Here is a 65498-nt window from a genome sequence, read left to right as displayed (position 1 = left end):
TCTTCTGCTTTTTAATCAGCAGTGTGCAGGTGTGAAGAGCTTGCCTCTCTTTCCATAGCAGTTTAGTGTTTAAATAACTTTGGATGAGGGACCAAATTTACAAATATTTAGGAAATACCAGATCACCCTGTTTTTCCTTGACTAGGTTCTTGTTCTTTTTTTAAAAAAGATCTCCCAATAGATTTCTGAAGGTTACCTCACAACAATCTTCCTTTTCCTGCAAGATGCCATATTTATCATGTAGTATTTATTCACCTACCCACAGATTCTGTTCTTGAGAACAGAAATGATAGAGATACAAGCCAGATACTGGCTACCACTTAGTTCTGTTGTAGTGAGGAGCTTTTGAGAGATCTCTGTAGAGTTCAGTCATGTTCCTCTGTGCATGAACACAGTCAGTTCCTGGTCATTCACTTCTATCAATTTTATCTATAGGTTCCATAATTTCATCTGCTGACACTTCCTTTCATCGAGGCCCTTGAGCCACTTTCCATGCCAGCTCTATTTTAGGATGAATGCAGCCTGATCACCCTGCTAAGGTATGTCCTGATTTTGGTGTATTCTGAGAAAACTGAAATGTATATGCCAGGGAAGAGAAAGGAAGAATGCAAATTGCTGCAAAATCTGTATGGATGATGAATTTTCAACACATTTTTTATTAACCATAATCCTTTATTAGACCTCACAGAGGTGTAAACTATACATACAAATACATTAGAAAGATACCCTCTTAACAGTAATGCTTCACATTTTGGACCTGATACCAAGAGGGTTGCAAACATTTCAGTACATTCTACAAACCAAAGGGTGCATTAGCCTTTATGTATACAGAGTGACAAAGCCCTTTACTGAAATCAAAGTAGATAAAAGTGAAAATCAGTCAACTACCCCTTCCAACCTTTACCTACCATAAATGCATATAAAAGCCTTTAAAAGCATGAATACACTATTATTTATGGAGTAAAGTTTACTGTTCTAGACAGCTCATAGAGAGAGGGGAAGAGAATGGTCAAGATGGCGTTACATGAACTGCAAACTAGCAAAACTTCTTGAATTTTTTATATTTGTACATATCAAGCTCCATTTTTTTTTTTTTTATTTATTGGTTGTTACTAAAAAAGCTTATAAGTGCTAGACGGGGAGAATAGCGCAACAAAGACATTGTTGAGGTATTTGGGGGATTCTGCAACACAATGATGTTACATACACAGTATGAAATATTATTTGTCATCAAGTAGTGACATTGTATTATGAGTAAGCACAAGAAAATAAAAAAGAAAGAATAAATCCAGTTAGAACTTTAATAGATATTTAAATGGTTTCTAGTAAATGAACACTTAACACTTGTCACTGTTTGGTTATAATGACTTGAAATGTTAATAGCAGGATTATTCAGTAGTGAAATCAGAAACTCATGTATCCACATTCATGCTTTGCATCATGGAAACCCCAGTTTTAGTCAGGATACCAACTGAGGTCCAACACTGAAGGAAGAGAGGACAGTTACTCCTTATGGAAAGGCTGTCTGAAAAACAAGTGCTACTAATCTCTTTGTTTAGCATTTCTGGGTGTCTTTGCAGTAATTTGGGAGAAATGAAAGCCTATACACAATTTGATTATCAGCAGCAGGTGGTGCTGCTTCTTCTACTTTCATTTTGTTTCCTGACATCCTTGGTCTTGATAAACATGTTTAATATTCAACCTTAAGACTCCAAGGATTAAGAAACTGTGAAACAGAACCATCACATTCTGACAAAAGCAATGAGAGGTGTCAGACTACAGGTGAAGCTGTTCAGAATATAATGAAGTACCAATCTGCTTTCAGTTGAGCCTTTTATGACTCATGTCTGATGAGACTTAGTTTAATCAGGCAACTATTATCTTTATACACTTCTGAGAATTATTTTTTTCAACTTGCTCAGGATTTCTATAGAATTCTGTTGGACTAATTCCTTAGAAATGATAATAAATGAAAAGATATGAGTGTATCACATTGTATAATGTGCTCTCACTTTCATGTGCTGTATTATATTCAAACTTGTCTCTAAGTGGAAATAATGGAGAGAACCATAATTCTTATGCAGTATTTATATCAATTGCATTTGAAATTCTAGTGTAAAAAAAAAAGGATAGAGTTCATTGCTGTGCACAAAATAAGGACATTTTCCCTCTTAATTGATAAACACTTTAGTCCGTTTCTTTTGGATCCTTTGTCTTTGATCATTGTTAAAGTGAGGATTTTTTTTCACACCATAAATCATGTTAATGCCAGTAAACCAGGAAGAGTGGAACATTTATTTGATTTTTAAATTTATGAAGTTAAATATTTCACTACAAAATATGAGTTTCATTTAATCAGTTTTTTATATGGTTATCTGAATAAACTTTTTTCTTTAACATGAGTACATGAAGCATGATCCAATTTATCAGGATAGAGTCCTCTTAGTTCTGCAGGCATTTTGTTGCTGCATTAGAGGAATGAAATTATACTAATGAATGGAAGATAAAATAAAATGCAATGCCTTTCATTTAGTTAAAAAATGGTGTGAAAAATTATCTCTCAATTATATTTGTTTTGTTTCTTAAGAGCTTCAATAAAGTGTGAATATATAGATATTTTAGGTGGGTGTATGTTTAATACTTGTAGGAAAGGATGTTTAGCAGCAGAAGTATCACATTGGTGCTTTTTATGACTTTTTTGAGCTAAGCTGGCAAAATAAAAAGCTACTGAAGAACAAAGAGACATCAAGAATTATTATAAATAATTTTGGGAATAAGAATTTGCTAAGCCTTTTCCACTTCTGATATAGTTAAGAGTGCTGTAGAGGGGGATGAATTATTCTTACAAAAAACATATAAATGACAAAAATAATTGTTGAGGTGATGGCAGAAATTATTATTCTGCTCTGTTTATATTACCTATTATTCTTACTTTGAAGAGATGCTTACACTTAAAAAAATCACACTTAATAGAAATTTTATGGAGAAAAATGAAATAGAAGATAAAATTTTAATACAGGTTTTTATAATATGGCCCTCAGAGTTAGTATTTTATATCTGTATCTAAACAAAAAATATATTTGCCTGATGACAATGAAGAGGTGTCTTATGGTTTAAATATCTGGTCATTTCTTTAGGTATGAAAAACAAAGACAGGACCTAAACTGTGACATCCATATTACACAATGCTCTTCTAAAATTAGATTCCAGTTGGATTACTGAATATAATCCATAAAATCTGAAGAGAAAAAAGCAAGCGTTTCAAATTTTACTTGACAGGAAAAAGAAAAGCATAATATACACATGCACACACACATGCACATAGACATGCACACACTGTAGCATTGTCTATATACACCCATATATATGTACATGTGTCTGTATATGTGTATATATACACAACTGCAGCCTTTATGCAGCTACTGTAAGATTTTAATGTAACCATCAGGGAGGTCCTTCCTATTTTGGCCTCTGCCAGAATGAAATCTCTATACTGCATGACGTGTAATCAAATTTCTGGCATTCCCATTACACCCTTTGTGTAAAAAAAAAAAAGTCAAAGAAGATTTCTATATATCAGATACTGTGTGTTTGGGCATTTATAGTGCAGTAAAATATTCCAATGCTGTCACAAGCAACATGTTTAGTGTAGGAGTAGAATGGGTAACAACTTTGTGTTGAAATCTTTCTTTCCTTCTTTCAAGACAAATTTAATCTAGTTGCTTTACTGAATGCCACTTCCACACATGAATTGGATAATTAGTAATCTCATTAAGAAAAATTCTTTATTTTATGCGGATTGTACCCAAGAGACAAAAATATCACTCATCTCCTCCTCCTTATCCCTTGCCCCCAGAATCAAAACAAAGTGAATCAAAGCAAAACAACCCTCCCAAACAAACAGACAAACAATAAAATTATGTTGCAATAGTCTTTTAACTAAGTTTGCTGGGTGGAGCAGGAGGAAGGAAAAACATTGGTTTTGATTAGAAGCTGGGTGTTTGGAAGACTAATTTCCACTGACCAGTAACCTAAAAAGAGGGACCAGTATAAGTAGACCCTCCCAAATAAATTATTACTATTCCTTTTCAGACTAAAAATAAAATATTTTAAATATATTGATTATACCTTCATCAGAACAACATAAGTATTCTATTTGGCCTATAGGTTCCAAGAATCTCTTTTTGGGCTTAACTTAGGATAATTTGAAAACAGAAAAATGAAATGTGACATTTTGCACATAAGGTTGTTCATAGTGACCACATAAAGTAACAAAAGAAAAATAATTCACAGACTGTTAGCCATATATTTCAACTTTTTCTCACAATTTGGAACTGGTGAGAATTAAACAACAATTTCCTGTTAGGAATAATTTTTTTCATTTCTTGTTAAATTCAGATGTGCTTGCATCTTTTGTGGGTTTTAAGAACATTAAGTTTTTGATTATGTGCCATGAGTAAGAAAGTAATCAGGTAAAACTGAAGATGTGTGCACAGTGAAAATCTCAATCATATCATGCCACTGACCAAGCCAAATTCTACACTGATTTCAGACTAGAGTGTGGCTTAAAAATCTCTGGTATGATATAGGACTTGCACAATCTGAAAAGCTTTGAGTCACATCAAGGCTTTCAGTTCCCTGACTTCTAACAATTTTCTTCATCTGAATTTCTGACTTGGAATAAGGATTCAGAATTTCATTTAAAGCCTATGAATTTTTGTGGCATTTTGACTCTTATTCCTGGCCCACCTGCATTGATATAAGATTACTTTGCTGGTTTTCGAGTGACAAAAAGTTGAAAAGTTATGGCTAGTTTTATTTCTATTTCAATAACCATACTTATGTAATTTTCATACATTAAAAAAATATTTATGCTTTCTTTTATATTTTAGTCAAGTACTTTCTTAAACAAAACAATAGCACCACTTTGGCATTGTTGGCCAAATCAGTAACAGGTAAAGCAAATACGCAAACACACTTTTCTGATCTTGTCATATCATGCACTTGCTTGTTGAATGGAGAGCCAAGAAGACGCAGCGCTTGGCCTGAAGTCTTCATTAATCAACTTTAACCATTGGTACTGAGAGAATAAGGAGCTCAGGGGCAACTGAGCATGGCTCCTAGTTTTGTGTGGAATTCTCTTCTGTAAAGAAAGCTTACCACTAATTCACCCTTCAGTCTTACCAAAGGATCAGCAGGGTAAGCTGCCTTGGGAAAAAAAGGGGGCTTTTTTCATGTATCTACCAGGACTGGATGCAATATCCCAGGCTTTGATTTTCTTATGTCTCTTGGCTGAATGGTGCAAATAAGCTCATACAAGTTCTTCATGGAAGTGTGGGTTTATAACTACATTTTGAGCAGAATAAAGTATTTATTGATTCTCCATTTAGACTCTTAATGACTAATTATGTTTACTATGGAGATGAGACCTAAATTTTGATACCTTGATGAAAGAGAAATACTAACTGAAGTGGGTGAGATCTGCAGTGCTTTTTGGACTGATTGAAAATAATGAGGCTTAATTCACTTTTTAAATTATGCATTTCAGTGATATTCTGTGTAATAGTTGGAATTTTAGGTCTATTCTAGAAAGCAGAGATCTGTGATCTCTGTCATGTGACTTACACAATGGGGAAGGATGAGAAATGGGCTTTTGTTTAGCATTTCAGTGATTTATGAGAATCAATAGCATCTGGTGGGAGCCCTGTTCCTAAATATCTGGAGTGCTTTTAAAAGTGCAGCTGAACCTTTCAATTTCTCTAATTAGAAATTTTTCAAGACAGACTGCTTTGTACTTTTGGGAGGGAGATGCTTTAGCTCATGCTTCAACTTCTTTAAGTAGTGGATTTATTGTGATTATTAAGCAAATGCAGCCCTTTATCTTTCACACTAACTGGTTTACCATGTGCTCCCTGCCATATGATTGGAGATTTCTTATACAAAGTGCATTCCCCACCCATGCATTTCTCACCTCTGTGGGGCTGGACCTACTTCCCGTTTTGCGATATCATTTATTCTCTAGTAAAGCAAAGTGTTGCCTTTGAAGTTTGCAGCTATTCAGTATTTATTTTAGCTGCTTTCAAGAATTGTTCCAATTTGTTTAGACAGTTGTCAAATTGTGAAAAATATTGCTGTCTCCTAGTGACATTTTCTAATTATGGTTTTTCAGCAGGAGAAATATGGTGGTGTGAATGTGTGTGTGAATCCCAAGATAAGACCAAAAATTTGAATTAATTTGCAGGAATGAATGCAAAATGATGTATAGTTATTCAGTTAAAAGCACATCAGTAAAAAAGTTATCTACAAAGAAACTTGCTGCCACAGATATCTCAAATTGCTTTTTCCCCTCACACCTTTCTTCCCTCTTCCCCTCAGAACTTCAGAAGAGACAGGGGACAGAAAGGGTCATGGCACTTGAAATGGAAATATGTATTCTGTCTGTGACATCAAAATAATGGCTTGTTCTTAGATTGCGTTGCAGAATTCTTACAGCCACTAAAGTAAAAGTCCTTCCCTCTCCATCCCCCCTGCCAAAAAAAGGCCTGTAGGAGCTGTGACGGGTATCAGAATTGCTAGCTCAGTTTATTGAATTGGTGGTAAATAGATTAGTTTCCCCATCTGTTTCTCTTTACTTTCTTCCTTTTTCAACATAACTATCTCAGTCAGTGAGAGCTGTGACATATTCTTTTTATTCATTTACTGTTCTACTTTTACATTGCTATGGCAGCTTATTGTGCATATAGACATCCATCTCACAGAAAGCAGAGGGTTTAAAGAGTTGTATAGGAATACATTGCACTTGTTAAAAATACAAACCACAAATTTTCTATGGGAATAGAAAAGGAACTACAATAATTTGTTAGACTTTTATGACCTTTCCTGCTTGTTTCACAAGGGACTATTGAGCAGCTGTGCATATGCAGTCTGGAGAGAACTTTCTCTTGTGTTTAAGTCAATAGTTATCCACTCCCTCTTTTGCTTTTAGAACCCTTCCTTCTCCAGAAGGATACTGCAGTAGAAAGTAGGGCAGTTTTGAGCAGCCTTCAAAAGGAGATACTTCCTTTATAGATCTAATCTGCCACCTCCCTAACTGCTCCCTTCATACTCTGTTTTCCAGGCCCCCTTTGGAGCTGACCAAGAAATGCTTCATCCCTTGCCTGAGCCTACCACATGCAGCACCGTGAGGGGAAAAATTTGAATGGGCTCACATTGGGGTTCTTGGACAGGGTGGAACAGTGCCTTCCTCTTTCCTTCCTCTCCCTCTGCCTTCCCTTCTCTCAGAGACAAGGTTTGATGCTCACCTTGGGACGCTGTTGGCTGCTTATCCCCCTTCACTGCTTCTCCAATCTACACTGGGCTGATTTACAAAAATGCAGCAGAGGTGTTATTCAAGGAAGAACCTCTGCACGGCCTGTCAGAGTTACATGGCAGAGATTATCTGGGCATCTCTGACTCCCACAAGAGCACATGAATGGCACTTTTAAGTGAGGGTGTAAGGATGTTATGGTTAATCTCTCCTCAAGGACCCATTCTACACCAGTAAATTGGTGATTAGACTAGCTTTTCTGATTTACAGAGAGTTGCAGCCCAACTCAGTCAGGTAAGCCACATCTGATTGTGGGAAGAATTAAAATGGAGGGGGGCTTGAGTACCCCTTTATGATTGAACAGAATGCTGATATTTTAGAAACATTTAGGCCCTGGTGGACTACTCTTTGAAGTCACTTGTTTTGCAAATTGTTTTTCAAATCGTCTTCTCTGCGCCTACATATGAGTTTGTGTTCCACATAATCAGATGTCAAAACACCACCCTTCAAGTATCTAAGAGGAAATAAGTATTTTCTTTTAAAGATGGTAAAGTTATTTTCATGTTGAAATCTGAAGCCATTTTAGTTGATTTAAGCTGAATATTTTTGAAAGTAATTTGTTATTTAATCTTTGGCTTGGTCTTTTTTGCTTTTTACCATATTTGCTTTTACCTATTACCGTTTTGGCCAGACCCTTTCATGTAACAAACTATAAAATAGCACCGTTGTACTACAAAACAGAGATTTTTTTACATACTGTTTGATATATGTGTATTCTTGATATGCTAAATTTTACATACTGCATTATATGGAGGAAGAAAGAAGTTACCTATACTGTTACAAAATAATTATCTGGAAGAATCATTACTGGTTCGAGAGCCTATGTATGCTTTAACTGCTTTTAAAAATCTTTTGTCTCACAAATTGCAAAAAATATTGCATGTTTGCAAGAGAAGGAAGAATAAAACTGTCTTAAAACAAATGCATCTATAACCCATTATTTTGTTGAAATGCCAGAGATGGAATTAATGGATGTTTAAAATTGTATATGTTACCTTACTGCTGCTGTTACTGGGAATGTCAAACTGTGCAAATATGAAGGGGTAGACAAACAATGTTTTCAGACACTGTAAAACAAACAGCCTGTTGCTTGTTAAGAAGTGCAAATAAAAAAAACCACCACTTAGACAAGGCTGATGAATGACTCCAGCAGCCAGTGTTCATAGGTTAATTTAGTGCAATTGAATCCATCAAAAGCCCAAAAATTTGTAGGCTTTTGAGGGGCACAGGACTTTAAGAGTTTTCGTGCAGGACATTTAAAACAGGTTAACAAACAGCAATATATCAACCACAGAATTTTTTTAGCTCTGGTCTGGTTAAAATGTTCTGTTCTCTAAAGACTTAATATTGGAATGTTTAGTTGCATTGTTCACTGGGAGAATGCCCATTGGTTGAAATTGCATCAAGCTTTTTAAAACAAAGGTTTTTTTTAAGTCTTCCAATGTTTAACAAATAATTTATTTACAGCAAAGTATCCTGCAGATGGCACATTCATTCTTCATTCTTGTGGATGGCATGTTCTTACATTCTGTAGTTTCTGTTTCCTGTGTTCCCTCTACTTGTGTTCTTCAAATGCACTTCCTGAAAGTTTAGAAAGAAAAGTTTATTACCGGTAGGTTTAAATACATTGTATGATCACCAAACTTATAATAGTGAAAAAACAGTTGTCCAGAGTGCTGGAACTGCTAGATAATTGTGTTTTAATCAGTAATTCAGTTATCTATAGAGAACTTAACTATGCAGAACTTCTGTACCTGAAATTCCCTGTTCTCCTAGACATAAACACTTTGACTGTTGTCATTCTTTATCTTGGCAGAGGAGACATCTGCTGCTGGAACCTGGATGGGCTTAGGGATAGAGCAGGTACCAAAGATTTCCTTTCTTTCCCAAAGATATTTGCAAAAGGAATGATATAGGCCAGGGAACTTTTGAGTTGTAACTGCAGGATTTATGGATTCTCTTGGGCTTTTGTACCAGGTATTTTCAAAATTGCTGTGCTAACTACATATTGCACAGATGGCATAATAGATTTGTTGGATAAGACCTTGAGGAGGAAAAAAATTTGTGGGTTTGCTGTAGGATCTGCAGCCATATAATTTGTATTTTCAAAACAGACAAGGTAATTTGCCAGGCAAATCAAGAGAGCTTTGGAGTGAATAACGCTCTCAGTTCCCTGTCATTCCACACACTGGCCAGCATCAGCAGCAGTGATGGGGTGGTATATACATTTCAATTTGATTTCCTTGTTTGCCGCTCTAGTAAATATTAACCAGGCCCAAGACTGCATATTCTGTATCAGACCAAAGCCAGAATTTTTAAGTGACTCTCCATATTTATGATACTCATCAGAAGTCAAATCCTTAGTTCGGTAAAATTATGGGGGTTTTTTTCCTAAGAAAAGCAAAAAAATAAAATCTCTGTAAAAGGTGAAGCCATGTGTATGCAGCTCTACCCCTGCATTAGCAATTATTTAAGCCCTAAAAATAAGGAACCTCTAAAATTTAAAGTAATAACATTTTCTTTTCTAATGGACAGAAATAAAATGAAAGCTAATTTGGTGCATTGGTTTTGTGGGGGTTTTTAGTAATTTCCCATAAAAAATCCTATTCTACTTATAACCTTTCCATTTCCCTTCAGTATCTATTAAAAATAAAATCAGAAATTAAATTAAAAATAAAACAAATCAGAAATTTTCAAAGGATTACAAAACTTGAACTCATAGAGAGTTTATAATTTTCACTGGATTTGTATTGGCATCTGATGGATATGAGAGGAATTATTTTTAGTATGCAAAACAAAAAATTAGGCAGTACTAGTAATTGTTAACTTGATTATACAACCACCAAGTATAAAACATTGAGCCAAACTAGGATTTATCAACTCTGACAAGCCAAAGTTGTTAACAGCAAAATAGTCATAATGAAGAAATGTTTTTGTTAGGAATATGCCATTATAGACTAGATTAATCATCTAGTCACTATTTCTGTGAACAGTTCAGAAGGATACTGGCTTGTCTTCATCCAGTTTTGCTAATATTGCTGTAGAATAGCATCAATCAAATACAGAATCAGAAATGTCAACAGATTTCTGCTTATCCTTAAATTAGAATATATATTTCTTTTCATTGCCTGTTTCTCTTCCAGCTTTTCCAAAATGACCTTTGTTGCTTTCACTTTTTCCTAAGTTATACATTAGTTCTCATCCTGAAAACTCATTCTGGGTCAACCCTTAAATTTTCACTGATTAAAATCATCATTGCAGCATTTCACAGGAGTCTGCCAACACTAAGGATCCTGCCTTGTTCTACAAGTACTTATATTGGTTATAATGAGCTAAGAAAACAGGAATTTCTTTACTCATATGCCCAGGTTTTTTTTTTCTACACAGCAACAAAACAAAATATTCTCCTCAGTGCTGACCCTAGGTGCTCCTCCTTGAAGAGAGTTTACCAGCATGTAGGAAAAGACCTATGCTTCATTTTATTTGCCAAAAGTCATATATTCTTAAAGATTACAAACTCTTGATGTATAAAATAGACAGTGAGAGCCTTAAAATGAAACAAGTAACATTTTGCATTGCAGTGACTTTCCAAGTCTATTTAGATTGAAAATTAGCTGTATGTTTCCAAAATGAAAATATAAACTCTCCCTCCTGTGGTCTGACTTTAAAATGGCTTTATCATTCAAATAAAGCAGGTACTAAGGTGCAGGAGTGTTTCACTTACAGAATTTAATAATGACATGTAGGTGGAAAAAGAGTTGTCATGATAGAACTAGCTTTGAAATTGAAGGAAGATGGCAGGTTGCTTTTACTTCCTTCTCCAGAATCAGCATTTTGATACATAACTACCAATAAGTGTACTGGTGGTAGCATGCATGCCAGAAAATGCTTTTACCCACATAACACATTCTTCTCAAGTATGAAATACTGAGACCACTGGGGGAAAAAACCACAGGCCCCAAAACCAGGTGTGAATGCCTGAATTAAGTTCTCAGACCTGCATTTGTACTGGTGTAGAAAAGTCTGGTTTGTTTCTCAAGTCTTTGAGAAGAAGGTCATCGGAAATAAAACTGCTCTGAGCTGATATTCAGACCCACACAAAGACAATCATAACTTTAAGATGAGAGATGCAAAATGTGATCAATTTATAAGTCAGCTAGAGAACAGGGAAGCAGACTTCTAGCCCATCACCTTCAGCATGGATCTTAGGAGATAAGGTACTGTTAACAGTGGGATAACAACTACCTCAGCAATGGTCATTTGACTGAGCTGGAAGGGGACTGGGAAGCAAGCAGCAGCATTCTTATCCCATTAGGGCAGACATTCAAACCTCATATTGGCATTGAAAGTTCTCTTGCTCTATTGGTAATAAATGGAAAGTCTAATGTTTGTAGTAACAGGCATGATACCTTAGCTATGAATTCTCTGGGGTCTCTGAAAGCTTTCTAGTTCTGTGGGCAGTGTGATCACTGATATAAGAACAGGGCTGCAAAGTAAGCAATGGGAGAAAATAATTCTCTGAAAAGGCCAAGTCCTTCTATCTGTTACACCTAAAAATTCAGTCATTGGCTCGGTAATGTGGCGTGGCTTCAACAGAAATTAGGATTGGTGCCGTGGTGCATATTTTGGCCTGTGAATGTATCTGAATTGATACTGAGCCAATTACAAAAGAATTTGCCAGTCTTAGAAAAATTAATGAGAAATATTGCAATACTTTTTCTGTTTTCTTAATGGCATTTTTTTAAACTAAAATACTAGTATCTTTTCCCCTTCTCTCTTAGTCCCAGTCAGTATTTATTTAAATTTTGAAGACTGGATAAAATATGAAAACTATTTTTGGAAAATCCACCTCCTATTCATACTTTGTTGGTATATATATTTATGCGTATTTTTCTCATATGAGGCCTAAAGAAGAAAAAGGACTGCAAATCTGAGAAAGAGCAAAATTATATCTAGATATGCACCACTTTTACCATTTTGCTCAGGTGGCAAGGGGATGACATGGCACTATGTTCATTAACAAGTTCAAGTTGTGCCAGGGCTGGTATAGATGGGACGGCAGAAAAACTTTTTTCACAGAAAACATTGTCAAGCGCTGTAAAAGGCTGCCTAAGGAAGTTGTGGAGTCATTATTCCTGTAGTTATTTAAGATATATGTAGATGTGGTGCTTACAGACAGGATTTACTGGTGGACTTGGCAGTGCTGAGTTAATGGCTGGACTCAAAGTTCTTGGAGTTCTCCTACCTAAATGATTGTATGGTTCTTTTTTACTGATTTTAAAATCAGCCTTACCAGCCTTCACATTCACTAGTAATTTTCAAGGTACCTCGTAATCTTGAACTTAGAAGGACTTTGTGACATTGTTTCTGTGACACTGCTTCATTTGAAAAGGTCATAATCTTCCCTCATATGTACAGTTGTGAAAATTGCTCAGTTGTTTCCTTTGGTAGGGCAGCTGTTTTTCAAAGAGCTACTCAATACTTTTCCAAATTACTGTTAAAATTTAATTCACTTAAGGATAATTGACTAAACTTTAAGCATTTTTCAGAAGAGAAAGAAACAAACAAAAGAAAAGCTAGATGGTATCATGACACTGAAGACAGGACTTAAACTCCCCTTCTTGCTCTTGTTTTGCACTTTAAAACTCTAAATATAGTGTAGAACTAGGACAAGCCATTACTTTGCTTTCCAGCAGAAATACTGAAACTTTAAATAAGAGAAGATCCCTACTCCACTGAACTAAGACCATCTACCAAATTGTGCCTAGCAGGAACCATCTGCACAAGGAACTGGGGAAATAGACCACTTACTTAAGGACTAGAAACACTAAAATAAAACCCTAAATCCTGGATTTGCTATTTAAAAAGATTGAGGAGATGTTAAACAAAGACTATCCAATGTATGAAATGCATAAGAAACTGATTCTCCTTGAAATCTGAGGGGAACTGAACAACTTCTTATATATTGCACCTAGTCCTACCTTACATCTTGCATCTAAATATGAAAGTTTTGGAGAGGTTGTACGTCTATCATCATAGGTGTATATATATTCACTTTCTATGAAGAAGATGTAGATCTCAAATATAGCATATCATATTGAGAGAAACATTGTTTAACAGAAAAATAATTTGACTTAAGCACATCTGTTATTTTAGTTAAAATCAGTGTCATATCAACACTATGAATTAGCTAAATACATTCATCCTGGGAGAGTGTGTCCAAAAAAAGTTTGAGAACAGTTGCCTTACTTAATGGTAGCATGTACAGCTGACTGCAAAAAGAAAAGAGAAGAAAAAATTAAATGAGGATATGTACTGGTTTTTCATACTGAATTCCACTTCTCTTCCCTCCAGTGTACTTTCCTTTTATCTATCAGAAATCTGAATAATAGTTTCTCCTACCTGTTCTGTATTTTCATTTCCTCAAACTAATTTACTTCATCCACAGATAAAAATGAAAATTTGTTTGTACTTCCCATAAGATTTGTTATTTTTATTGCCAAGTTCCTATTGAGAAGCATTTATGACTTCTTTTATTCTGTTCAACATGCTTCTTTTCATGCACAGTTTCCTTAAAGATGTTTTCTTTTATATTAATTTATCTCTAATTTAATTTTCTCTCACATTTTCTAAAAATTCCATCCTTTATTTGGGATGCATGTTGCTTCATTCAGTTTTGCAATATTTTTTGTCTTCTTGCCCTCTTTGATCTAATTCCCTCACCCTTTTTTTTCTCTTGTGCTCCTCATTGTCCTTTTACTGTCCTTTTCACCTCTTGATTTTTTTTCCTTTTTCAATTTCTGGGATGATTTCTTCAGCAGCTATGCTCTCTCAATTACTCAATTACATACTCCCTTTTTTTTTTTCCTTCTTCCAGTACCTCTCCTGAGTGCTACCTCCCCTGATGCTGCAGAAAGATATGAGGTCTTTCCTGTCTGTAAAAGACAGCGCTCTCCTGCCTATGTTTTAAACTGGGAAGAGGACAGCTGCCTAAAGATGACATCATTCCTTAGTCCTCCAAGGAAAGTGGTGTGGAGATTCATCAAAGAGCTGGCAGGTATCTTGTCTCCTTTACTCCAATGTTTTATCCATCTCCTTAGCAACAAGCATGGGAAGGAGCACACTGATTCCTGGCCAAGCCTGTTTTCTTCTCTCCAGCTTTCCTTAAGTTTATGTGTGCCCAGACAGGAATAAACCTAAACCAGGGGTTTCTTCTCTGCAGTTGAGCTCCACCTGAAGAAGTCTTCACTTGTTGCCCTGTGTGCCCTTTGAAGTCTCAAGGTTATACTTCCCAGGAAGGATCACACGTACACTGATTTTTGGAAAACTCTTGAGGAAGGAAGGGAAAAGGATTCCATTCTATGAATTGACTTATGGAAAAGAATGGATGCTGGAATGATTACAATAGTTCTTTTCATAAAGTTGTTATTAAGGATTTTAATATACAGCACTGGTTTCCTGACTTCCTATGAAATCTTAGGTCCCAGGTCCTGTAAGCAAAAATTTTCAGATAACTGCAGGAGTGGTGCCAACATGTGTGTAGGACAGACAGGGTCAACAGTAATAAAATAAATCATGGGGGACTTACAGCAGAAGACAGATAATATCTAAAACAGATGTTCAGACCTCAAACAGGAGAGACAATTGAACATGAGCTTAATTGTAGCCTAGTTTAAGATGGGTTTTCTGAACTATAGGCTCTGCTGATACATACAGTACACATGCATACACTATATGTGGTATCAGAGGAACAAAAATCTGGATACTCAGAACTCCACAACTCTATAAATAACACCAATCAATATTGGAAGTGGCTTGGAGAATATACATATATGTATAGAACTTTAAATAGTTAAAATGAAGTTTACAATGATTGCAGTGACAATCCATTTAATTTAGTTCTGATAAATAAAAAAATGGGCAAAAATAATGAAGAACAAAAATTGTTCATTTAAATGTAAAATGAATAGCAGAATGTCTGATTTCCTTCTTGAGACCTACTCTACCTCTATCTAAAAGGGGAGGATGAGTGAAGAGATTCTGGATAGATGAGTTGTTAAACATTCAGTGTTTAGTTTCTCTTTTGAAAGAAGTCTTAGTAGTATTTATGATTGGATGATGTAGGTACTTGTCACTTGCTACCCTATGGCAGGGTAAGACCTCACAACTACTGGTTTAGCAGTTCTGTGTTTTATTCAGTGTTCTAAGAGATGAGATGGAACACAGCGCTTCCCACTTATTTCCCACCTTGGCAACTATTTTCCAAAGTTCCACCAAATCTAGTAGGCAGAACACACCAATTGTTTTCTGTGTTGCCAGTCTTGATTATTGTATTTGCTGGGAATGTCCTGATGAAGGCAGGAATGATGCATCTGACTCCATGTTCTCAGAAGGCTAATTTATTATTTTATAATACTATATTATATTATAGAATACTATACTAAAGAATACAGAAAGGATACTTAGAGAAGGCTAACAAGATAAAAATGAAAACTTGTGACTCTTTCCAGAGTCCCAACACAGCTTGGCCCCAATTGGCCAAAGAGTCAAAACAACTCACACCAGAATCCAATGAAAAAATCACCTGTGGGTAAGCAATCTCCAAACACATTCCACATGAGCAAAACAGAGGAGAAGTAAATGAGATAAGAATTGTTTTCCTTTTCTCTGAGACTTCTCAGCTTCCCAGGAGAGAAATCCTGGGCGAAGGGATTTTTTCAGGGAATGCGAATGCTACGCTTGATAAAATTTTCCTTCCCTAAAATAGGTAGGGGTTCTTTTGGTTGGTTCTTTTTTGTTGGTCTGGTTTAGTTGCTGGTTGCTTGTTGGGAATATTAGCCAGCCTGACTTACCTTTTGTGCTTTTGGCATGTCGGTGTGGCGCTGGGCGCGTACGGACCGCGCGGATTTGGGCGGTTTTATTGGAGCACAATACATCTCCAGCCTCCTCAGGTCACAGCTCTGGAAGCAGCATTCATCCACTATTCCCTTGTGGTGTAAGCGTCTACTGCTGGATCCATACCCCGTGGGCTTGCCTGTTCAAGACACAAAGGGGAAGTTTTTAGGTTAGAAAGGAAATGCAAAGGTCTCAGGAGCAGTCATATTATTGAGGTGTATTATGTTAACTGAATCACCAGTGGCCATTGTAGAGGCTGCCTTTGAAAATTCCTTTCCAGATATTCCTGGAAATGGACAGTTTTGATCTCTATGTGTGGTTGCTATTTAAGCATTTGAAAAAATCTATGCCTTCTTAGAAAGGTATGATTAAAATATTTTATTGAACTGCATTAGCCTCAAAAATGGAGAGGGAGGAAGCTGAAATCTGGCATTTGGACACCTTACAAAGGAAATTTACCTTTTAGCTTTTGTATGAAAACTGATTGTTGAGCCAGATGTTGTTTTTAGCTAGTGTGTAAAACCATAGATCACAACAGTGTTGTAGGCAAGTATTTCCTAATAAAAAAGTCTACACCGAGGTACTATGTACAGTCAGAGTGTGTTCCAAAGGGAAAATACTGTGGTACCACTCACAGGCTGTAAGGTTAACCAGCTAAAAAGTAGGAAGCAGGAATCAAAGTAACAAAGTAACCGATGAAATAGGAAGGTTGATGGAACAGATAAAAGTGGAAGATTTTTATATTTCATAGATTTGCACAAGCTAAGAAATGGAACTGATATAGCATGGCTTTCCTGTGCTTTGCATTTGCACCAGCTTTCTATGGCAAATACTTAATTGGCAAATATTTTGCATTTTTCACTCAGCTCCAGTAAAGGCCAACATTTTCATTCATACAACTCTTACACTCTTAAATTTTTGGGTTTTTTTCCTCCTGTGGTTTATGATTTCCTTAGTAACTGCTGAATTCTCTGCTGTCCTACACAGAGATTAAAGACCCATTATCTCCTGGGATTGTTTGTACACGACCAAGTCGGATATGCAGTTGCCCTGTTATGACTAACTAGAAATGAAGGAACAATAAATACACAAAAAGTAAGTAGTTGCTTACTTACTACATCTATTTTAAAATTCTGATAGAATTTGATTTTAGACAGTAAAATTCTGAAAAGATTAAGTGTTTTGTTTTGACATTTTCAGCATTAAATATTTCCATTTACAGAATGATCCACTTTGGTTAAGAAATGAAAAATATGGAAAAAAAGACAAGCATGCCAAGAGCCAAAACATGAAGTAACTCAATTCAGTCAGCTCTACCAATTTCTTTTCTTGCCTTTTTTTTTCTCTTCTCCTTCTCAGTTATATCACTGAGACCAAAAATCTGTTATTCACAGAGTTTGGCAGGAGTTTACATTTTAAGAATTACTCAAATTAAGATTTAGGACATCAAAAAAGATGAATATTCAGTTTCTCTTTGGGAACTTATTCTCCCCAATGCTTATACAGCAAAGTCTAGGTTGATATCCCTGTCTTTGTCCTGCAGTTGTCAATTTGAAAAGACAGCACTACATTTTACTGTTCCCTGTGATTTAAACATGTGTCCACTGATGAAGAACCCTTGAGACCTTAGAATATTAGCAAATGCAAAGACCTCTAGTGGTACAGTGTGTCTCACATTTTAGCCAGCAGTTCAGCCAGTTAATAGCTAAGTATCCCTATGAGCTTTGTAAACCCAGGAAACAGGCTTTTAAAATGTCTTTTTTTTTCCCCCAGGGACTATAAATTAAACAAAAAGAAAAACATTCTTACTTAGTATATTGCAATCCACTGTAGGCCTCTATATTGTACATTGCCTGCTAAATTATTTGTTTCATAAGACTAAACAGTACAGCAAGCCAGGAGTAGATTACAGTAATATTTTGGTTTGTGTCTGTGTGTGTTGTTTTATGTGTATCACTGAAAAGTACTACAAATACTAAAGATGTGGAGTTTGGTTTGGTTTTTTTTGTTGATTCCCCCCCCCAGATTATTTTCCCTCACTGAGTTATAATATGAAATACAAGCTTTTCCCTGGAGATTTTTCCTGAAATCTGCCAATCTGATTGTTTTAGCCTAATACTTTTAAAATTGAGCACTCCTGATAAAGAGCGGAGTGTCATGACGTTGCAGTATACCCACAGCTGTGCCACATTTGGTCTTGTTCCCATTTAAAGCATGGAAGGGCAAATTCTGTTTCTGGATATGCAGGTGCCAGATCCAGCTGAACTGTAGGTACAAGAACTGATTCGTCAACCTTCCCTTTCTTTTATCAGTCTGTCAAATTTTCATAAGCAGGTAAACCCTGAAAGCTTCTGCTTAAGTTATTTTACCGTACAATGTCCAAATTTAATAATTTATAAAGTTGATAAACTTGATAGGTTTACTAACCTATTCCTGCTGCCAGCTTTAGTTATTAATCAGTGGCAACATTTTTCCATACCGTTATAAATATGCATAAATAGCTAATACAAATCCTGAATGCTGGAATCTTTCTTGTGAAAATTTCAGAGTACTTCAAAATCATTTTTAGAGTAGCCAGACCAAAGACATCAATATATTTTTCTTACAGAATAATAATTTAATGAAGGATTATATAATGTCTAATAGCTCTTCAAAAAACTTGTATGGGACATGTAACAAGATGGGAATAGAATCTCTATCACACCAGTGATGATTTCAGCTATGAAGCATGACATTCACTTATTTGTAGGCTTAAATATTTGTGTATCATATGGCATAATAAATGCTCCTCCTTTACATAGAGATAACATTAATATTGAGAAGTCAGAATTTTTTATTCCAATAAATGTTTTCCCAAGGCCTTCAAAAGACCAAAGCAATCAAGTATACTTAAAATGTGTGTGATGTAGAAAGATAGAAAGTGTGTAGAAGGTGTGATATTGCCTAATGTGCTGTACAAGAGAGAGCAAATTAACAGAAAAAAATATTCCCTTTCAGTGATCATGATCCACAATCACAACTGAGAAGTATCTGATGACTGAAGTAATTTTTAAGCAATAGATTTTAAATTGCTGCTGACCTTTTAAGTGCTGCAGTATACAAAGATGCTATCACAGAGAAAGATGAGATAAAGAATTACAAGGAGATACCACCACTTCTACAGATGTTATCACTGCTGGGCCCATCTGTTCTGGCAGTACTGCAGGGTCAGATGGTCCCAGTTCATCAAGTTAACAAAGCATGCACTTAGATCTAGGCAAACGTTCAAGCTCCTACGTGGTGTGTTGGATTAAATCACATATTAGACAGTGAGCACATGCCTGACTGCTCTCCTGCATAGGGACTGATATAACTAAACACTTCAGTTGCTTTCTAGACAAGAGTCCATATTGGTAAATAAGTGGCAGGTGGTTCTGCATTTTTAATGTAATTTCTCCTCCTTATTTTTGTTTAAATAATATTGCCTTTAGTATGGACTGCCCCTTCTGTGTCACTATACTGGGAACCCATAGTTCTTTCTCATCTTTCTGACATAATTTGAGTGCAGCCTTCCAGCTGTTATCAAAAGTTCCTTCTATTTACTCAACCTTCAAAGTGCTGCCTGTGGACATACAACAGTCCTGGGCATTCCTTTTTGCTGATGTACACTGATTTCCTTGGAGGTTTCTTTACTTTTTTGTCAGTGACTAGCTCAAAATGATTTCATATTATGTAGGTCAAAGTTTTTTAATAGAATATTTATTTGGCTCTTATTTAATCTGCTTTATCAAATCCGTGGATGTCTCCTTCAGTGCACAACAAGAAGATATAAAGTCCAGTCACAGTGATGTCTCTTGAAAGCAGTCCAAGGTATAGGATTCCAATAGTTAAACAGCTGGCTTCTCCACTAACAGCACTTCCCTTTAAATGATGCAAAGTCACTGGAGTAATTCAGCAAGACTTGTTTACACTTGGTTTTTTTCTGTTCTTCCTCATCCCTCTAAACTATCCTCCTGTTGCTGCCACTGGATCTGCTCTACCACTGGTTTCAATGTGAGAAGAACTGGTGTAGGTGGACCACAGAAGTTTCAAATGTCAGTTTATCTAGGCATTCTGAATAGAACCATAATCTGCTGTTGTAGTATTAAAATCAGAAATTACATGAGAAACAGTCCAGGATAAATGCAAAGCTCATCTAATCTAGGACGCTAGGAAAGAACTGGGGTTATGTCTTCTGGAACTTTTATGTGACTCATTGTATTTGCTGTTGTGTCTTTTTAGCCAAGCAGTAGAACTCGAGTGCCATGTAGACTGTAATTCAGAAATACATAATGAATCTGAAAAACATAAATCCTAATCTAATTTTTAAAAAAACTTAATCCTAATCTAATCTAATCTAGTATTAGAGTCAATCTTTGACTGCAACTGCTGCTTTTAAAGTATGGTGAAAGGCCATTGACCTGGTAGAGTGCTGTGGCCTTGTGGCAAGAAACTCAAAATATTTCCATCAAAACGTTGGGGTCAGGTGCAATTTGGAAGCATAGAGAGCCGTTTACAGCATCAGGATGTATGGGAGCATCCTGTAAGGCAGGCAGCAGGTCGGTCAGACAGGATTTTCCTGTCTGAGAGTTTGTGTTGCTGTGTTACAGCACAGTAATTGAACAAGAACCTCCTGTGTGCTAGATCCAGACTGGGAGCTGGTGGTTGGAGAGGTTTTGGGTTGCATGTGCTGTGTGCCTTATGGTGGCACAGAAGGCTAGGGATGCTGAGCTTGAGATTCACCTTGCTCATCTTTGGTCTCTGAAAATTAGGGATTTAGTTTAAGACAGTGAAATCTACAGGCAGGTCTGTATTGAGAGTGAATTTTTCCTGCATTGAATGCTTTGCTTAAAATTAAATTTATTCTTGTCCTCTGAAGGAAACTGTGTTCTTTCATCAGCTACAGATAAAGCTAATTGATCTAGTCTTAGCATAAATGCACAGCTTCTAGGAAACTGAACTCAAGGAAAATGAATTAAATTAAAAATTATTTGTCCTAAATCACAGAATATGTGCACCTGATGGAGTACAAAGCTCTTCTCTTTAATTTTCAATTTAACAATTAGATATGACAAATTGTTCTAAAGAGCGTGCCAGCCAGTGTGCTGTTTAATTATGTATCTCTGTACCTCTTTGACTAAATTCTGTATGTTAGTCTAGTACTGTCTATTTTTGCATTATAAATGCCTTCATATGCAAAATAAGAGACTGTTGATATCACTTTTCATCTCCTTGTAATCTTGAACAAATGGATTTTTGTTATATTGGTAATACTTCTTGAGGGTGCTCTGGAATTTCTCATCTGTATTTGAAAAATTATGCGTCAATGTTCAATCAGTGGGAAATGCCTGGGTTTTGATACTTCTATGAAATGTTAAAACAAACAAACAAGCAAATAAACAAACAAGCAAATAACAAATCTTGGGGATTGTTGTAAAGTCCCCTACCAGAAATACCTCAAGGTTTAAATGTGCAAAGTATGCAATCTGATTTTCATGTAAATAAGTTGCAAGCATTTTGAAGTGACAATATTTAATATTTAGTTTCCATTTTCCTTCAATGTTTTGTTAATGCAAAAAAATTATTATGCTTAGACTGATTTTTGTTTGTATTCATCAAAATGAGCATATATTAGCATTTATAAATGCTCAATGAATGGATGCCCTAGCTCTGAAATCTAATTTAATATGCATGAGAATAGAGGATAAGCTCTATCAGTATGCACAAGTAAAATCTTTATGAAAGCATCTGCATTTGTGGATATTGAGCTATTGCACTACAGCTACTGCTTTGTGCAATTCTAGATTGTATTGACTACTGAGTCCAATGCAATAAGTTGTTTGTTCTTTGCTCTGAAATCCTAGCAAGTAAGACTGGGAAAACATGGACACTCAGTTAGTATTGATCTGTAAGAGAAATCTATCAGGACTTCACAGAGTGTTTTTCCTGAATAAGTGAGATTTATAAGCTTCACCTTTTGAAGAGAAGACAGCTCTTTGATATTTCAAATACAGAGTAAAATAACTTTCGCTTCTTTAAAGTCAGTGAGACAAGTGTAGCTTTTTTCTAGAAGATCTTAATTTGTAATTTGTATGACTGTGTTTATTTAGTCTGTCCCATAGTTAAATAATATTTTTTCTTATAGAAATATCCTTTCAGAAACATTTTTTCCCCTCATTGGGAATTGGGGAAGGAGTTCTTCTCTTCCCCTAAACTTATTTCCCATGTACAGCACTTGTAACGGTTTTCTTCTTACATACAGGAGTGCTGTACTCTGTTCTTGCTGTGGAATAGCTGTTTTGGAGGCCATCAAGTGTATTAAGCATGTGATAGAGCCACTATGCTTCACACAGTAATTCCCAAGCCATTTCCAATGTGTGAAGAGAAAGCACTACAGTTTTGAGTTTTGTGCAGGGATATGAAGCAGGAATTTCAGTGTTTAGATATTTTTGAGGAAAAACAACAACTGGAAAAAGAATGGGAAGCAATGTGATGTCTTATTTTGCCCCAAAACAGTGCTCTGGAGGGTGAAAACCTTGCAGACCTAGCACAATTCACAAGCCTACATAGATTCCAGGGCTGGAAAGTGTCAGATGCTGCCAAAAAATATATACTTTGGCAAGGGAAATGCTTTGCTGAAGAGAAATTCACTATTGCAAGAATAGCCAGGTTGATCAGGGTCTAGGACAAGATGGGATTAGAAGCCAGTAGGTCATTGCTACATCTGAATATTGTCCCTTAATGTGCATTGAGGAGGGCAATGATAATACAGACATCCATCCATAATGAAAATACATCCTCTCCCCTTCTTACACATACTCTCACAGGAAATAATTGCTGCTTAGCCTTGTATGTGGTGGAAGTAGGGACAGTCATGATAGAACCTTTCAGATCCTTCTTATCCCAAGCCAGTCTAAAACTGCATTTTATTTGGATTACCAAACTAATAACAATAAAACTGGGTGAAATTGTAGCATTGCTGAAGTCACTGCTAAATTAGTGCAGTCAGAATTATGTCTTGATGAATCAGATGCCAGAAGTTGTATATAACCTGATCCAAGGTCTGCTGAAATCAGTGGAAAGATTTCCACTGTCCTTAGTAGGCTTCTCTACATGCTGGTATTGAACACTTGCTTTTTCTTCCAGCTTTAAAGTTCACTAAGTAAATATTGTCTTAGTGGTATCTAAAGAGATTGCAGAGAATGGATGTGCTGAGATTTCTTGAAGGAGGTAAGAAGAAGAGGATACTGATGTACAGTGTGAAGCAGAATGACTGATATGTGGTTAATGCCATTGACCACAAAACATGCAGTACATTGCTTTGCACTTTGTAATCAGAATTTTTAGCTCTATAGTTACTCTTTCTTAGCTGAAGGCTGAGAAATGAAAGCAAATAGCAAAAGCCAGGCAGGGTACTCTAGCTTTTGCATTTTGGCATCATCATCTGATTAGAGGTAGAAGGTGGGAATGGCTGTTCCAAGTCCCATCTAATACGTTTCCCATTGTCCATGAGGGCCCGTATTGGCACACATTACAATTTTAATTTTTATTTCTACAGAATAGTCCTTACAGCAGGAGGAATAAGTAGGTGGGCACAGGCCAATGACACCTACCAGAGAGGTAGACAATTTTCATTTCCTTAATAGAAACAAGTACTGGTTGACAGTAGCTGAGCATGAGCCAGCAGTGGGCCCGGGTGGCCAAGAAGGCCAGTGACATCCTCCTTGTATCAGCAATAGTGTGGCCAGCAGCACCAGGGCAGTGATGGTCCCTCTGTTCCTGGTGAGGTCACACTTGGAGTGCTGTGCTCAGTTTGGGGCTCCTCACTACAAGAAAGGCACTGAGGGGGTGTCCAAAGAAGGTCATGGAGCTGGGGAAGGGTCTGGGACACCAGTCTGATAAGGAGCAGCTGAGGGAGAGAGCTGGGAATGTTTAGCCTGGAGAAAATGAGGCTGAAGGGAGACCTTATGACTCTCTACAACCACCTGTAAGGAGGCTGTAGGGAGATGAGGGTTGGTTGATTTTTACTTCTTCCATGTAAAAAGTGATAGGAAAAGGGGAAATGGCCCCAAGTGGTTCCAAGGGAGGTTCACGTGGATGTCAGGAAAAATTCCTTCTTTAAAAGGATGGTCAAGTATTGGAACAGACTGATCAGGGGAGGGTGGAGTCACCACCCCTGGAAGCGCTCAGGAAACCTGTAGGCACTTTGTGATATGGTTTAGTGAGCAAGGTGGTATGCAGTCAAAGGCTGGACTCGATGATCTTGAAGGTCTTTTCCATCCTTAATGGTTCTGAAGGTGTGGCAATAGAAGAGAAAGAAGGAGGGGAAAAGAAGACAAGGCCAGCAAGGTCCTGGCTCACTCCTCACTGACGCCATTAACTTTAGTGGGTTTGCTGTAACGTGCTCTGAGCCCACATCATTGCCAGGGGCTTTGCCAGGGAAAAATGTCCAGCCTTGCGCAATGATGCAGCAACAGAGCCAAAGGAATGAACAAGATTCAGTTTTGTACCTACGAAGTCCTGAAACTTCTTTAGACTTTCAGTTACTGAACTTTTCTGCACAATGACGTGAATTACTCCAGAAGTTACTTTAAGCATGGTTAGATGACTTAATGCTTTTGGTGAAAGTCCAGCATGTAGTTTTCTCACAGCCAACACTTTAGATGTGAATCATTAAAAAAAAAATATTTTTTTATTGTCTGCTACTTTTGGCCATATTGGGATGCTTTTACCTGTGAAGATTGACTTGAAAGGTTACTGATTAGAAAGGACAAATTAACCACTACATTCAGAAGGAAAATTAAGACAGAAAGATTGAGACAGATTCTTTTATCTTCTGTGATGCTAAACAGTACTGTCCTAAATAACAAGAGCTCTTTGCAGAGAAAGATAAGAAGTTAATTTGAGTAATATTTATGGAATCTAACTATCAATTATTTGCACAGGAGAAGGCTGTGTCACTGCCAGGAACTGAACCTACACCAACATAAGCACCAGGCTTTAACTATATACCTGTCTTTCTTTAACCATATTTTTTGAGTCAGTTGGGCATGTTAAAATATAATCTTGAAATGAAACATTCATTTGAGGTCATGATGCTCCTGTTAAATTTGTCAAAGGAGATAAAAGAAAAGTGAAATTTTCCAGAGGAGTACATAGTCATTAGGGAGTGAGGATGAGGTCATTGGGATGAGAAAGGGACAGTGCATTGTGGCTGGAACTAAAACTAGCTAAAATATGGTTACATTTGACTCATCTTTCACTCACACTACCAGTTGTAGCTCCATCCTTTGGTGATTCAGTTTTGCAAGTAGGAGCTAGGAAAATCAGTTCTAGTGAAAGGAACATAAAGAAAAAGAAGTCAGTGCTGAATCAGAGATGAATCTACTCTTGCTCTCTTTGTCCTTCCAGCTCACCCTGTTACTGCTGAAGACATACAGGGGGATTATAAGGGAACACTGGAATAGTGCAGGGAGAAATTAGTTCCAGTATAACGCCTTAAGTACCAAAACTACAGTTTCTCTAGGATCCTTGAAAATAGCAGTGCTTGTAAGCAGTAAAGGTGTTTTATGATACAAAGAGGATGCAGTCCTTCTTTTAGGGGGCTGACAATGCCCTCTGTGGTCACACTTCCTAAAAGAGAAGGTAGTTTCTAAATAAATTTTTTTTCAGTTCTCACTTGCTAAGTTTCAGTGGTCTTTTCAGGGAATTTAGTTTATTTCCATTGAAAGATAAGTTTTTATAAGTAACTAGAATTATTCCTTTCTTTTATTATTTTCTTTACAACTTAAGTTTGATTAGTGATTGAAAGTTTTGCATCAGTAAAGATGTTTTTGAATGGCTTCTCTTATTTTGCAATCCTGTTGTCCTTTTGCCTCATTAGGCTTCTTCCCTGGGTCATATGGGATACTATAAACTTTAAAAGGGCTGTGGCAATGTTGATCTGGCCTTTAAATTTTAGGTACTCGCTGACTTTTCTTGAGCCAAAACACCCACAATTAATTAAGCAAGTGACTCCAGTTCAGCAGAAAAGCAGTAGGATGAATAAGTATTCTCATAAGTGTGTAGAGTTTTGCATTTCTCTTGCAGGTGCCATAATGTGTAAGCTTAATGGTGACTCTGTAAATCCTGTTAAATGTACTTTTTCTGCAAAATTATTCTTCCCAGTGCTGGGCCAATGTTTTTCACATCATGTCATCCACTTTGTCAGTCTGAGCCTAGCCCTGCTCAGGATCTATGGTGGTTATTTAAAAAAAGTATTGTGGAAAAAATACTTGTCGTAGGCATCATTGGCCAGTGGAGGGCTTATATGGTGTCAGAGCAAGTGAGAAAGTAGAACCAAGTAATTCCTATAAAACGCATTTCTAAAGGATCTCTTATTGGTTATTAAGAATCACAGCCCTTTTTAATTCTCTGATCTTCAATATCTATCACTCATTTTTTATTCCTTTACACGCTAATAGATCTCAAAGCCTGCAGGACTTTGAAGAAATCTTTTGATCATCTGAAAGCAGAGATTCTGTTTTGTCTTGGACATAGACATCAGTATGGATATCTTTGGTGTGTATCTTAAGATATTTAGTTCTGAGGTTACAAGTTACTTAGTTGTATTTGAGATTAAGAACCCAATATTCCAATTAAGAGTTAAGGTGTACAAAGGAAAATCATGTTCAGGCATACCCTATTGGTAGCCAGAATTTGACTTAATACAATCATAAATATTTTCAGATAACTAACCTTAAGTAGTTAATTGTAGTTAATCCTACAATTAAATGTGGTACAAATATACATAAACTGAATCAAATGGCACAAAGATTCCACACAAGAAAGCCACCTAAACACCAACATCCTTGAATTTTTTTCCTCTTTGCTCCTTCTATCTGATTGGGTACAACTGAAAGAGCTGGAGAATGTCCAGGTGAGGTTAAATTATTTTTCATATTAGATGTTAGATGTGCAGTCGATTTTCATTTAATAACATATCCAAATCAACTTTGTCATTATCCACTCAAATGTCATTGAAAAAATGAAAAAATACTTAGAACCTCCTGCACTATTATTATTTATGCAGTTTTAGTGAGGATATAAATGCCAGCATACAATGTTTCTTTCTTTCAGGTTTTCTGCAGCAAAACCTTTTAGAGTTCTTTCCATCGAGAGTGATTTTTTGGATAAAATATGACCATTGCTCTCACTAAAAATTTGGGCAAAAGATATCCCAAATTAAATTGAATTTTTTGTGGTTTGGGAAAGCTGGATTAATTTTTTCCTTTGTTTTTTTTTTTTTTCTTCTAAATTCCTCTAAACTCCTCACTGCTTGCCAGAAAAGGAGGTGCCAAAATAACCCAAGGAGGCTGTACAGCTTCTCCAGAAGTGAGAAGTACAGCAAGTTTAGTGAGCATGGCTGTTCACTCATTTTCCCCATTTGTGAAATTCAGAAAAGTTTCGTTTCTGCATCCAGGATAAAATCCTAAATGGAAGTACAATGAAGTCACTTCCACAATTCTTGTCTGAAATGGGTCTGAATTTTCTTTTCTTTGTTTCTAAATGATTATCTAAACTGAATCTCTGGTGATTTGGCTTAATTATTTGCAATTTCTCATCATCTGTTAGTTGCTTATGTCTCTCATGTGTTCTTTCTTGACTTCTTCTGATACCACTTCAAAAGTTTTCTAATGAATTTCCTAAACTCATTCCAGAATTCTAGGTGTCCTTTGTTTATCCCTCTAGCAGTTAGACAGCAGGGCATTAAATACATTGCTATCAATTTAAACTTCACAGTTGTTTTGACTTTCCATTCAGCATCATAAAACAGCTATGCAATCAACTGTGATCACTCTAAAGACAAAACTCACAAAAATTAAATTATTGCATATGGCTTTCTCTATGCAGTTTCAGAGCAGTATAGCTTTAAACCAGATACATTTAATGTATGTCTCCTTTGGAATTGGTGACAATAAAGTAAAAACAGCCTTGCTTTTTTTTCCTAATCTTAGTGATACAAAGCATAAACTGAAAGGTTTCTATACAGAAATAGATGTACATTATGGACCTATGTGGGATGGAATATCTTCCTCCCTTTGTCTGTCTTTCTCTACTTGCATGGCTATGATCTTTTGCCGTACTACCACTTGCAAATAGATCTGAGCCCTGGAATCTCCTGGATATGGTTTTATTAATGTGCAAACTGGATATGTCTCTGGAAGATTTGAATTATTCTGTGATAACTGATAAATTTTACCCTAGTACATAAGGTTTTAAAAAAGGCTCTCTGTCCTTTCAATTGTTCATATCAATAGCTCTTAAGGTCAAGGTCTATTGAAACGTTCAAACAAAATATTTATCTGACAAGGGCTGCAGTTTATTTCTACATTATTCTCAAGTTTTTGGATCCTTTTTTCAATTAAGACTGTCTTTATGGTCAGTCATACATTATGATATATATGTTTGTTTGGTTTTTTTTTGACTTCAGGGTTGAGATCCAGGAGGCTTTTTAATTGTTGAATCTCCTGGGCAGTGTGTGCTGTTGAAATGCCTGGAGACTGGCAGTGACATTATTTGTAGTCGTCGCTCTCTAGTGTTATTTGTGTGAAAATTATGGGCTGTAGGTCCATTTCTTATTCACACTAGAGGGCTCCTTCACACTTGCTTAGCAGTGTGGCAGCACTTACAAGTCAGGGTAGTGGAAACACGCTGCAGTGCAAGGGTTTGCCTGCATTTCAGGACATAACAGGCCCCTGTATCTTCCCCTCGCAGAAATTGCTTCTAATTATTGTAACTCTGGCACTTCCTGAGCAGTGTCAGACTGGCCTGTGGTAATTTTCTCTCCTTCTTATCACATAAGGTGGGAAGAACAGAAACACTACAGAACTATTTCTTAGCAAAGAGAAGTTAAGATTTGCTCCCTGTTCAGCCTAAAGGTACTCAGGAGAATCATAAATGTCATAATCAAGCCAGCTGATAAACTGCAAATCTTACCTTGAATGTTTCCTAAAATTAGGTAAGATAGTTGGAGACTATTGAAAATCATTTGGACTTGTCTTTCTGTATTTGGGGTGGAGGAGTTGATCTAATTTCAGTATTGGGGACTGGTGTTTTTACAGGTTGAGGAAAATGCTTGTGCTAACTCTGCATGTTGCAGTAGTCTTTTCTATCAGTATTTGTATCTTGGACTACAGTAGATCAGATAACAGAAAATAACTAGAAAATTACAAGAAAGCTTAACTGTTGGAAGAAGGCACCCCCATGTGATAACTATTCTTGACCTTTTTTTTAGACTAGAATTTCAGGTCATTTTGGCCTGTAAATACAGCTCTGAAATTTGAAAACTAAGTTGGTAGAGAAGATGTGAAAATCAGGAAGCAAAACACTTCTCAGATATCTGTCCTGTTCTCTGTTATCTGTCTTCTTTTTCACATTTTTAATAGTTTTCTTAATTTTCTATACGTAAATTTCTTAGTATTAATCAGATTCGGCTTTCTTAATGTCTAATTTAAGTGAAGTGTTATTGCAGAAAAACCTGAAATTTACTAACAACATAGTTGTGTGCTATGGTTCAGTAACCTTTACATTTTCTAAAATAACTGAATTCTCTTCAGTGTGAGTGGCTGTGTAGAAAACAGCGTCTGTTCAAGTAACAATATCGGAAATTGTTCCCAAAACACTGAGTTGTGTTGATATTTTAAAACACTGCTACTGTTTTCCACAGCTTTAGCACTCAAGCTCTGCCCTGCTCTATGTCAGCATCATGCTTGGGAAATGTCACTGGAGTGACAGCTGGTGAAGTGAAGGCAAAGAGCAGAGAAGAAACACTGGAAAAGGCAAAGAGCAGAGACAAAGCACTGAAAAAAACACTTGGAACATATTCCTGTGTTGTAGGGAGAAAGGATGCCAGAAATAAAGAAAGCAGCACATGGGTTTTAATATGCACAACATGTTCCATCCTATGTAAAAGACTGTTTAGTGCTGGTTGCATTTAAACATGCCTGCACGATGGGCAGCACATTTGTCAGGACTCCTTGCCATTCTTCAATAAAGCAGCAGCAAGGAAGATTATCTTTCTCCTACTCCAGGATGACGTCACTGCACTGATAAGTAGGACTTAGGAAAGGTTTATGTTCTTAGCGCTAGATTTAAAGAATATAATGCTCGTTTTAATATAGTAATTTCTAGCTCAACTAATTTTCAATGTTTATCTTGCGAGATCGTTAGGAAATTCAGAAATAATTTCTCTGGTTGAAGAGGAAAAGAGTGGGGTGATCTAAGGATAAATAAGCTTTCTGCTGTGGAGTTCCTCTCCCACTGTATCACATCTGGCAAGTGTCCACAAGGTCTTTCAAAGTGATAGGCTGAAAAATTGCTAAAAATGTAATCTTTAAAAACTCAAAATATTATTACATTTTTGTGTTGAAGATGGTAGTAGTTATTGAGTACTTGTTTCCTAATAGAACAGACATTTTAAAGTTATTATTTTACATTTTAAACTTCCACATTAGACACCATACTGGACTAAGAGAAAGTACCAGTGACAGGACACTTGTTCTTTCCTTTTAATCAAAAGAAAACAGATATTATTGTACCATGTCCTGCATCTAGCTCAGATTAATTTTGACTCATTTCCTCACAGAAATTGCTGAAAACGCTCCGGAGTTCTTCATGGACAATTCATTCATTATTGTCTCATTGCTCTGGCACAATTATATTAAGTAGTATTTAGTGGATGGAGAAAAAGAAAGATGAAGAGTTAGCTCTTCTGGATGGGCTATATGGCATCTGCTATAGCTCAAACCGGAGTCAGTGGGGGGCAGCTCAATCCCTAAAGAGCAATTCATCCTGATTTACTGCACAAAGTCCATATAAGTGTTTGAAAATTAAATACTTCTGCAAAAGCAAACTAAATATCCACTTTCATCATCTGAGCAACAGAACATAAAGTTCAGTAATTGTACACAAAAATTCTGACTGTTTGGCATGGTATTATTGCCACTAATTGTTGGAGCAGGTCATGACACCTAATCTCCAGATTGCCTGGTATTTACTAATTTTAATCTCTGCCTTAATGCTGTTATAACTTAACCAAAGCATAACTGTCTGGATTTCAGGTTTTGTGAATTGTGCATATTCTATAGGTTCATGAGGTGTTTTGTTTTCTTCTTGTAGAGGAGTTGGAAAGAAAAAGGTGCAGCTAAAACCATTGAGTCATTTCTGACAGTAAGATTGGAAGCTATACGATTTTGCCCGTGTTAAAATGTAACCCCCTCCTCCCTGAAGTGTAGACCTGTTTTACTGAACAACTTTTGTGCTTCCACCATGTGAAGGTGGAATATGGGGAAGAGGCAAAAAGGAATCATAGTTTAGGTTGGAAGGCACCGTAAAGATCATCTAGTTTCAACCCCCCCTGGAGATTGGTTCAGATGTTTTTCTTGGTATTCTTCCCTCGTGATAATTTCAAGGAATTATCATCTAGCAACTTTCCTGCTGTTTAGAGTGGCTGCTGTCATTTGTTACTGCTGCCATAGGTGAACCTGCTGTCTGATATTGACATTTCCCCATCTGAACATTGACGTGAGGTTTCTCTTAAAAACATTTTTTCTTGGAATCTACTGGTGCTGGAGTTAAACAAGGTGTGGCTGCTTTGTGGTCAGGCTGGGTTGGTGTGGGTGTTTCTGTAGAGATGCTTCACAGCCTGCACCAACCAGGGCTGCAAAATCGATATTTGTGTGTCTGTCCACTGATGTGCAATGGCTACTACAGGGGAAGTCACTGCCCAAGCCAGACCTGGTAAGGAAAATGTGACAAGGTTGCATGTGCTGCGCGTTGGTGAGAGCAGAACTGTCCTTGAAACCTGGTTCAAACATGATTCACCCTCAAAGGAGTCAAAGTCCTAGTTCAGGTAAGGTAGCTGCCAAACACAGAACTTTGTTAGCAACTTTTAAAGGCTCCTCAGTCTTAAATTACATTTTGTTCTGATTCATTGTTGTCACCTCTTTCTAGATGAGGTTTTTCTGCCTTTTTTGTAACACCTTTCTCTTATTGCTAATTCTCACCTTCTTTTCTCCTTGATGCAATCCTGTTGTATAATGAATGTTTTTAAAAGAAATATACTGGAGTATTGACTCCTTTAAATTCATGATGTATACCTCAAAGCTCAGACTAAGACTTTTTTTCCTATTGTTTCTACATTAAGAATACTGGAAACTTTTGAAAAGAGTTTCTATTAAATTTGAAACAGTAAAAATTTTCTCATGTGATTTTTCCAAGTCAGAATTATTTAGTAATTCTGAAAAATAACGCCTTCACAGCTCATCAGCATTGACCCAGAACCAACAGATATCCAACTACAGGGAAGTCACTGACTTCAGAAAATTAATCTCATGGGAATATTGATAGAAATGGGACTAGGAAAAGAGCATGCAAGGCAAGTGTGCTCTTCTCTGAGGTAGTTTTTTTGATTTATTGGCAGAATGTTGTGGAAAATAAAAGAAATTGCTTGCTAGGCTCTACCACTTTATTGAGAGGATGCGAAGGAAGTGTGAAAAGTGGGATGTGTGGGGGAATTAGAGTGAGAGCACAGTATTTTGTTGCTGGCAGATGTGTGCTAGGCTTCACCATTTTACTGGGGTGGTACAATTTAGTTGTTATGACACATCCAGGAAGAAAAACAGAAAACACGCGCTGGAGGCTTGGAGAAAATTAAATGATGATGACTCAGAACTTACACCCCAAAGTAAAATGAAGATTGAAACACTGCACCAATTTGTTTAGAAGAGAAATCTGATGCAAACATAAAAAAATGAGCTTCCTTCAAGTTATTGAAGCTTTGCACTGATCTTCAGATGAGGAGGGTGATATTAGAAAGTTAATGTCAAGGTGAAAGGCAAGGATGATCAAGGATAAACTGCAAACTGAGCTTATATTTTTGCTGTCATTTTCTTTTCAAAGTATTCTTTTTGTTCATTGTGCAGTCAGCCCCACATCTGCTTCTGCTGAAAACCGAGGAAAAGTATTTCAGTGCCTAAAAGTGTTATTGTTTGACTCGTTTGGCCGGGAGAATGAGTCTCAAGTAACCTATGAACTCCGTGCCATATTCCTGCAGTAAGCAGAGGGCTTGCTGGGGTGATCTACTTAACTTGCCATCAAGTTTTATGTAAACTGTTATAACATTGTTTTAAAAGGGTTTGCAGGATTCTCTGCAGTAATATGGCATATATTAACTTAGACTCAAAGTAGTAGCCAATTTGTATCCTTATGTAAGCAGATCTATTTTTTTTTTGTATTTACTGAACTGTCTTCCTAAGTTTGATAGGCTATTACCTATAATTTATCATCAGTACTGCAATGTGACAGTTAGCTTAAAACTTTAACCCTTGCAGTATTTAGATTATATGTGGGTGAGCTTCTAAAAAGTAGTGTTTCGTTGGACCTGAATTGTTACCTGACTCAGGGGATTTCAAAAGCAGTTTTAAAAGGTGAATAAACATTGTTGCCTCATTTTCACACGTGGTGAAAGTTAGACAAATACAGATAAAATTAGTTGGTTCAAGGTTATGTAAACCAGTTAGTCCCATAGCCAGAAATAGTCCTAGCCCTCCCACCTGCTTACTCTTTATCTAATTCATTATCTAAAGAAACACTTTGTCTGTTCTCTGAAATATAGGAGATGGTTTACACCAATTAGACTCCTCATATTAGAAAGTCTAATTTCTGGATTCTTGGAATGCACAGAAAGGGACTGTGTTAGTCATAACTGCATACTACTGGACATTTCAACATCTCATAATTTCTTTTTGATGGTTTCAAAATTTATAATTAAATTTTCTGTACATTTGAGAAATTGGCTAGCAATAAGATCATTTTATGCAGCATATCAATCAAGTGACTGTGGGTTTGGTTCTGTAAGTAATCTGTGTCCAGAAGTCTTGTGCACTGTGAGTAGCATTTATAATTACCTGGTGTTGAAAGGCAAGATGGTGGTCTGGTTACCAGAGAAATTCAGGTATTTTTATCTTTGCCAAAGGAGCTGTAAAACTCTACTCAAGACAATGATGTTGCATGGAGCGCATCATCCCTTATCTTTTGAAAGCATAGCCTCAAATCTCACTGAATACAGGCCAGCCTAAGGGGCACAATGAGCTTCTATTTCACATTTTTATGCATCATAAAGACAATGCTGGTGTTCTCCTTGATGGATTATCAGGAGGGCAAAGGCAACGTCACATCACTGCTGCTGACTGCGGTCACAGAAAGGCACAATCAGACCAGCATTAGTTCCTCTGGTTTATAGCTCCAGCATGCTGATATTCCAAAAGGACAGATAATAGATAACACCAGATACTCCTCACCAAACGTCACCAGAGGCAAGGTACGTGTCATTCCCTTTACTAGTACCTGGCAATGCTGAGCTCTGTTTATCACCAGCCACTTGGCAACAAGGACTATTCTTGGTCAGGGCTTTGCTGTTGCCCTGCAGAGCAGCTACTCTGGAATTTCTGCAGCTCACAGGAATGAGGCAATTTCTGGTGTTCCAGTGAGAAGATAATGTTTCTCTGGAAGGCCACTTAGGGTTGAAATAAAGGAGAGGAGGATTACATTCCCAATTTCTGTTACATGTTTTTCTCCATTGCTTGTAGCTGTTGGACCAAACCTGTATTAAACTCACTTGGGCTGATACCTGCACCATTTGCTCAGCAATTCGGGTGTGCTATTGGTTGTTTTTTAATTGATGCATATATTTTGGTGCATTTTGGCCCATTTGTAATGTAAAAGCCCAAGTATATTGCTGTCCATTAAAATGACCACTATTAGCTCTCTTACTAGACTATATCATTGTGAATTAGATTGGTGATGAAACCTGTTCTGTCTGAATCCAAACTTCCACTGTTAGCATTGGCTTAACAAGCTTTATATCTTCTGTTTCCTTTATACAAAACACCAGGAGCTCATATTTCAAAATAAATCTCCTGCACTGTACTTTATTTAATAGCTGACACAGCTGAGATTTTAAGAAGCTGAATACACATATAATGCATTTTAAGAAGTGACATTGCTATGGTTATGAGTTACACAACAATATGATGTCAGCCCTCTGATTGGTGCCATGGTATTTAGCAATGCCACTTGGACAGGAAAGTTCACACACAGAAGCCTGTCCAACAGTTCTAAGAATTTTATATCTTTTGAAGTATTCAATATATTTCTTTATGTGTTGAAGCACTGGCCTTGTTTTCATTTTCCAGCAATCTCCGTGAACTTGGGGTCATTGGATTGTTTGCTTTCTGACTGGCTGCACTGAAATCAAGCAGCCATATGCTTGAATTAGTATAGCTTGAATGTGTCTAGAAAGAATTCAGAGCAGACCTTTACAACAGCGTTATGACTGTGCTTTTAACTTAGCATGAGGATACAATGCAAACTTAAGAGGTAGAGGCAGTTCAAAGGAAAGGTGAATTTTTAGTACTGGCTCAAAATGAGAAATGATGGAACTTTCAGATTTCAGCTGCATGTTTCAGTTTTCTGTGGTTGTAGCTGTTCCAGAAAGAAAAAAATCTACTTTTGATACAAATTAAGTTTTAGTTTTCCAAGCCATCTCTCCATCTTCTGAGACTATAGGGAAACACTAAAATGAATACTTTAGCAAGATATTTTCAATCTATACTGACATTTTGGCAATCATAGCTTATCAATTCCTCTGTCTGGAGAAAAAGAAAAAGGCAAATTGAGGCCATTTTACTTGACCAAAAAAATCGTATTTATCTGTTTATGTTGTTCAGAACCACCAGTTTTCCAAGAGTTGTGTACAATATAGTGATGCAGAATGGAAAAAGGAGGAAGGAAACCAGGTGACATACCAAGTGTCTTTTTATTAAGTAGATTACTGTTCATTGCAAACAAGGCTTGGTGTGTGAAAGACGTTGAATTGTTATGGTGACTATTGAGAAATGCACTGGTGGTCTCTGCTAAACACTCACATCATAAAATCACTTGAATGGATCCTCATCCAGTTGGTAGTTTCAACTGACTACCCATGTGGATGAGCCTAATTCATGTCACTACAGAAGACAGAAAATTGCTGAAGGTTTCGAAGGAAACTCTGAGCTGGCAGCGTGCCCTTGCAGCCAGGAGGGCCGGTGGTATCCTGGGGTATTTTGGGAAGAGCATGGTCAACAGGTTGAGGGAGTAGATCTTCCCCCTCTGCTCAGCCCTGATGAGGCACATCTGGAGTGCTGGGTCTGATTCTGGGCTCCTCTGCACCAGAGAGATGAGGGGGCAGTGGAGGGTCACAAAGATGATTCAGGGTCTGGAGCATCTCACTTTGGGAACTGGGTCTGTTTATTCTAGAGAAGACTGAGACTCATTAATCTAATTATAGAATACCTCAGAGGTTGGTTCCAACAGGATGGTGACAGATTTTTTCAGTGGTGGCCAGCGACAAGATGAGGAGTGAAGGCCATAAACTGAAACACAAGAAGTTTCACCTCCGTGTGAGGAAGAACTTCTTTCCATTGAGGGTGGCAGAGCACTGGAACAGTCTTCCCGGGGAGGTTGTGGAATCTCCCTCTTTGGAGATATTCCAAACCCATCTGGACTCGTTCCTGTGTCACCTGCTCTAGGTGACCTTGCCTTGGCAGGGGGCTTGGACTACATAATTTCCAGAGGTCCTGTCCAACCCTAACAATTCTGTGAATTCTGAGAAGTGTTAACACAACTACCGTACTTGATGAACTTTTAGTGAACAGATTTAGGGGTTTTCTGTACCACCTTCAACGGAGTCCTTCATTAACTGAAAAGAAAATTTAATTATTTTATGTTTTCTCTTAATTGCTTTTAACCTTTCATCTAAAATCAGATCTCTTGACCAAGCGATTTCAATAATTTAAAACTTTAAATATTTTTGCATTGACTTCTGTTTATCATCAGACACTTGGCACCAAATCTTGTTCTTGGTCAGAACTTTGCTGCTGTCCTTCACAGGAGGTGCTCTGGAATTTCTGCAGCTCACAAGGAGGAGGCAATTTCTGTCACTCCAATGAAAGTAGAAAGAAGTCTTTGGAAAGGTGTTTAGATTTGAACAAAACCAGAGGAGGATTATGTTGCTTTTTTTCCAGATAATTTGGCAAAAGTGCTTTGTTAGTTCAGGTAGGATAGAGTACATGCTGAAGCTGCTTTTGAGGACAAGGCACACTTGGCAGCTTTGGTTTTGCCTTTATCTTTCATTGTTCCCTGTATAAAGGGAAAGTACTACTTCACTCTATCGCTAGGTTAAATTTATTGACATTTGTATTCTATTTTGAACCTGCAAAGTTCTAGCAGAAGTACAAAAGTTTTTTAGGAAATAAAACTTTTTGCCATCTCAGGTTGGATATGCAATCAATAGGACAAAAAAACTTAGAAATATTCGGAGAAATAGACGATTTCCTGGGATATTGTAGTATATAATGCATTTGTCTGAAGGCTGCAATTGAATACTTCTATGATGAGCACTTAAAAGGAGTTTATGTAGAAAATATTCATTCTTATTTTCTGCAGTGTTTGGATCTTGGAAGTCAATAAGGCATGAGACCACCTATTACATAATGAAGACACTGATTCTTTTCCTACTCCCAAGAAGTGTGTGTTCTGCATAACTGTGGATACAGTTTTTTGTTAAATGCTTTAGTAATTTAGTGATGGGCTGTGTATAATAATGTAAAATTCATAGGCCTGTGACCAAAATTAAGACTAATGTTCCCTGATTTTAAGGAATTCTTAGACACATCTTCAGTCACTGGTTCTTCCATTAAGCTCTGTTTGCATTGCAGCATGCTTACAAGTGAGTTTAACTTACATATTCCTGTATTATTTGTTGTTACACAAACTAGTACTTTTTAATAATACTTATTCCTTATGTTACAATGTACTTTGAATTATTGGAGTAAATTTAAGTGCAGCCAGTCTCATTTTAGTGGAGACAAGGTCTAAGCCATAAGTATCTGAAACTCCTAAGTAAGAAATCCTAAAGAATTTTCTGAGAATTTAAATTAAATTTTCCTGGTTAGAAGACAAAGAAAATGATAAGATATGCATTGTCCCCAACTTTCTGCAGTGATTATAATTTTTCTCATGTTTGGTTTTCATCCAGTATTGTTTGTGGTGCATGTTTAGGCTTTGGCATCTTGCAAATGAGGTTAGTAGAAAGGTAGCATTTACAGTACTTATTAACCACTGTCTGTTCCAGAATGCCTCTTAGAATATTTATTCAAATTCAGCCATCATTATTTTTAGCTCGCTTGGGAAATTATTAGCTTTCATCTGATGCCTCACATATTTATGCTAGAAATAAGAAGATTTCATACTAAGCGTATTAGTGTGTTTAACGTCAGAGAGGAAGCCAAGTCATTATGCCAATTCTCATTTTGAAGAGCTTTTAATAGTGATAACTTTTTCACAAGTAGTCAATAAGGTCCATAAGCAAAATTTAGACAAGTAGCTAAGGTCCCTGACTTGTATTTCCAAAGATGCTGAGGCAACTACAAACACAGGCATATGCCTGGAAGGATTAGAAAAACAAATCAAACCAAAAAACCTGCCTAGGTTCACCTATCATTGATTTTAGTGGAAATTAGATGCATGACTGCTTTTGGAAAATCTCTTGAGTGTCCGTCTGCCTCTTCAATGCCTAGAAACCTGGCTCATGTGCCTTTAGGACCTTTAAAGCTCTCACTAGCTATTCATGAGACTCATGCTGCTTTTTGAAAATAGAGTAACATTCTACTACTCAAAAGTTAGTTTTCAATCTTTTACACGTAGCCATCTACCTGCCACAAAATCTAGACTGATTTAGGCACTTGAGCAAATAATTATGTATGAACTTGGACAAATTAGAGAGATGGGCAATCACCAGCTACGTGAAGTTTAACAAGTGAGTGCTGGACTGTGTACCTGGGATGGGGCAACCCTGGTTGTGTGAGAGGCTGGAGAGCAGAAAGGGAGCTGGGGGTCCTGGACAATGGCAAGTTCAACATGAGCCAGCAGTGCCCTGGCAGCCAGGAGGGCCAGCCCTGTCCTGGGGGTGTCAGGCACAGCATGGCCAGCCGGGCAAGGGAGGGAATTGTCCTGCTCTGCTCTGGGCTGGGGCAGCCTCACCTCCCGTGCTGGGGGCAGTTTTGGGTGCCACAGTGTAAAACAGACATTAAGCTCTTAGAGAGTGCTCAGAGGAGGCCATGGGGATGGTGAAGGGCCTTGGGGAAGCAGCATGAGGAGCAACTGAGGGCACTTGGTCTGCTCAGCCTGCAGAAGAGAAGCCTGACAGGAGGCCTCATTTCAGACTACAATGTCCTTGTGAGGGCAAGAGGAGGGGCAGGCACTGATCCCTTCTCTGTGGTGACCAGTGACAGGACTTGAGGAAACAAGATAAAGATGAGTAAAGGGAGGTTTAGGTTGGATATTAGGGAAAGGTTCTTTATCCAGTGGGTGATTGGGCACTGGAACAGACTCCCCAGAGAAGTGATCACAGCACCATGCCTGACAGAGTTCAAGTATTTGGACAGTGCTCTCAGACACATGGTGTGACTCTTGGAGTGTCCTCTGCAGGGTCAGGAGTTGGATTCCATTATCCGGATGGGCTTGGACCAACTCAGCACATTCTACAATTCTATAAAGAACTGAATGGTAGACGATCTTTAAAATTACACTACAAACCTTTCAGGTTGGTCTGAATAGTGTTAAAAATGTGGAGTTTTTTGATGCGTGTGTACCCCTTTCAAATCAGGAACAAATGGTATCTATTGATTGCTCAAAAGAGCCTTTAATTGCTGTATTTATACACAGAAAGAAAAATATTAGAACTTCAGCGGGTAGTTCTTAGGAAAAACAGGTGACTAGTAGGAAAGCAATGGGAATCCAGTCAAGGGAAAATATTTGTGGTGTAATGACACTTATGGCCAAAAGACCTAGGAAAATCGATGATCAATGTTTTCTTTAGTGAGCATAGCACAGAGAGCTTATGAAATAGAATTCCTCAGACTAATTCCTACTATCGTCAATGAACTGAACTAAAGCCATTTGAAGTTAACAGATAACCATGAGTGAGTATCCATGGAATCATAATTTTGGATTATGAAGAAACTCCTGGACAGGGCCAGCCTCGCTTATTACCATTACTATTTTCTCCTTCTCTGGCATTGGCTTTGTCCCTTCTTTATTATACTACATATCAGATTTTCCTTGACATTTTCTCTTTGCCACATGAATAAGTAGAAATACACCTTAAAAATATTAGATCCTAAAATAAAAAATAAACAAGATATTTCCACCTGTTTCATAATATAATCATTTTGCATTTAGAATCTGTTGCAGGTTATTTGATTCTTGATGGGGGCAGGGAAAGCCTTATTTATTAATAAAGTGTTGTCCTTTTTCACAGATCTGAATTTCATCTGTTTCATATCAGAGTATAAATTTCTATTTGAAAAGAACAGCAGACAGTAAGAGTATCACCACTTACGAATTCTGTTCATTTTATTAGTCTTCATCTTAGTGATAACAGGAAATAGTTATACTTTATTGCATCAAGTCCTATTGCTTTTAGAAACTAAAATGAAATGACTATGAAAGAAAAATTAGGGGAGTTGACTTAATGCCATTGTAGCTGCAGTTGTAGAATTTAATTCTATTTTTTTGCAAAAAGGAAAGACAAGGGTGAAATTCTGCAAAATGTCTTCCTTTTTTTTTTTTAATTCAACAGATTTTCTTGACCATTCCACATTTTAAAATGTTTGTATCTTGGAATTGCTATATTAAATCTAGTGTTTGTAATTCCTGAAATAGTGGTGGAGCTCCTTAAGCCTATGAAATAATTTTTGTGTCTCATATGAGAACACTCTTTATGTCTTTTAAATGCAGAAGCATATGTGAAGTGACAGCATCATTTCTAACCCATTTTCCTCAAGCCAAACCAGCTGGGAAATAGTACAATGCACAATACTAAGAGCACCTTGAAATAAGCTAAATCATATACATATTTATTCATAGCAAATATAAATGATTCTTTCTTGATTTTAGGGCTTGTTTTTTACTCTGCTTTGAAAAAAATACGTGTACTGAAAAAGGATTGTCAATGTCCAAACAACCTAAACAGCAGTTCTTGTCCCCACAGATATTTTGGAAATTTTAACTACTGTGATTACTGTTCCCTGCAAAGAGATCACTTTAGAGAAGATCATGAAATGCCAATGTCTTTGAAGTGGTCCTGTGGTGCTCTATATTGCCTTGGATGAAGAGGGGTACGGGAGTAAGGAAGGTAGAGATGCTTTGTGTTGTTATTTCAACTCACTGAAATCAGCCTCAGTGGGATTCTTTCTTAGTTCAGTCACAGTACTGTTTTTAGAGGTAAGCTCATTAGGTCAGCAGTAGCTATATTTTAAATCTTCCAAATGATAGAATAGTTTGGGTTGGAAGAGACCTTTAAAGATCATGTAATCCAACCCGCTGCAATTAGCAAGAACATCAGCTAGATCAGGTTTCTCAGAGCCCCATCCAACCTAACTTTGAATGTTTCATTGCCTGAGTATCTCACTTGAGCATCATTCTGTGTCTTTCTCCATGACGATACCGTGATAGAAGGCACAGCCCTCTAACAGAGAAAATCCTTCTTTAATGACATCTGATATTTAGCTGTCTCTGTAGGTTATAAATATTATTGTTGTCTCAATTTCTTTAAAAACTGTTGGGAAATGAATACTCACAAGAATAGAAATGGTCTTGTGTGAACACCAGTGTAAAAAAACTGCTTCATTACTTATGCATGGAAAAATGCATCTTGTTTTGCAGAAATAAAACATGAAGGAGTTTTACTTGCTATAACATGTAAGAGTATATTCTATCTATTCTATCAAGAAAGAAAAGATAGTTAAGCTTTTCCCTTGCACTTTTACTGTGTCCAACTGGAGTGCTTTCTCCAACAGGATTCACACTTAGTCAGACTAAAGCCTGGGAGTTTTTAAGAGCTAGAGGAGCAGCTCTAACTGGTGTTACCTGCATAAGGCACTTTCTGGGTCTTTGCTTAACTGCACTATACCATAGCAGCTAAAATAAGCTTGCATTTGCTTTGATCTAAAATGGGATCTGTATGAGTGCATCCTTACCTCAAAATGGAAGTCCATTGTGTGGTTTTAAACAGATTAATTGCACCAAAATTTAGGCTCCCAGTGGAGGGTCCTTACTCAACGGACTTAACGAGCATAAGAATACAATTGCTACAGCTTCCTTGCTTAATTTAGTGGAGAAAGAAAAGTGTGTCCTAGGGAAAATTCGTAACTTAATGAGAGCCCTGAAAGATTTTTAGTCCTCTCACTGACTGCAGGATGAGCTTGAGTAGATTCCTAACTCAAAATCTTCATTTAAGCGCCCAAAAATAGATGGACTAAATCTGAACCAGAATCTCCTTATTTCAGGTCACACTCTGTTGAGTGTTAATTCTGTATGTGGACAAATGATCTAAAATGATCTATGTCTAGGAAGGTCTGAATTTAAAAGTCTTTTGTCTGAAAAGACATGAAAGGAACAGTATAGTCAACAGGATAAAATACTGATGAGATCTTTTTGAATACATCTATCTTTCTCTAGATAAATCATAAAGGTATAATAATATCACCTATGCTTCCTACACCTCTATCCTCTCTTGAAAATATGAAAAAAACCAAAAAAACACCACCAAAAAACAACATAAGGAATGCTTTTACATTACTGAATTCTAAAATATAAGTAGGATTGTAATGCAAATTGTTTCAACTAGTGCCTCTGTTTTTCATTCAGTGCCCATCGATTTAGAGAGGAATGCCAGAAACAATTAGAAAAAAACCCGAGAAGTGTTCTAAAAGCAAATGTATATGGTGTTTTTGCATTTAATCTTAGCTATATATTTCAGAAATAAACATGGCTTTTATTCAGGACATGTATTTGCCAATAATACATTTGATTAAACTAGGAAAATTAGACATACTATCAGTAGCTTGCTCCCAAATTATACAAGAAGAAATTAGATACATTTTCAGTAGCTTGCTCTCAAATTTCTACAGTCTATGAGTCACCAGATTCTTCCTGCCAAACTAAATATATCTGTAAAAGGCTGGAAACTTTAATGGAAAGAAACATAAAACTTCAAATACGTAGGAAAAACTAAGATTTTTTCATGGAAGACCTGTTGACTAGTAATTCAGGAATTCAGGGGATGTAGAAACAAATTATTGCAACAATATTGTTATTTATCCACAGAAGTTTCAAGGTAAGAAGCATATTCAATTTTTTTGCTATGTTAACCTAAAAGAAATATCCTTATTAGCTTTCATGCAATCTGAAGTAATCAATGAAGTCTTACAAAAAGAAGCTGTAAAGCTTTCATTATAAGAGTAGAAGCTCATATCCAGTTGATTTCATGGGGCTGAGTTAAAGGAAACCTTCAGTATAGTTAATGGAAGTCTGAAAAAAAAATCCTTCTTGTAAATTGGATTTATTATATGTGGTCTGGAAGAGCCTTCAAACATAATTAGGAATGTACTCATCATTTTTAGATCCACGAGCAGAATGACATCTTCCCTACAATATTCTCTATGACACTTAGATGTTTTATATGTGCATAAACCACACATCTAAAATTTTCATTAGAATACAGATTTTGGGTGCGTAATTTAAGATTTTATCCATTGCCTTAGAAGGATATGGCTGTTAATGAACCTTCTTTTGAAGTCAAACCAATTTTCAGTAGGATTTGTTTTCTTAGAACCTGCTGTTTATAGGATTTGGGGTTATAAGGTGTTTACTTTTTTGGAGATAGAAATGGTGTTCCTAGAATATTTATTTTCAGAAAGAAAACAGTTCACTGAGCTGGATTGAATCAGAATGGTCTGAGCCAACCCCTTCCTTTTTCTGCATACTCGGCCTTGTGTAAATTTCTGCCCAATACACAAAGACACAAACAATATAAACAAATAGTTCTGTGTAAAAGATATCATATAATTTCAGGTTTGTGTGAGTCATAATTTCACAAAGGAAGGGTTTTAACAGGACACTTTTTCGCTACTTCCACACTTTTATGGGCACGTAAGGAAGCAGAAGGTCCTGCTGTCTGGAAGCATCCTTTTACTCTAGAAGAGATATATTGCATAAATGGGAAGACTGGCATCACAGCTGAATTTCAGAATAAGATGGGAAATATTTAAATATGCTGTAGACTCAAGGAAAAAAAAAAAGGCAAGAGACACATGAGCCCTAGAAAGTTTCTATGATAAAAGGAAGCTATTCCAGTTTTCACTATTAAGGGATTTAACATGAGATAAGCAAATGCATTCTGCTCTGCCTAGTGAGAGTAAGGACATCGAAAACATAAAATTTCTCTGTGTATGGGATTCAATCAGAAAACACGGAAAGTGTCTCAGACTAGGCTGGATTTTTGTAGGAATTTAAGTAACTTTCCACGAGCTGGGCTCACCCACTGGTCATTATATGGTATGCCCCTCCAAAGACTATGGATGTGTTAGAATTTTTGTTCTCAGAACCTCATTTAGTGATGCAAACATGAAATATGGCTGTCATTACTTAAAAGTTAGAATTTGGGCTTTATCTTTCATAATGATTTTGCACTAAATGCACCACATAGAAAGTAAGCATTAATGGCTTTTCCTTCCTCTTGACATTGAACTTCCTGTGGTTATTACCAGAGATAAATTTAGCATCATTTCTTCACGAAGTATACATTTGTGGTATTTGTCTTGATTTCTAGACTGAGAAATTACTTAACTGTTGGTTATCTCTTGCATTTGTTGTCATATTTTTGAACAATTAATCTTGGATATGGTTTAATAAGCAAGCCCAGATCCATCCTTTGTTAGCAAAGCTCCGAGGTGGCTTCAAGTCTCTATTTGATTTTCAGTGATGTGAAAGGGTTTGAAAGGTGCCTAAGAGCTAAAGTGCTGAATAAGCCCTAGAGAAATGGCTCTGTGAATTTCTGCCTTTGGAATGAGCACTGTGCATGGAATGCCCTCCCTGCACAGGTAGTAATTGCAAAAGGTTTTCATTTATGGGGCGTGTGGTTCTGCTGAATGGAATGATTTGCTTTGTGACTCCTGCTGCTGCTGATCAAGAATCACAAATGCTTTATTGATACCAGAACAAACAAGGAGGTCCATACGCAAAGGTTTTGGCTGATTGCACAGAGCATGTGCCAAAGCTGAAGTCAGGGAAGGGTTTTTCTCAGTATTTAAGATTCAGTGGAAAAGTAAGAGGGGCAGCTATGCCAAGAATTAATGTTGATCTTGCCAAGCGCTTCTTTGAGTGACTTTATCCAACATGAGACTAAACAGTGTATTAAATACACATCTAGCAGTTAGGGAATCAAATGTCAAGTAACAGCTTTCTGTTATTTGAGACCAAATTTGAAGCTTGGTCTAGTGCATAAAAAAAGGTAAACATCATAAAAAGTATTAACATCTCTAAATATCTACCATGGAAAAAGGACATATGTAAATTGAACTTCTGGAGAAAATGTACTTATTTGGTTTTGCTAGTAAGCACTTCTTACAGAGATGTTTCTTGTTGAAATTTTGATCAATGATTTGTTTCCAGTCACTTCATTAAAATTATCATCACTACTGCAGTTCCTCTTAAGGTAAAGGTTGAAAAATTATAAAATCCTTAGTGACCTGAGGAACTAGCTGTAGAGGAAACCTGTTTGCAGGGACTAAATTCAGTGTCTGTCAGAGTCTATCTCCTCCTAGACTTTACAATCCATGGAGAAAGAAGACAGAACCTCTCTCTCTGTTATTAAAGAGGTAACTTAAGGAGATTAACCTCACTAAACTAAGGTTAAACTTTATGAACAACTCCTTATCCTTTCGTAATGTGGTAAAAAATGAGAAAATTCCTTCAAAGACTGGCTTATTTTCAGAGATCTTCCTCAATGTTTACTACCGGGGCAACAAAGCACACACCAAACTTGTGTCAGCTGTTTGACTATACAGTGATATTCCAGAAGCCAGAACTGCTTTCTTTCCTATACAGATACATCAGTAGCTATGCCTATAGTTCTGGTTCCCTGAGCACTGACCTTGCGGACCTGGCTAAAGCACACCTGAGCTCCTTTCCAGGATAAGAGGTAAGGAACCTAGGGATAGATAGAGGAATAGACTCAAATCTTCCATAGATACAATATTTGGACATGAATGGGGCATGTAGCCAGACCAAGGAACTTAAAAACACTCTCAGATCTTGTTGTGTGGGCACAGCCAAGATGACCAGCATATGTTTGCAAAGATTTGTAAGACTGTCAGTGACACCAGAGTCTGTGTGTGTCCATGTGGCAGCTTTTCAGCATGCCTCTGCTGGGCTTCTAACATTAACATTCCTTTCAATCAGGGATGCGGAGAGGAGCTAATGACTCATAGCTCCTACAGGTATGGAGTACTTAAAGAACTGAGTGCTATGCCATCTCTTGTAATTATCCTGATAGGTTTGACAGGCCTAGAAACTTTAATAACATCTTAAAAGCAGACTTCCTGAAGTAAACAAGAAGCTCTTAACTAGAGGGAAATGGGAGAAGCAAAACCTAATTGCCTATTGCTGTGCTACTTGTTTCCTCTTTTCTAAGGCAGCAATTCCTCCTTGTATACCTTAGAATCCACAAAGCAATGGGATCTCATGACAGCTCTCATCACCCAAAATTATGTTCACAGGCTTATCCTGATTTTCTGATGATTATAAACTAATAGTCTTACATTGTGCACAGCTGGGGATTTTCCCAAGGGCAGCACACAATTTTGATTGTCTTAGTGGACAAAAAAAAAAAAAGTAGTAAAAATCTGCGGTTATTCTCCTCAAAGTAGTTGACACAGGGAAAATTAAGCTGGATGCCAGAAAAGCCCATCTTTTATTGGATTCACTGCTTTACATGTGGAAGCATGTGCTAGGTCATTCTCTGTTCACTGAAGAATATCAGAGGAACTCCAGTGTCTCAGGTATCCAAATTCAGTTATTTTTTATGCAAGTGATGGTTCAGGAGATTTACCACACGACTAAAGCAGGGTTTTTAGCAGAAAAAATAGGGTGGAGTTTTAATTAATGAAGTTGATAGTCATGGTTTCAATAAGTATTGCCATCTAACTTGGGCTTTAGAAATTAGAAGACTGAAAATATCTAAGGAATTAAGAAATCTGTTTCTTTATTGGCACTTGTGTATTGTTAACAAGACTGCTATGTATTTTTTGTAAAAGGAAAAGGTATATTTTCAAAGGAGAAGAAACTAGATAAAAAAGATTAAAGCGTTTTCTCCTTAGAACAAACTACTAGATCTCATGGTAGTAATAGCCCTGAGAAAACACCATGAGCAAGAATGAATGATTGTTCAGCAAATTCAACATTTATGAAGAATTTTATTTTCTTTGAGTAATCTACAAATAAATTCCTGTGATAAGACTAGACTAGTACAAGAAAAATTTCCCCCCTCTTAGGCTTTTAATTTTGTAAGTTTCCTGTAATTTCTCCTTTAAGTTTTTCCAACATCCTCTCTTCTCAGCGTTGTTTTTTAATAAGCATACCATGGTAGACCTTTCTGCCCATTAAAATTTAGGTGAATGTCAAAGCCATCCCACTTGGCTTCCTGACTCTTGGATCCAGGGGTTTTGAGATTGGAGAAACATTGAGAAAAGCTGTGTTCAAGTGTAGCCACTTTTGTAGCTGTGGCCAGGTTCTCTGTCACCTTTTCCTAGCACACGTGAACCTGAGGGGCAGAAGTTCTCCTAGAGAGACATCCCTAGATAAAAGGTGGCAACAATCTGCTTTTCTCTGGTAAATCATAGGAGACAAAAAGCTGTCTGAGTAGCCAGTGCTGGTTGGAGTTAAATGTGACCAAGAAAAAAAAGCAGATGCTCAAATTGGGGATTTGTGCTTGTTTTCCCCTAAAAATCTTTGAAAAATACTCCTTGTCAGTCTATCTCAAGACAAAAGAGAGTGGTAGAAATCACATTTTACTTTCTCTTGAAGTCAGTACTTCTCCTTATGTGCAGTAAGCAGCTGGGGCATCTCCTCAGAAGCTGTAAGGAGTTTCCTTTTATAGCTAGAAAGTTGGGCACAGTAGACTATATAAAGGAAATTTTTGTCTTCCAGTCCTAGACACAGATACATCCTTGTGGCTGGGAAGTACAGAGTTTCAACAGAAAGTACTACAATTATTTCTATCTTCACTTCCACCCACAACTCCCAAGGAATAGTCAGAAGCTTTGACCTTGACTCTGAACCAGGAATTCCACCTCAGCCAAAAGGTATTCTTTATATTTGGAGTCTCTGGTGAAATACAGAATGATGGAAGAAAAAAATTTCCTCACAGCTATTTCCTGTGCAAGTTAAAGGCAAATACTACCATTGATTATATTTTATTTAAAGGAACCAGAGTATGAGAAAAGAAGGCTTAAAATACTACTTTTATTGACATACTCTTTACAACAAAAGAAAGATTTAATTGGGTTTTTACCTCTGCAAATGATGTGGCATTCTTAAAAAGTCCCAAGAAATCAAGCAACATTTTTAACTTCTAATAGTATGCTGCATTCTGTAGTACATTAGATATGAGGATCTCAATTTGTTTTACCAATGTTACTGGTCTTACTTTTGTCTAGTTCTGTAATTTAGACTGAACTCTAACAAATAAGAGGGAGAGGGTTAAAACAGACTAATTTTCTTCCTCATAAATAAGAAGTAGCCAGGTAGAGCACACACATTACTTGGCATCCAAGGGGCCACGTACATGTCAGCTTCATAACATTCCTGTTGAATGATGCAGCTGTAGGCTATTGATTGCAACTGTGCAAGACTCCTAAAATGGGGTGGTCATTCATAAGTAAAACCTTCTACAGTTTTCCATAGAAAACAAGGTCGACATTTATGGTGTTGTTACGTTATTTTTAGTGAAAACTCAGAATGTCAGAAAGCAACAAAGACTAGAGAGAAAGTCTAAACTGACAGCAGATAAAGGTCAAGATTGCAAAGGTAATGATCTCCTGTGAAACATTGGAAGCCCATCATGGTATTTGAAATTAAGAATGACCTAGCTTAGGGTAGAGGTTTGAAACAGATTGTGAAACCTTAGAATAACTGAGATTGAAAGCAAAGAGAGTTATTGCTAATGATTAGCATTTCACATGACCTCTTACCTCGAGGATCACAAAGTACACCTAACAGTAGGTCTGATTGCTGGGCAGTAACAACTACTCTTGTGGAAAGTAAGCATGAGAGGTCTCTGAACCAGCAGCAAACATTTTGCTGGTGGAGAAACACCTGAGATTCATACACAGTAAAAGAACAATTGCTCTGCTGTTCTATATGTATTGTCTCATTGTCTTCTGGTGTAGAAACACGAGGGGGAGATGACAGTCCTTACATACACTACAGTAATAAAACATTTGTAGGACACTCAAATAATCCCTAACTCTGCTGCTAATAAATGCGACTGATTTGGGTATATAAGTGAACACCTGATGAGTTCGTAGGAAAATGTAAATTCCTGTATGAGAGAGTCCAGTAGTTTTAATACTGTGTTTAGCACCAGAATACTAAGCTAAACAGCGGCCTGGAGTAGGTGCTTGTTTACAGGAGTTGAGGTGTTAAATACAGAAAAGGAGGGTTCTTTTGTGAATAGTGAATTACTCTGCATACGTAAAGCTAAGGTTCCAAAAATGAACTTTAATTAAATGTGCCAACAAGATAGTGAAAACCTCTACAATTTATATGTTGAAGAAGTTAGAATTTTCTGTAATTTAGAAGTGCAAGAGTCTGAATTTGTTTTTATTGCAAGCAAGGAGAAAACATTCAAAGCAGTGACTCCATGAATAGAAATAAATAGGAATAGGGTGGATATGATCAGAAAATCAAAAATGGTAGCATAGAAGACAAGAAGCTTCAGCCATGAAGGAATATCGATGATATCAGAGAAATACATATTGTTATTAAAAGTAAATGCTGGCTTCAGAGGCTATAGGAGCACAAATTCTTTCATGTTTTGAAAAAAAGTATTAATGAATGTATTCAGAATGAATATATTCCTAACTAAAAGTTTAATTAACTTTGTTTAAGCGGCAAATAACTGAAAATCAAAAGTAGATTTCTGTTACATAAAAGTTGAGTATTTCTTGATCCTTACTATTGCAGAGTTAATTTTATCTGTTGCCTGTACTCGTGTTAGTCTTTATTATCTCACCATGCATGAATTTCCCTCCACCTGTATTTAAATGATGAAGCATGTGGATACTTGGATGCAGTAACTTTCTGCTTGCTGCCTTCCAGCTCTTCATTTTTTTTAAACCAGATGTTGAAGCTTAGTGTGTTTTTAATATGAAAAAGTGTGCACTTAAAGTGTTTACTAGTAGTCTCACATAACAGGTACATGTAGTTCTGCCTCATGAGTGTCTTGGGTTTGGTATTTGCTCTCATTCATTTGATTTCAGTGACAGGTCAGTGGAAAGCAGGAACACAGCAGGTGAAATAGCGACAGCTGGAAAGTGGTGAAAAACAATAACAAGTCTGAAAATAAAAATTTATCAGAAAGTCAGAGAGGTTTAACACAGGCACAACATTATTCTTCACTGAGGCTTTATGGTAACTGAAGGCTTGAGCATCTTCCAGGTATAGGATACTAGTCCTAGTTGGCAGCCTGGATGATCATAGCTAAGCTAATTTACAGCAGTTGCAGACTCCAATGGGTTACATGAAAGTGTTTAGCAGTTAAATAAAAGAAATGGGGGACTTACTGAAGTAAAAGCCTCTGTCTCCACACACGAACTGAAGAGCATCAACCAGCTCAGCACCACAGAGTGTCTCTGGGCCAGCAGCAACAGAACTGGTTAAGGTAAGCAAACACAGGCCAAGGTAGATGAAATGGATGTAGGACACAGTGTGCATCTTCACCTGCCAAAGAAGCAGAAGCAGTGTCAGAATTTCCCCTGAGTCTTAAACAAAATGACTCCTGCATCCTTATGAATGAGAATGAATATGTACTGTGATTTCTTGGACAATAAGCATGGTATCAGGAAATGTCTCCCTATGCTTTTGCAACTGCCTACATGTTCTAGTCCATGTATTTTGGAAACTGATTATTTATTCTGGTCAACACTCACAATCCCATCTAGTTAGGGAACCCTGTAGTATCTATGACTTATATTTGCTTTTGGAAAGCAAAATATGAAAGAGTGGAATAGACAGACAAAGGGAAGCCTGGAATAATATAAATAAAGAAAAGAACCTTGAATTGGTTTGTCTCAGACCAGATAAGCTAAGAGGGAATATGACAGGTGCCTGCCAATGTACTGTGGGAAATGGGGGTGGCATAGGATGGAGAAGGTCTGTTTAAACTAAAATCAACATTGTCAGAAGAATAAATGGCTCTAAACTTGCTGTAAGGAAATTTGGCCCAATAGAAAAATAGTTTATTATTAGTACACCACAGTTCTCCAGCCACCTTAGAAAGGAAAACACCACGACAAACCAAAAATGTTGCAAGGTTCAACTTGCCAAAGTTACAGGAGTTGATGTGGGATCTTCTGTAGCAGAAGACCACATTCAGTGACACAGTTCCCTGTTACTAGCAGGCAAACATTTGAGAAATTAACAGGAGTGTGAGTTTTAAACCATTAAAGATTTCTATTTTTACTTGTTGTAAGCAGCTATATTTCATTGACCTTCATAATCCCCTCATAGGCAGATGTGGCCATGAGGTTTATACAGAGGTGATAATTCTTTTCTCATTTACATTTGGTTACAAACTATCTTTTTCCTGTACTTATTACTGAAGAAAGGCCGGTTCTCAATGGGTGTAAAATTGCACCAATCCATTTATCCACCTCTTTTTGTATCCCTTTATGTCCACCTAATTTCTTACCCAACATGCAAAGAAGATAGCTTTTTCTTTTAATACTAAGAAAAGCTATTTATGTAGAGTAGCAGGACACTGAGTAATGTGCTTAATGCATATTCTGAACTTGTTTAGATCACTTGCCAAAAATGATAGTTTTGAAAGGTGTAAATCTGCATTTAATTTCATTCTCTTTTAAGGTTAACATTAGCATTGCAGTCAGGTAAGAAGTTACAAATCTGTCTTCCACATACAGTTAAACTTGGCTTAAAACTGCTTTGTGTTAGCAGTCGTGCAAAGTAATTGAAAGTAAAATGATTCATCTCCCCTAAAGTTTCTTTCAGGGGTTCAGGGACCATTTAATCATTAATATTTCTTCACTGAACTTTTGAAAAAAAGATAAAGTTATCTATTTTCTGATCAACTGGGATCTGATCCAGTGGGATATTGAGCCTTTTTTAGTCAATAATTTTTAAGAATTCTTATTTTCTTGGCAAGAGATCTTAGTGCCTTGCTGGATGAGTCTTTTATTTCCACTGTGAAAATAATGAACAATTTTAAATCCCATGATATATCATAAAAAAAGAATAATTATTTTCCCATTCACAAGTGTCTTTAGCCAACTTTGCCATGCAAACCCCAACAAGCTCGAATGCATAGTCATGACTTCAATGGCAGATGGAGAAAGATCAGATTGTAAATGAATGATGATAACATGAGGCACTATTTCCTGTAATGATTCTGTATCTTAACAACAATTTCTTTTTTCCTTTGCCATATTTTTGAATTTATAAGATAAATGTGATGCACCTGCAGTTTAAGATGGTTCCCAGTTCTGAGGAGATAAAGCAGAAAGCTGTTTAGCACACTGCCTCAGAAAGCTGAAAGACATTACAAATACAAGAACATTATGTATTTAACAATTTGTTCTCGTATAACATTTGGTCCAGAAATAAACATAAATTTTAAACATTTAACAATTTTTTATTTTTAAAGACTTCTCAGCTGGCTTGCATTTTCAGATAAATATCAGCACTGAACTACGACAAAACAGATTATCTACTGTTTTTCCTTTAGTGGAAGCCAAAAAAGGCTGCACAGTATAAACCACAGAGAATTTCTAACTTTATCTCCAAATTTAACAACAGTCAAGAACTTTCAAACAAGTAAAAACTTTGCAGAAAAGAAAACAGGCTCACATGTTTCTAGGGTTCAATCAATTGTTTGATAAATTAAGCACTGTTTCATTAAAGCAAATTCCAAAACACAGTTTAAAACTTTAACTTTACTTCATCATTTTAATTAAACACAACATTTATTGATTCAATATGCTAGTGATAAAATCCAAGTACCCCTTTACATCTGAGGGGAATATTCTTAAGAAAATACAAAGTTGTAATCCAATATTGCTGCAGGTTCTCTACAATCAAGCAGGGTACTTACATTATCCCCAATCTGACTAGAAAGTTGAGAGCTTAAAAGAAAACGCATTGGAGTGTGGATGGGGTTTATTGAAGCATCTAATTACGTTGGGAAATTGAATACAGGTTCAAGATGAGCCTGGTTAAGCACTTCTTTTACTTGCATAGAATGACTGACGATATTTTCACAGCTGGAATTTCCTCTTTTTTCAGTAAAATAGCCAGCTTTTGCTACATTCCTCTTTTAGTAGTCCAGAAGAGTAGCACTACAAAGGAATGCCATATATGAACACTCTACGTCTCGGTCACTTCTTAATTCTTCTATGTAAGTGCCTTTCATTTAACAAATTATCACTTGACACAAGTTGTGCATAAGAATTCTTCACATGATTGGTCATTTCAGTGACATGTAAGAACATCTGCAAGAACTATAAGAATCGTGCAGGAGGCAACGTTTTTTTGGAGACTATATGCTACAGCAAGAAATCAAGAGTTATATATTAAAAATTACATTTTATTCCAGAGGGGTTGGGCCTGATTATCAAGCCATCGTAGAAATGTGCAATTATTATGAAATATCAGTATTCACTAGTAATTGTTATATAAATAAAGCATATATACTCTAGAGTGGATCAAGGCTTAAATACTGTTAACTTTGAGCAAAGAATCTGGGCTACATGCTAACCTAAATCAATATGTTCCATTGATTCCAAAGAAGCTTGGCAGGATGCACAGCTGAGGAACTAGCACATTACTTTTATGTCTCTTAGTGCCTTGCTCAATACTTAAAAAAAACCCCAACCCTTCTTCTTTCAAGTATATTGGAAAGGATGCCCATTTATACATTAAGGGAATGATTTCATCCCTTGCAATTACAGATCTGTAATTAGGTCATTAAGGAATGAGATAAGTGTGTTTTAAGTGTAAGAGCAACTTAAAAAAAATATTAGGCCCTAAGCAATTAAAATAAGATAATTCTTTCAACTCCATAAATATCCTTGCAAAATACTAAGGGGAAAAAAAGTTCTTGAAGGATATAAATTTGCAGATAATGGAAAGTTGGACTAGAGCCAATTGACAGAAACAGAGGTCAATGCACCTACTGAAGTCAAATTTACCTTAAGACAGTTTATATTATTGTGCAGAAATTATAGGGTCATAACATCAAACTTCACATGCAAACTTTCCTGAGAAAGCCCTCCCTAGAAGGGAAAACTTGGAGATGAACATGTAAAGGAATTTCCATTTTCTTTATGTACAATTGCTTAAGCTGTACAAATATGCAAGGTCAGCAAGAGTCGCAGCTGGTTTCTAATGTAGAAAACAAACTGAACTTCTCATTTACTTTTAATTTATGAAAGCAAAAACCAAGTAAATGCCACGATGCTGCCAGAAAATTGCTGCAGTGACAACATCCCTTAAAAGTTTCCTTGTGAAAGCATGAACATTTTCTCTATAATTGTGTATAATAAAACTGCAGAAACTTAACATGTGAATAGTACCTTTTTTCCTATAAAACCCTGCACCTGCAGAAAATAGCTAAAAGTTCTTGTTTTCAGAAGCATTCATTAACAATATAGACAATGATGTAAGTGGACCTTTTAATAATGACATAACTGAAATATTACAAAGTTCTCTGAATAGAAGTGAAATTTAAGACATGTATTTGCAATAGTTTACCCTTACAGTTATCTATGTAATTGCAACTATTACATACAGCCATTTTCCAGATCACATAAAATTGCATGTTCAGCAATTTATAAATAATTCTCAGTTCTAAAATAATGTTATTGAAAAGTGCACAATACTCCTCAAGCCAGCAGCAGACAATACACAGCAAAATAAAACTAAAAAATTATTTGAAATAGTAATAAAGATTTACCTTCAAGAAATCACACAAGCAGCACTTAACTAATTGTGTTGAAAGACTGTTGATTTTTTCCATTGCTTCTTGAAAGTGCAAAGTCTGGAAATGAATTTGTTAGCAGTAATGATGAGAAAAAAGAAATCCAGAGAGATGTGAGATGTTGAGAGCAATGTCACATTTCAATATTGAGGACTTTATTCCATTGCGCAGGCTCTATCTGCTCTGATTTTAGCAGTGACAGTGAGATTTAGCAAACAGAAGAGGGATTTAGAGAAAATCCTCACATTTATCTACATTACACAGACACTGTAGACAGGAAACAGCTGGGGGAGCATTTGCCTCTCTCTCTCTCCCTCTTCTGGCAAAGTTACCGAGTAAGGACTTTTTTGGGCATGGTGACAAATAACATCATACCTTTGCATTTTAAAACTAGAGCACAGAAGCATATTTTTTTCCCTTTAAAAGAATGTGAATTAGTGACTGAGGGGTTAGCAGACAAAAAGAGCTTGTGCTGCCATGAAAAATAAGAAAATGTATTCTGGTTAACTTTCAGGTAGCTGTGTGTGCGTTTGTATTTATGTGTGTCTGCATTTCAAATATATGAAAACTTAAATATGTATGGGCAATGTTTGTATATATGCATACCTTTGTGCATATATATATACAGACACATTTTATTTATGCATAGCAGCATAGGTATTTTATTTATATAGTAACAAAAGGCAGGCAGGCAGTTATCTACTTTTCCCTTAATGTGTCTTTATGTTATTAAACTTGGCACGCCTATATGCTGACTACCAATTAAAACCTCCAACTCTCTCTGTGATTAACCCTAAAACAGGAGTTTGTAATTTTCTAAAAATAACAGAATTGTTGAGAACTACTTGTAAATAGGGCAAAATAGCTTTGTGATGTTTCAACAACCACACAGGAGAAATAATGTAATTTCCTAGAACTTAGTGTACTATGAATATAGTAACACAAGTAGCCCAGTTTGGGGGGCTTCCATGACATTTATCTTATATCTAATGTTGCAATTATAAAGTGATAACCCCTCCCTCCCCCCTTTTTAGTAGTAATCTTCGAATTTCTCTTGCTAACAATTTAAATGACACTGGGAAAAAGAGAATTCAACTTTATTAGTTCTGCAATACCTAACTTCTGCCTTTTTATTTTTCCTCAATTATGAGTATATTATAAATAACACCAGCTGGCCAGCAACATGCTCTCACGGGTTATGATGTCATTCAAATCCCTCAACTGTGTTAGTGGCTTGCAATGTGCTCCAAGCCAGCTGTTTTTCTATTTATAATGTATGCTTGCATTTCAATACTTAGCTATTGAGAATAAAGTTGTGATGTTGTTTTATAGACACAGTTTATACTTGTTACCCTTTGAGTTTGGAAGATGGCATTTAAAAGTAGAGGGCTAAACAAGGCTGCAGCTCCAGAGACCAAACACGTGTCACAAGCAGTGCATGATTTCCATAAAAGCTCTTCCAGAACATTGCATTTTGTCCCTGTCTGCTTCCACTAAGTGAGAGCTGCATGCTGAGGTGCTAGCTGTACTTTATTATTGAAAACAACAATTGAGATCATGTTGGCCCAGATCTGTTGTCAGTTTTCAGATCCACCTTGAACTATAGGGTGCTTGCCAGGCAGAAAGGACACATTTAGTTGTTTGTATCCTCTATGAATGGCTAATACTCTGCTCTGTGCAGGTTTAAACAGTGTATGGTTAGCTAAACTGATTAATCTTTGGAAGGGATTTCTTCTAATATACCATAATGGCAGAAGCACAGGGGGCTTGGAGGTAAGTTTGCGTAGTTCAGATAACACTAATATTTCAGGTATTCTGATACACATTTGTACTGCAGGTGCTGTGTTTTAATGTTCTTCTCTGTTTAATTCTCCCCTCTGCATTTCAGAGGTCACTGAGTGGTGGCACCATTCTGAACATACCTTGATGAAGCCTGCTGCAACTCGCAGGACATGTATCACTCACTCCACTAGCCTTAGAGAAGAATGTTTATTATCTTTACCTTTTTTTTTTCTTTTTTTCTTTTTTTTTCTTTTCGCAGCACTACAGATGGGTGCACACACTTCTGCCTTTTCTTTCCTAAATAAGAGAAGGAATACATTCCTCCATAAGCTCCCTACTGCCCAGGCTTCAAACACTCCTCACTCCTCACTGTTTGCTTTCTCCAAGGTTTCAGCAGGCCTCTCTTGGTCATGAGAGCAGCAAGCAGTAGAAGGTTCGGCTCTAGGCTGTCAGGGTAATCAGAGAATCATAGGGTCTCTAAACAACTGGTACTGCTGCTTCTTTCCACAGAGCCATTCTCAGCACACCTGACCAGCCTAGGGTTCTGTCCCACTTCACTTCTTTCTTTTGGTTCTTGTTTTCAAGTGGTATTGTGAAAAGGCAGGAAAACAGAAGAGATTCAATAAAGGTTTCCATTAGGGATTTTTAAACTTAGTGCAGTGCTTTTCTTCACAAAGCCCATTTTTTTAAACAGAAAATTAAAAATCCCTTAGGTCATACTGATCTGATGATCACTAGTTTCCTAAATATAGCTTCTATGCTGGTGATAGTATTCTAGTCAGTATAGCAGTCAGTTAACTATTGGAGATTGGTTCATTTCTCCCTTGTAAAATATAATAACTTTTTTAACCACGTAGAATAAAGTACTGTGGGACAGCATGCTTATGCAGTTGTATACATTCCCTTAAATAAAATGCACCTCTAAACTACAGAGTTTATGGCAGTTTTCAAAGTATTTACAAAAGATGTACAGTTTTCTAATTGGAATGTGTGTAGCTATTCTACATTAAAAGGCAATAGCACATATATCCTTGTTTGGCTTCTTAAGTATAACCTTCAGTGTTATAGCAGCCACAAAGATCTATGAAATGTGTGAGAGATGGAATCAGGTATTTATGTGTGTTTATGTGTCCTGACCCTCATATTTTGTACTTTAATACTCCAATGATTTCACTAACGTGCTGTAATGCTATAGATCTCATGTGTCAGTTTTTCCAGGGGCAACTCTGTTTTAGAGAAGACAGCAAATAGAAAAATATGCAATTATCCTAATTAATATATTGTCCCAACTTAAATCCTTTCTTAAAAGGTAGGAACATTGCCACAATGCCTAAAAACACCTGAACCAGTGTGCCTTTGTTGTGCATTCTTCTCTGTTAGATCACTCTTACCAAATGCAATTATTTGTAGCCGTTGCTTGTTTTTTTACACTGGGATTACAAGTTTTCCTATAGAAAACCAAGACAGAACCACTCTAGTAGAAAGAACCCCTGTAATATATATCACCACAATAACAGATTTCACTGAGGGTGATAGGGCATGGTTTAGGAGAGGATGGAAGAAAGCAAATAAACCCAGTGGCTGGTAAACAACTGTTCTTCATTATATAAAATGGCAGAGACAAATTTGTCTTTGGAGGAAGAGGTGAAGGGGAGAATTTTATTAATATAGAATTCTGTTTTGAAGTTAGTGATTAGTCAAATGTATGGTGGAAAATTCCTTTCATCAAATTAAAAGTTGGAAAGTCAAAAAAATTTTTGCTAATTGATTTGAGCTAAAGAACTTTTTTTTTTTTTTAAAAAAGAAATGCTCAGATACCTTTTATAATGGTGACCCAAGCAGCATCATCGCTAGATGAAATACAAGTAAGAAATTTGATGGGAAGGATGAGGGCATGCAGACTGATCTGTCATTGCTTTGTCAGTATTGAAGCAACACCAAGAAGAAAGAAGTGCCATGAAAAACAGTTTCTCATTTGGGCAAACAGGGAGAGTGGAAGTGTCATGATTAAGTTTTAGGGAGGATCACATAAATTGAAATCCTTTGTATTTGCTGATCAAGAAAAACATGAGTGTTTCAAGAGCATGTTGGATGTGTGAGAAAGTCCAGAATTATGGCTTATAGCTAGCAGTGGTAAAAAAAATGATGTTAGCAACAGCTCAAAATTAATCCATGGACTTGTAGACTGATAGTGTATGGTGAAAGTGCTGTGATGAATAACATAAAATTACTTCAAAATTTTAATGTTCAGCATTAATTAAAGTAGCTACTGTTGATATCTTTATATTAACATGAGTTTTTCTTTGGTTTCTGAAACAAACGTGCTGTGAGTAATAGAAAGCCAAATATTGATCTTATTTTCCTACTCAAATTAAATATACATTAACTGTTATTGGTTATAATTGTTCACAATTTGAACAACCAAATTTTGAAAAATTATATTATGGAATTACGCATTAATTGTGTCATGAGATGAGCTATAGTTATGACTGTAAAAAAATACAAAATATGAAAATATTAACTAAACAAAACTAAAAAGCTCAAAAAATGTGTTTCAACATTTCTGAAAACATTTTTAAAGTTCTTTTAAAAATTTCTGCGTTGTGGGAAATTTTGAAATAGTTTTTTCTGATTCAGAATAATCAAAATACCAGCATTTTCCATTAAACTGGAAATTCCCAGTTTTAGCTGTTTGTAGTCTTGCTCTCACTTTCCCAATAATAATTCCTGAATAGGTCATCTTTGCTCAAAAAATTTGCTTACTTTCTTATTCCTAAAAGCAGCAAAAAGTCAGAATTACGAAAGAGAAATTCAGGACGTATGACTGCATAAGCTCTATCCTTGCATTCATAGAAAAAAGGTAAAATAAATGGGAATTGAGACGGGCAACCATTAACATATACATGTATGAAGGGTGATTTCTATGATCCATTTGAGTGCCTCTGCCACAGAAAGAAGAATGCAAAACCTTAGATATTCCCTTAATTTCCTAGACTGTTTCTTCCACATTTAGGTGGAACGTAGAGACATATTAATTTTTTTCCTGAGTCATCATTGGCATCAAGGCTAAATCTGTGCACATGGATTTTTATAAAATAGGGTCTAGCACATATGTTTAATGATATTTTGTTTTTTCTGTAAGTTAGACACATGAATGCCAATGCCTATGTGTGTTTTTTTTTTTTTAATTGCTGACTTAGGAAAAACTGTAAAGAGAACTGAATACTGTAAATTTTATTACAAGCAGGTTGTGTATGTCCATACAAAGCAAACAGTGTAAGAAAATGACAAAAATGCCCATCTGTTTTATCTTGGCCTGAAGAGTACTCTATGAGTTAGACTGCATGAGTTAGACACTTCAGATACTACTCCTTATTCTACTTAAAAGCAAACTCTATTTGGAGATGAATTTAAATGTCTCAATGCCTATGTGTGTAAAAACCAAAAAAAAACCAAAACAAAACAAAAAAAAATCTGCTTTGACCATTTTACATTTATTTAATTTGCAATTAATCTGGTGCTTATTATATGTCTCAGGACTATTTCTTCTGGGCTCATTTCTCTTCACTCTCATGATTTACTACTCTGAAGGGGCTTATCCCATTAAATTTATACAGTGTTTTGTGGACTGAAGCCAATATGTTCTGCACGTTCAAATACTGAGCTCTGTCACTGCCATTTTTCTGTATCTTTTCATCAAATAGAAGTTACAGATAAATCAGTCACCTCTAGTTTGGCTTATTGATATAGTGATACTCTGGTTTATTTTGAACAAACCATTAAAAGCTAATGGAAAATAATTAACCCAGACCCATAAACAACCTAATCAAATTCTGATTCTTAGACTTTGGTCAACTATGCTTTCATCAAGAAACTACTGAATAATTTAAGTACTAAAAAGAGCCCACAGAATGACAAAGTTCCTCCAAATAAAAGCTGTATTGACTCTGATTCATGAGTGGTTCTCTATAACAGACTTCACCGTCATTTTGAACAGAATTGTCTGATCAAATGACCAATTCTGATTTCCTTCCTCTATTTTCATCTTAAAATATGAAGTACATTGAACTATAGCAGATTGATCTTAACCCGTGCATGGATTTTGTGGTTCTGAGTAATATTTGCTTAGTAAGCTTGATGTATTTTGCACCCTTTATTTTTATCTGCTGTGCTTTGATAATGTTATTTTGTCATTGGATGTGGTTTTAGGTTTTCTGAAAGGCAGTGGCAGCTTAGGCCACTGAGACCAATTTTGCAAACTTGTGGTTCTGGGCTTCAGGGCATCCTGTATGTAAATGAATTAAAACAAACAAAAATGCACTTTTGATCTCTAGCAGATTTTAAATATGGTTACATTGAACTTGGCTGTTATTATAATTTCTACCTTTGAATGACCTGAGCCACTTGAGTAATTTCTCCAACCAGTTCCATGTTTTTCTCTGTGAGATAGGAATAATAGTTACTTTGAGACTCATGGAAGGAAAGCAGAGCAAGCCATATTATGTATTTTTTGGAAAATGTTATCATGGCTGAAAGAACACCTCTGTATGTTTATAGGAAGTGACAAGCTACTGTGTTAGCCTTGCACATATTATGTCTCTGTCATCTTCCAAATGTGTTAAGCATGGCTGGAAGAATTCCCAGCAGATGCTTCCTTTTACTTATTTTCTTATTTTTTTCTATTGCACCATTTACAAGTGTTCTTGTCAAAGACCTACTTCACAAAACTTTTTCTGGAATGATTGCTGTACAATCAGGCATGATAAAAGTTTATGCTTCATTACTATGCTGCTTAAAAAGGCAAGGCTGTTATTCAAACTTCAGTAAGAGAGGAGTAACATCTCTAAAAACAGTGAAATGTAACTGGAAAGGGAACTGCATCCCAAGAAGCTGCAGACACCAATGCCTAGGATGTAAGGGTTGTAAGGGAAGCATTTATTAACTAATCTTTTGTCTAAATATGGACACATGATTGGTTTCTAGAATAAGGTCTTGGTTCTACAAATGGATTCATGAGCATGACATTTTTTTTTTTGAGGCTCTGAACCTGCATTTGTGCAGAAAAAAACCCCTTTCTGCCAGGGTTACTGGCTGGGGTTATTTTCAGTGGTAATGAGTACCTGCAGTGCTAACTGGACCTCTTTTGGTGCTAGTAGGTGGTAACCACCCTTTAAGATTGGCAAGAACATTTTGAATCCTATGCATACTTTCTGTGATAGTTCAACCTCTTTTCCTTCAGTGTTATGTAGAATTTTAGATTTAAAAAAATACAACAAAGTAAAAAAGCACGAATATAAAGGCTTTCTAATATGATAAAAGAAAGAAGAAAGTAAGAACACGTGTTTTAACTTTGTTAAAGAAGGGCAAGTCCTGTGAGGAGTATCATGGGCTAGAAGTTTAAATGATGAAGAGAAATAAATCTTAAGCTATTTTCTTTCATTGTTTGGAATTTTAGCTTTCCTCACAGAAGATTAAGAGAAGGGAGAGCACATTTACTTTGTATTCTGTGTTATCTGTTTAAACAGGACTTTCCTGTTTCTATGTCTACTTTACAGCTCTCCTATTTCAGTTTCCTAAATCTTTATTTTTCTTGCTTTTTTTTTTTTCTTACATAGGCTATTTTCTACATCAAAGATTATTATTGCTTGCTTAAAAAAATGTTGCTTTTTGAAAACTCTTTTTATGGGCAAGAGCATTAGCATTATGGTAAAGAACTGAGTATTGGTGCAGTTTTGAGATCATCACACATAATCAATGTTTCAAAACACTTTGAGATTTGAAAAGCCTAGCAGGTTGTGTAGCACACTTTATCAGTAGAGCAAAAATCTTTGCTTAGTATTTGATTTTACAGTTTCTCATTCTTTATAAGTTTCTATTTTCATTCTTTTTTTCCTTTTGACACAAAAGAAAGAGTACATGCAAGCACAGTATCCACCTATATTTCGCAGCACTTATATTTATTTATACTTTTCTCTCTTTTGGTGAATGATTCATATTTTAACAGACCTTTTTTATGTGGCAATAGTCATTGTAGGGGATGTATGGGGCGAGGTCATTCAGAATCACAAGTCTGAGCCAGATCAGCTGTGAACACAAGATCACATTTCAGTTAATAAGGCAGAGCAGAATTCAGTGTTGATGTGGTTTTGTGCTGGTTGCAGAAGGAGACATGGTATTTCATTCTTCATAACAGTATAGGGGTGAAGGCCATTTTTATGTGAGCTGCCATAAAGACTGCATGTACAGAATTAACCTGTCAAAACTCCAGCAAATTTTAACAGGCACACTGAGTTTTGTTTGAAGCTTTGTGTCATGTATGCTTAGAATATTTCTATCTAGTATTAGAAGCCCTAAAATTCACTACTAATAATTGAACCGTGGACTTTAGCATGATTGGAACATGTTGGTTTTTTAAAATTTTAGAAATATTTTTGATACTCTTTACAGAAGATGACATTTTATTCTGATTATTTTGATAGGTTCATTAAGTTTGTTTCTTTTCTTCTAATATTTACTGATAATTTTTTATCATTTTCATCTTCTCTTATTCCAGAAATATTGTTGACAGGGAACCAAACTATGCTATGCGCTTTTCTCTCTACTTTTTGTTGTGACAGATATATATGATTGTAGTCATATTGCAATGGGTGTAAACTTACTGTTCAGTTCATTACTGGAAAAACATTTGCCTATTTTGCCAGTATTTCTTCCATCATGAGAATCCATAACATTGTTACTGCATAAAAATAACATCCCTTTCACTCTATACCAAATAATGGGATTTTATGGTTGAAAAATAAAGCACATGATATGATAGGAATAAGATACAGTTGCACCTGAACCCTTTCATCAGCTCCCCACTGTGCATTCCACTTCTTTCCTGAATGAAAATTGAATGTTTTTGGAAATACACTGTAGCTCAGTAATAGGACAAAATGTATGGAGTCAAGGCTACCTAAATGAGCACACATTTGGCATCTCCAGGACCACTTTCCAGCCTTGCAAAACATCCTTCTGAATACCAAGGCATATAATTTCTTGGTCTTTGAGCATGGAACTCACTTTTTTTCTTCACAGTTTACTCCTCCTGCCATGAAAATGGTATCTCATTACTATTTAGTAAAATTATTATTGCTTCTCTGTGGGTGTAGATAGCATGTAGTGCCCAAAGAGTGGAAAACCAGTATTTTGTTCAGTGCCATACTTACCAACAATGCTGAGTTTGGGGGCTGTGCCTACACTTCACTGGGTAGACAACCCAGTCACCCCCTTTTTGGATATCACACCTGGGAAGGTCCCACAACATGGTCAGATCTTGCCTGGAGCCTCAAAATGCACATCTCAGCTGCGGAACTCAGAAATCCTTCTCAGTTTCACTGTCCTTATGTAGCCACAGGAAACTCACTGGCTAAAGATTGCCTGAGAAACAGCCTCGTGAATTTTTATGTGTCTCAGTCTTCCTGGAGGCAACCATTTAATGACCTTGCACGTCGAAAAATCCAACGTGATCCAGGAGCATTGCACACTCATTCCTTGTATTTGCTAACTACTACTGGGTTGTCTTGGCTGTCAGGTGAGGAGTCTAGAGCAATCTTCATTACAAACACATGTAATGCTTTCATAGCTCAGCAAGCACCTGGCCTTTGGCTATTTCACTGCTATATGTGACAAACTGATCAGGGTGTGCTCATGATTCAGCTGGGAAGCTCTGTCAAGGAGGTTTGTCTCCTAAAAACAAATGGTTTAACCAACACTTTTATTCTCCCAAAGCCATAAGCAGGTGTTAATGACAGGTATTAAGTTCCCCATATTATCCTTGAAGTTGCAGATGGCTGTTTTTTATTTTTATTTCCCTTCCTGTCTTGCACTGGTACATCAAGCTGTGCATAGTGAGATTAGAGCTGTCAGGGTCCACTTGGGCTTTATACAAGGAGATATTTTTAACATTCTGACATAATCAAATCTAATGAAGTCTGTATTTGATTTTTTTTGTCATGTGTGTCACTTTTTAAAAGGTATTGTTTGAATAACAGGTGAGACAGAATGGTTTGACAAAAAAAAAGGATTTTCTCTTCATTCATAGCAATTGCTGGCTTCCTTACTACCCACAGAACTGTTAAGACATTTACATGTGAGCTTAAATACTGTGCAGAGTTATACGGGTAGTGAAATCTGTCCTCAAATCAACTGCTTGAACTGGTAAGTAATCCTAATATTAATGAAAATGTTCTCAGAATCTTGTAT

General features: G+C 36.5%; 1 protein-coding gene and 1 long non-coding RNA gene across 3 annotated transcripts in view; one reads left to right on the top strand and one right to left on the bottom strand.

Moving 5' to 3' along the window:
- LOC115947866 overlaps positions 1-535 on the top strand; it is a 17405-nt gene extending 16870 nt beyond the window's left edge. Inside the window, exon 3 of the long non-coding RNA XR_004081718.1 lies at positions 436-535. This is a non-coding gene — a long non-coding RNA (uncharacterized LOC115947866). The remainder of the gene's footprint in view (positions 1-435) is intronic.
- Positions 536-6666: 6131 nt separating this feature from the next.
- IGF1 (insulin like growth factor 1) lies at positions 6667-55759 on the bottom strand. Of its 2 annotated transcripts, none has more exons than XM_005421047.3 (4): positions 55449-55759; positions 51046-51202; positions 16219-16400; positions 6667-8947 (listed from the first exon to the last, which is right to left on the bottom strand). In XM_005421047.3, exons 1-4 carry the CDS (start codon positions 55509-55511, stop codon positions 8888-8890), a joined length of 462 nt encoding a protein of 153 aa, XP_005421104.1. In that variant the 5' UTR covers positions 55512-55759; the 3' UTR covers positions 6667-8887. The 2 variants fall into 2 exon arrangements, with proteins under 2 accessions (XP_005421104.1, XP_030912902.1); XM_031057042.1 differs by lacking the exon at positions 55449-55759 and adding an exon at positions 52956-53030.
- Between the last annotated feature and the right edge of the window lie 9739 nt (positions 55760-65498).

The sequence above is a fragment of the Geospiza fortis genome, unplaced genomic scaffold (genome assembly GCF_000277835.1).
Source record: "Geospiza fortis unplaced genomic scaffold, GeoFor_1.0 scaffold10, whole genome shotgun sequence".
Taxonomy (NCBI): domain Eukaryota; kingdom Metazoa; phylum Chordata; class Aves; order Passeriformes; family Thraupidae; genus Geospiza; species Geospiza fortis.
The sequence above is the reverse complement of the archived record's forward strand: the minus strand, read 5'-3'. Positions and strand labels throughout refer to the sequence as shown.

Excerpts from the sequence above, each read along its gene's own strand:
- IGF1 (XM_005421047.3), bottom strand. The coding sequence starts at position 55,511 with ATGGAAAAAATCAACAGTCTTTCAACACAATTAGTTAAGTGCTGCTTG. Across the intron at positions 51,203-55,448 it reads GCTTGTGTGATTTCTTGAAG|GTGAAGATGCACACTGTGTC; the intron begins GTAAATCTTTAT and ends CTTCTTTGGCAG. Across the intron at positions 8,948-16,218 it reads ACATGCCAAAAGCACAAAAG|GAAGTGCATTTGAAGAACAC; the intron begins GTAAGTCAGGCT and ends CTAAACTTTCAG.